Source organism: Buteo buteo, chromosome 22, assembly GCF_964188355.1.
Source record: "Buteo buteo chromosome 22, bButBut1.hap1.1, whole genome shotgun sequence".
In the NCBI taxonomy this organism is placed as follows: Eukaryota; Metazoa; Chordata; class Aves; order Accipitriformes; family Accipitridae; genus Buteo; species Buteo buteo.
The window spans coordinates 16,775,698-16,846,557 of NC_134192.1; the positions used below are offsets into that span (position 1 = coordinate 16,775,698).

The 70,860-nt window shown below is 41.5% G+C and overlaps 3 protein-coding genes, 1 long non-coding RNA gene and 1 other non-coding gene across 10 annotated transcripts in view; 1 reads left to right on the top strand and 4 right to left on the bottom strand.

The window, feature by feature from the left end:
- Positions 1–20,897: 20,897 nt before the first annotated feature.
- On the bottom strand, positions 20,898–32,319 carry PABIR2 (PABIR family member 2). The gene is made up of 10 exons (XM_075053649.1): positions 31,832–32,319; positions 31,245–31,323; positions 29,857–29,913; positions 29,432–29,475; positions 29,297–29,351; positions 28,969–29,070; positions 27,574–27,662; positions 26,944–27,008; positions 24,445–24,541; positions 20,898–23,362 (listed from the first exon to the last, which is right to left on the bottom strand). The coding sequence occupies exons 1-10, from the start codon at positions 31,945–31,947 to the stop codon at positions 23,212–23,214; spliced, it is 855 nt and encodes a 284-aa protein (XP_074909750.1). The 5' UTR covers positions 31,948–32,319; the 3' UTR covers positions 20,898–23,211.
- On the bottom strand, positions 23,448–23,592 carry LOC142043420 (small nucleolar RNA U109). Its single transcript, XR_012654041.1, has one exon. It is a non-coding gene; the product is annotated as a small nucleolar RNA U109 (small nucleolar RNA).
- Positions 32,320–32,842: 523 nt separating the features above from the next.
- Positions 32,843–36,061, bottom strand: LOC142043150 (uncharacterized). The gene is made up of 3 exons (XR_012653954.1): positions 35,795–36,061; positions 35,253–35,310; positions 32,843–33,068 (listed from the first exon to the last, which is right to left on the bottom strand). It is a non-coding gene; the product is annotated as an uncharacterized LOC142043150 (long non-coding RNA).
- Positions 36,062–36,160: 99 nt separating this feature from the next.
- On the top strand, positions 36,161–57,316 carry LOC142043013 (P2R1A-PPP2R2A-interacting phosphatase regulator 1). 2 transcript variants are annotated; one of them, XM_075053647.1, is made up of 10 exons: positions 36,161–36,623; positions 40,166–40,244; positions 45,645–45,701; positions 47,760–47,803; positions 47,883–47,937; positions 48,373–48,465; positions 49,028–49,116; positions 49,784–49,845; positions 50,903–50,999; positions 52,145–57,316. In XM_075053647.1, exons 1-10 carry the CDS (start codon positions 36,508–36,510, stop codon positions 52,302–52,304), a joined length of 852 nt encoding a protein of 283 aa, XP_074909748.1. In that variant the 5' UTR covers positions 36,161–36,507; the 3' UTR covers positions 52,305–57,316. The 2 variants fall into 2 exon arrangements, with proteins under 2 accessions (XP_074909748.1, XP_074909746.1); XM_075053645.1 differs by having other exon boundaries at positions 36,163–36,623; positions 49,781–49,845.
- A 4,247-nt stretch (positions 57,317–61,563) lies between these two features.
- MOSPD1 (motile sperm domain containing 1) overlaps positions 61,564–70,860 on the bottom strand; it is a 15,087-nt gene continuing 5,790 nt past the window's right edge. For 4 of the 5 annotated variants that reach the window (XM_075054396.1, XM_075054394.1, XM_075054395.1 and 1 more), the window contains exons 2-7: positions 70,358–70,614; positions 70,099–70,174; positions 66,649–66,875; positions 64,542–64,703; positions 63,855–63,958; positions 61,564–62,102 (exon numbers count right to left, since the gene is read on the bottom strand). In XM_075054396.1, the coding sequence (XP_074910497.1) occupies positions 63,879–63,958; positions 64,542–64,703; positions 66,649–66,875; positions 70,099–70,174; positions 70,358–70,511 (699 nt within the window). In that variant the 5' untranslated portion in view covers positions 70,512–70,614 and the 3' untranslated portion in view covers positions 61,564–62,102; positions 63,855–63,878. The remainder of the gene's footprint in view (positions 62,103–63,854; positions 63,959–64,541; positions 64,704–66,648; positions 66,876–70,098; positions 70,175–70,357; positions 70,615–70,860) is intronic. The other variant, XM_075054398.1, reaches the window with a different exon arrangement.

The following is a 70,860-nucleotide window of genomic DNA, read 5'->3' on the forward strand; positions in this document are numbered from 1 at the left end:
GCATTTGAATTTCCAGCAGCCTGAGGGGGGGGTATGCTGGTGTGAGGACTAGAGCACTTGTGCTTTTGCACGTTGTGGTGTTTCAGGGAAGGCTCAGGAAGTGCTGATGAAGCATTTGGACTTCGTGTCTTACAAACTGGAGGGGAACATGCGTGGCGAGAGGCTTGTTCCCATAGCTCCTCCAAAAAAATCCTTGCCAGGGTGCATTTGCAGAGTGGGCTGCATATAAATTATCCATAAATAAGCTTAACATTAGTGAGCAGGTGGAACAGGGCAGGGTTCAGGAAATTATGCAAAGAGAGTAGACAAAGAGCTGGGTTGCAATTGCTTTGTCTGGGGGAGCCGGACTCACTTTCTGCAGTCACAACGAGTTAGTGCAGGGCACAAAGGCGGGCAATTTCAGATTTGATTAAACTGTTTGACAGCATTCATATGTTAAATGATTATATGCTACTATCTGCTGCTACAGTATGCATATCTCAAGAGAATCACAAATGAATCTGTTGAGGCCAGAGTGGAATGTAACAGGAGATGTAATTAATAAGCCAAACAAGTGGGGGGAAAAAAACAAATTTGTCGTGGTTTTTTACCCAATGACCAGGCATGTCAAGTCAGGAAGAAGTGAGTAACATGGATGAACACAGATGCACATTCTGGCATTTGAAAGTCTAATCCGGATGCAAATATTTTAGGCAGGATCCTGTCTCCCATCTTCAAAACTTTAGACACACGAGAGCTGCGTGGCATCCCCTGCGCCAGCAGATGCCTGAGGAGGCAGGTCAGGGCTGTTCAAAGGCATTCCCAGCATAAGGATTATTTTGCCTTTATGCTTGCTGCCCATTCAGTCTTTTGTGAGATGCCATGAGGAATCGAATGACATTCGAAACAGGAGTGAGGATTAGAAACCCCCTGTGTCGGCCGCACAATGTCCAGGCGGAGAAGCGGCGGAGGATGCTGCGAGGCAGAGGCGACGCACACCCCAGCATCACCTTCGCCGCGGGAGGGGAACGCAAGGACCTTGCACCCCAGGTGTGCTGCCTTCAACCCTTGCCTTCCCCCAGACGTGAAAAGATGTCTCTGAAACACGTGGCTTCTTGGCAAAGCTGCACGGCTTTGCTCAGTCGGCAGCCCCGGCCCACGGGAGAAGGGCAAAAGCCGCTTTTGCCAGGTGAGAGGATGTTCAGGGATGGCTCCTGGCTGGGTGTCTGCTCCACGCGGGGCTGCAGGGCTGTGGACGCGTGTCCTGGGTCACACCAGGACCACGTAAACACCTTGGCTTACGGAGAGGTAATGCCAAATAGAGATGCCTCAGAGACACCAAAATGCTGGTGCTGATGCTGAAGAAAATATCTGCAATGACTCCTTATATCTCCCTGCTTTGTGGGGGGAAAAATGTGGCTGGTCCCTGCTGAGGGCTGCGGTGTCACCCCAGGCTGTCTCGCAGATGGTGATGGTGAGAAGGAAGGTGACGTGCTCCTCCACTGTGGCCCCATCCAGGTGCGGACAGACCCCCTCCCAGGCACCAAGCAGAGCGTCTTGCCTTGGCTCTGAATCAAAAATCACCCTAGGAAATGGAGAATAAAAGGAGTTAGAGAACAGGTTGCAAAAGCTGCCTCTATGCAAGTAGTTTAACAAGAAAAAAAAAAATCTACAAAAGGGACAGAAGAAGGGACTGGTCCTTGGTGGTCCTGCTGGGTTATTGGGCTGGCTCTGTCTCCCAAAGGCCATCAGCAATAGCTGTGTTTCCTCCTCTGGGTCAGTGAAGCTGTCTGTCGCAGGCATTTCTGCTGGTAACAGCTCCAGGACAGCGGAGCAGGTTCAGTCTTGCTCTGTTGTCCTATGGCCACCAGCAAGCCCAGCCAGCCCCGGCACCGCCGAAACGGCCCTGGTGTTACCCGCGACGAGCCTGTCCTCACTCCTTGCCTGCTGCAGCCAGACCCAGGGTGCAGAAACAGCCCAAACCAGCTTTTTTTTCCAAGAGCACCTGCTGGGGAGCAGCTCCTGGGCTTGTATGTGGGCTCCAGTCCCGGGTCATCCCCATGTCACCCCACAGTCCCTCTATACTGGCATCTCCGGCTCCGCTGCTCCGGTCTCACTTGGCTCCTGTGCATGCCGGCTCGGTGCCGGGAACAGGATAAAACATGACGCAGAGAAACCCAGCCGGCCAGAAAAGGCAATCATGCCTGCAGCAGTAAGGAATTAATCAAGATCTGTGCTGATAAAGCAACTGGCAGCGCCGCCAGGGAGGCGATGACTTGCAGCAGGAGGTGAGTGAGCGGGCAGAAGGCTGCCGGGTCCTCTCGTGTGTCCCCCTCCCCACCACGGCCCTTCCTGATCGGCACGGAGATGGGAGCCATCCCCCTTATGTTCTTATAGCATATGTCTTAGGCTGCATTCACAAAGCACCCTCCAGCTGCGCTGTAGGTTTGAGATTATGTGAAACAGCCGTCCTTGCAGGCTTGGGGTGCCTGAATGCCTGGTGTGCAGGTGAAACGTGGGTTACGGGGGGCTGTGGAGGAATTACACCAGCTCCCAGGCTCCTGGAGCAGAGCTAGGTGGCTGCCCTGGGAGCTACACCCCTACAGACACTGGAAATTAATTCACCAGTCTCATTATGCTGTTTGGCAGCTGCCAAGTTTAAGTTACTTGCAGGGGGATTCACCCAGGGCTGGCTTAGAAATGTGGCTGTGGCTGGACCCGAAGCAAGGTGCACAGTGAGGGGTCCTGCAATGTCACCCCGTCACCAGCCCTGCCCGGCTCCTGGCATCACTTTGCAGCACGTTCGGGACAATATTCCCCCCTCCAAAACCTTTTAATTCCCATTCCACTATCGCCAACTGTCTTCTCCCAAAGCATTTCCCCCCTCCCTCCAAAAGAACAAAAAAGAAAGCAAAAAGTGCAGAAATCATTTTTTATCTGGAGACAGAGGGCCCTTGGAGAGCGGCCGCCCGCCTCGCAGCGGGGAGGGCAGGCTACGCAGGGAGCCGCGGCCGGGCTGCCTGGCTCGGTACGGCGCTCGCCAGCACTCACGATGCACCAGATTGCAGTGAAAGGTTTTATTGCCCAGTCATCTAGCCCGTATCAGTCAACTATTTGGCTGAAGGAGAGGCGTCCATTCAAAGCCAGTTTACAGCAGAGTCTTTATTTTTATTTTAAAAGCATCTGGAAATTAAAAATCCCCTTTGGCTCTCATCCACTTTGGAGAGAGAGCCAGGCCTGTCGTCTGGCCAAGCAGCCCTGCTCTCGCTGAGTTGGGTGGATCCAGCGCTGGGACGTTTTTCTAACTCGAGCAGACACGGGCTGCTGGCTTGCTTCCAGCAGCTCCACAAACTTCCCACGCCGAGCATCAGTTTGGTCCTCACACCATACGTGTGACACGGCGTGCACGTTACTGGGAGCCGTTCGGGATGTGCCGTGCCCTGCCCCGTGCTCTTCCCCGACCCGGGGATGTCTGTCAGATGGTGCTTTGGCCAGGGCAAAGAGCAACAGGCCGGTCGGTGTGTGTAGGGTTCACCCCAGGTGAATGGCACCAACGCAAAACATGAATTATTTATTTCTATTTTGGGGCGGCTACAGGTCTGACAGGTGTTGGTCACTCCCAACAACCTGTCCCCATGGGGAGGGCACATTGCTGTGGCCTCCTCAGCAGCATTGTAGGAGGTGACACTACCCAAGGCTGGCTGAACCTGGTGGGACAGGCGTGCTGAGTTTATAGCAGAGCCTTGAAAAGTTCTCCATGAGCAGTATTTGCCCCAAGATCCACAAGATTTCATTGAACTGCTTCCTTAGCAGGCTGGTAAACCCCAGCTGGGTCATCCCTTGGGTCAAGGTGTGTTTTGGAAAAAGGAAAATAAAGATAAGTAAATACATGCCTGTGTGCAGTTGTAGTTGTGTAGACCTGGTTTTTGTCCTGCAGGAAAAGTGCAGGCACTGGGAATCTCCAGCCTGCTCTGGCAGCTGGCACCGCTGGCTGCACAGCCCCGTGCGTCCCTTCACCACGACTCTGCGGCGGGAAGGCAGGCTGCTCTGAAACAAGGCAGAGGGCAGAGCAATAACAATGATTTATCTGCTCTACGCTACAGGAGAAAAAATGAGAAGCCCCTGCCCAACAGCTTGGGATTGCCACCGCGGAGAATTGAACCTGCTGAGCGCATCAGCTGCAACACGGGACAGCGTCTTTTATCCGAAAGAGTGGGCGAGATGAACAAACGTGTTCAGCTGGAGGAAGAGTTGAGGATCCCCAGGTACAGCTTTTGCCTACGTCCCGCTGCGTGCCCCCCTCCCCCGTGGCGTGGGTACTCCCTCCGCGACCTGGGATGGCTGCAGCAGTGGCGCGTTACCCTCCGCCTGCATCCGTGCCTGGAGGAAATGAGGATCGTTGCTTGTGTCACCGACGTTTTCTGGCAGGAGAGGAAGGCGATACCCCGTCAGGATGCGGGGAGGCAATCGAACGGGCACAGATCCATCACCCCTCAGCCTACCCTTCCCAGCCTGCCCTGTCCCACCAGCTCCTGCTTCCACGCACGGTCCCCATCTCTGCTCCAGCATACCGGGAGCCACCGTGGATGGGCTTTCTCTTCTCCCTCCCGAAGCGCTGCTCTTAACGAGAGCTAGTCCTTACCAGGAAAGACCAATTTCACCACTCGTGCAGGCCGGTGAGAGCCAGGCACCGGGAGACACGAGCAGAGACTCTTCTCTAATCTTAACTAAGCTCTTGCAAAGCCCTACTGCGCATACATAAACTAGACTTTTTCAGAGGCTCATAAAACTGAAATAACCGTGGTCAGATCCTTATGGCAATGGCAACACGCCCGTCTTTAGCACAAAGCCTATCTTCCCCCACTGGATTTCAAGTCCCTGTTTCAAAGTATGGAAGCATTAGATCTTTCCAAAGAAAGGATTTCCTGAATTATTCTAACACGGAAAAAACAATGTATTCTTCTCTGCCCTGGCTCTCACAGGCAGTTGAAGTACTTGGCTGAAATTTTCCCTAAAAAAAAGAAAAAGCCAGAGTCATGACATAAGAACAGGATCTTGCACTTAGAAGGGACAAGCACCCTCCAGAGCAGGCTGTGCTACCAACTCTGCCTCTAATAGTATCTGCCAACTTTGTGAGCATTGTACATTGTTTAAAGAATCTAATCAAGTTATATATTCCTTTTGAAGTCAGACAACTTTGATTTAACAATGGCTTCAGAGCTTTGAAAACCCTAATCTTTTCTAGTTTGTCTTCCATGATGGTTCCTTACCTGTCTTCCATCATTGAATAAATCATTATAAACATAAACCAGATGCCTAATGCTAACAATAACTTTAGAGAGCCCTGCTTCCCCTAAGATGTATGGGCAATGACTAACACACTTTTAGCCTCCAGACTTAATTTAAAGCATTCTGAAATTGTGCACTGGTGAGATGAAGGCTGCCCGAGACAATAACTTTTACATTAAAAATAATCTCTGTCTTTAGTAGCAACAAAGTTGAGATTGTCCTCATTCAGCCCTGGTGTCTCAGCCTGCCATGGGCCCTCTGCAAGCCGTGGGGTGCACTTAGATGAATTCGTGCCTGAAGACATTGGAAAAGGAAGACCTTGCACCACCTTAAAGAAAATAAAATAAAGTGTCTGAATGTGTTTGAATGCATGGGAGCAGCAGCTTATGCAACTTGCGGTGAGCATGCAGCAGCCAAGCATAGTTCCTTGCAACAAAGTCAGTGTTATTTTCAGCTGAGATGTGACAAGGGACAGTGCCGAATCTCCAGACGTGATGGAAGGAGCGGCAAGCGGTTGAGTTGACCTCAGCCGCTGCTTCGCCAACTGAGCTAAAGCACTTTGAAATCTGGAACTCACCTTGCCTGAAGAGAGATCACTGATGTGTGGAGCAGTTCAGGGGGATGTGCTGTGGAAGATAGAGTCTTTCTGATCCAGAGATCTCAGCCTGTGGAAAGCCTGTAGCTAACAGCTGCTCCAGAGCTGCTCTGTAGGGAATATATTGCTTAACGGAGGAACACACTTAAATGCATTACTAGTACAGCTAAATTAGTGTCTGGAGATTAAGCTCTGGCAAAGAAACAAAGTTTTGAAAGCTTCGTGCAATATCCTTTCACTTTTCTATGCCTGCATACGCTGAGCCCACAGTTGGGTTAATCTTGCCATTTTATTTGCATATTTTTGTCATCCCTTATTTACGAGGTTTGCTGTCTTATTAATTTGAAGCAATAACCAAAAAGTGGAGAGAAGAAGGAAGGATGGGAGGAAATCTTTGGATCTGCCAACGTCAGGGAAATTTGTATTAGGTAAACTCTTCCACGCAGACATGCTTTGCCCTCGTGACGTACCGGCCCAGCGTGGCACAGCGGGAAGTTCATTGCAGAATTTCCTGACACGGAATGAACTAAAGAGAGTCATTGCTAAAAATACACCAACAAGGAGGCTCACAGGGAGCTCAGGGGGGATTATTCCTCCTCCCTGAACTTCATGGCAGCACCCCTGTTTTGTTAAAAGACCTTTGCGTGACGGCCTCCCAAGCAACTTGGTCACACGTAAGCCCAATGCTGTGTTTGAAGCCATGGCAAAGATAACATGTGAAAAATAAAAGCACATCAAGACAACCAGGGGGAGATTTTCCAGGAGCTCGCCCTTTGCATGAAATTTGTATTACCTTTGCCTCACAGCTTGGCTTTTCCTAATTTCCAGCTGCTTGGTGAAGCTTCAGTGCTGGACTTTTTTTTTGTTCTGATTTTCAAATGAAAACTCACCAAATTATTTGATATGGGGAACGAGGCAAAGCACAGAGTGGCTTGAGGGGAGTAAAGACCCTGGGCCCAACATCTCCCAGGAAACTTTTGTCACCTGCTTCATCTTTGTGCTCTTGTACGACAACAGGAGAGCTGCTTCCCAAAACAGATCCTGCCAGCTATCCAGCCATGCTTGCAGCAGTGCCAAATCCATCTCCAGAGAAAGGTACTAGAGCACTAGAATATAAAAGACCGTAATTTATGCATTTTAAGCCATGTTTTTGATTATGTTGAATAGCAAGCAAAACCTGAAAAGCATCTTTTATAGAAAACGTTAATTCTGTATGATGTCTTTTCCTTATAAAGAATGATTTACCTGTCTCTGGGGTTATGGTCTTTGTACAACAGAGCACATGTCTGTTCTGGTTCCTTACATCTGAGATACAGATCCCAGGCAAACAGCTGTCCCATGGTATTGTGGGGTTTTCACGACAAATGGGAATCCTTTACAGGCAGCTTTCATTTTTTCATCTGAAAGCCTCAGTACATTAGTAGTTGCCAGAGTCCTGTGAACTTTCATATCTATTATGCCATCACCACTACAAATGCTTTCAAATTAACAACCAGCGAGATTTCCTTTCTATGACCAAGCAGGGAAATAAAGAGAAAAGACAGAAATTATTACATTACAGAATACCTTCTCCTCCATCCCACTTAGCAATCACTTTGTAAAGTGATATGAAAAGTTATTTACGTTGGGATACATCTAAGGGGATGAATAAGAGCAAATGCTCCAAAAAGGGGTCACAGCTGTTTCCTTTCGAACCCTTGCCTGTCTCTGCCGCTGAGCAATTGTCCTCATGCTGGTGAGCAAGCCAGGGCTGCTGTGCTCCGGGCCACTCTCAGGATCCTGACAAAGTGCAATAAAAATTGGTGAGAAATAAGCATTTTAAGTAATCTCATAAATTCATTAGCAATTTCATTTCCTTTTTACCTCATTACTTTTTTCAATTCCTGTTTGGTTTTGGAAAGGGGTATCTTCAGTCACTGTGCATGGATGAGGGCAGGCACGCAGAGAACAGCCCTTTCTATAGGAGCAGATCTGCTGTTGCATTGACAATAACAGTTTCCAGGAAGAATAGAATAAAAAGCAAGACAACATTGCTGGAGGAACATTTTATGGCAGTCTATTGCACAGCTGTCCCACCATTGCCAACACAGACTTCCAAACACTCAAACATGGTGGGATGCTCAGCAAAAGGCTGGAATCATGGCCTGATGCCTGTCCAGAGTAAAATGTCAGGGTGCCAGGTGATAAATAATGAGAGTGATATTAAAAAATCAAGGAAATTCACTTCTATGTTTCTTCTCATGACTCTGAATTCTTCCTGTTAATTCCTCCGTCTTTTGACTGTGCCTTTTCAAACCCTTATCAATAGTCTTATCTGCTTGGCAATGAGAAGTGGAGGCACAGTCTCTGATGAGGTCTTTCAGGGTTCCAAGACCTTCGATGGTCACTGATGGGAGATCACACTTGGGCAACCCCAGGGATCCCCCTGGTCCAGCAGTCTATGGATAAAATCTGGGTGAGTGACTTAATATCCTAAAAAATTGCCATGGTGAGTAATCCTGCGAGATTTGGTGTTGCCCTCATAAACACAGGCTTGACAAATACTACCTTTATTTATTTATTTTTTTAAACATCAAAGGATCACATTTGCTTTTAAAGTGATGTTTAGTCGTAATATTCTATTCCTACAGGTCAGTTGCATTGTGGGGAGGACAGAGTCATCTCAAAATAAATGATGCAGAATCTGTTCTGCTAACTGATATGCTTGAAAAATTGTACATACAACAGATGCCAATGCACAGTTCATTTATACTAGACACAACCGATGGTAGATTATGTTCTATCCCGGAAACATGCGCCCACATTTTATTTCTACCTTCACTGAGAAGAGGACAGAATTTTGCATTCCTGTACTTTTTATAACTCTTCCCTCACCCTGCTATAGCTTGTGGCAAAATTTTAGCCTTGAAGAACTGTGGTGGGGGAGCTTTTATCAAGGGGACTCCAGGGGCTGCTTCTGTCTCCTTTATGCCATAGGTTCAACCAAAACACACCGCTGGGGAGTAGGTTCAGCTCCAATTCATACGTATAAATGATGATGCAGAAATTGGAAAAGTAGCAAGTTTTATTATCTCAGTACTTCTGGGGCAGCCTGAGCATCTTCGACATCTTTTGATGCCTTAGGGACGAGACTGTCAGAGCTGTTTCTTCTCATCCCTGTTTCTTACGTAGCTTTTAGTGTTGTATGTAAGGCGATCACAGCAGAGAAAAAGGAAGATAGAAAAACCTCTTTTCTTAGCCTCTTGGCTAAAACCCAAATATTTTAAACATTTCTGCTAGGGGTTGATTCCCCCAGCGAGTCTCAGAGCTCTCATCTCTGACTGCTATAAACCAAAGACTGTTTACATGAGATCAGCACATGCCGATATTGCTTTACGCTTTATGGTGTGTGCACTTCATATATCTATAGCGATGGGCAACCCATCCCTGCAAGCCCTTTAGTGATCTTAGGGTTGTTTTTTATTTAGAGGACAGGGGAGAAAATCATGATGGAAGTCATGCAAATGAATGCAAATGATTAAATGCAAAGAGCTGTTGATCTTGTGAGACCACTGGTAAATAATTTAACAAAAGATCTTTAACCAGTTTTACTCTAAAGGAAAAAGTGGGTCCACTTTAAACCCTGCTTTTCCAATTTGGACATCTAAATCGGTACCGCAGTCCTTTAAAACAGCCAAACTCTGTAGGAATTGCCATAGAGAGTGAGACACAGAGTTCTGGCTGCCAAGTGTAAAGGAGAAAAACGTGAGAAACTCTGTAACAGGCAAACATAGGGTAATCTCCCTTCCCCCAGAAGAGCTCATCTGAGCCCTGGAGACTAGCTAAAACATTAAAGCAAGAGATTTTGCCCTACCCAAACCCCTGTAGATGTGAACTCTCCAGCGATGGCTCTTCTCCATAGGAAGATTCTGCAAAGCTTTTGATAATTTTATGGAAACACCTCATTGCATATTTTAAGTATTCCCTTTACCATCTCCCTCCCAGAAGCATACTAACCTCTCCAATAAAAGACAACTAGAGACATAACGTCTTGTGGTCTTTGGGTACCTGACCATATGGAGAAGCCTTCACTGGCATGGCTGTTTCAAAGCTGCGGGTGAGGCTCAGGCGAGAAGACTGCGTTCCTCACCAGGAGACACCTGATTCTCAGGGAAGGGAACACAGGGCAATTAGTCACTGTAAAACAGTCTAACAAGGCTAAAGAATTAGGAATTGCCTAGGCCCCAATAAAACCCAGTGCTTTATATGACTCGAGATGCAGTTGGAGGAATCTGGCTAATCTTTTACTCTCCTAGTAAATCATTCATTGAGGCCATCTGTGAAATATGAGAAGAGCAGCTTCAACCCAAGATTCCCGCCTAGCAAAGCTCTTACTAGCTTGGCCGGAAAGAAGCTTTCCTGATAAAGTTGATAGCTAGTCCAAGCCCTCATGATTTCCAGCAGCAGTAATCCTTCTGGGGAGATTAGAGAAGCAGCCCTTGAAGGTCCTGAAGTATGGCTGTGCATTTCAGCAAAGTTCAAGGGGGGAAGGAAAAAAAAATAAATCCACAGCACTTGCCAGGGCCTGGCCCAGAGGTGCACCTCTCGACGCTTTCTTTTCCAGCAGCCTCTGCAGACAGGTCAGACAAACAGCCCCCAAAGCAGCCAGTCACAGCCCCTCTGGGACAGGGAACATTCCTAGGGATCAGGGAAAGCATCAAGGAAGAAATCTGGTGCCTCGATGGCCAAGACTGAACTGTGGTTTTGTTCAGGGAAGGGCACGAACACCCATCTAGAAAGCAATGTTCAGCTCTCACAGCTGAACCCAGAACCCAAACTTCCTTGTTTTGGGAAAGTTCATGCCTGAGTTGAACAAGTACAGTGTGGGATCGTGTCACTTGAGGAGGAGTAAGTCATCCAAAACCACCCCCACCAACTCTCCACACCAGGCTGCTTATCTATGTCCTCCACCCAGATTTGATGCAGTTTTTTTAAGAAGCAGTTAGTCTTTCTCCACAGGCATTACTACTAACCTGGGAACAGAAGAAAGTCCTTAGGCAAATACTTCATAGGGCAAAATAAATAAAAAAAATTTTAGCTTACAGGAGAACTGGGCTGAACACCTAACCACAGTATTCAAGAACACGAGTTACAATCCGCCTCCTCCAGGAATTAAGACAATACAGTTTTTAACAGCTTTTTTTGTTTTTAATCTTCTTGTTTCCAAACTCTTAGGATCTATAATTCCCAGGTGGCTCAATAGCTAGAAGGAACAGAGAGTTTCAAAGTGAAAGACGAGATGCTCCAAATCATAGAGCCAAATGCTTGAAGGGAAGTGAAGCAAAAACCCAAACAGAAGACAAAATAAGAGTGCAGCAGGGCTGGAGGCACAAGCCTACAGTCTTACCTGGTGCTGGGCTCTCAGGGGGAGGCAAGGCTTTTGGACCAGGACTCTGAGCAGGTCCCACCTTTGAACCCTGCCAAGCCCATGTTGTATAAATCCAGACATTTATATTGTGTTTGGGCACCTTGCAGAAACACAGCCACAGAAGGGGAAATACACCCCCTCCTCCCCTGTGCTTAAGCTAGGCAATAACATGCTTGGTTTAGTTTTGAAGTCTTCCAAATATCTTGGTCCAAATTACAGCGCTCTTGGTGACCAGCTGCTGTTGGGGAAGTGATTATGTGTTGGACCAACATATCTGACAAACAGTAGGAGCTGTAGTTCCTAGGAAGACAGAGATCCTCTTTGCTATGTGAACTTTAACCAAAGTTTGGTGTGATAATCCCTCCGCACTGTGGTTTGTAAGATTTTAACTATTCTTTCTGTTTTCCTTGGCTATCTGGTGTTTGTTCCACTGAGCCTTGAGGTCAGTAACTGTGTGGAATACATCAAATTTTCTGCCTTCTCCTTAAAACCTCCTCAGATCTAAGCAAAGCAGCATCTCATTGACCATTACACTGACTGGCTTATTAGGGGTGCATTTTCCATTGTGGAGAGAAATAAGGCAGGTAAGATTGGAAGTTGCTTTATTTTGGTTTTAAAAGCGAAAGCTCCTTCCTTCCCACTTACTAAGTACGTAACTGTTGTAGAAAATATTTCATCCTGCGCATCAGCTAAGGTGTTAGGGAAGTGCTTCCTCTACTTTCAGTTAGCTGTAACAAACACTATAAATGCCCCTTCCTGTAATGCTGTTGTTATTCTTAGCACGTTCTATACCATCCTTGGTAGTCAGGGCAGTTGGCTGCGGTGGTACTAACTGCAGCTTGGATCATTGCAAACAGAGAGGGTCTGGAAGGAGAGGCAGTGAGGAGAGCAGCCAGCATCCAGTCCCTGTGTCAGGAACAAAGTAGATGAGGAAGAAAATGATACCCAAAGGGTAACAGAGAAGTGCTCAACCTCAGCAAGACCAAGAACATACCATGGTTGTGGCACTCAAAACTGGCTGAGCAAAGCTGCAGAGGTGATATGCCCCAACATGGCAGAGCTGATACAAGAAGGAGATCTCCTGCCTCAGTGTCAGCTGGGCTTCGGGACAGAGAGATTTTCCATTAGTCGGACAGGACTCATGTTGTTCAGCAGAAAGCTACTCCGGCCTCCCAAGCACGGCAAGCTTGGTGGATCCTCCACCCTCCAAATCACACCCAGCAAAGACTGCACTCCGGGCAAGAGCAGGAAGCACAACTTTCATAGGACTCTCAAACGAAGAAAATAATCCAAGCCTTTTTTTTTGCAAGTGCTGCATTCCTCCTAGAGCCCTTTGTGATCAAAGTTGTTTAGAAAGTAAATGAAATGGAGTGAGCCAGAGAGACAGTAATGGTTATTTCTCCAAGAAAGAAAAGCTTAATATTACCATGGGGATCTTGTGTCTGCCATGACCCCTCCAACGGCGCACAGGAGCACAGGAGGGATTAACCAGCAGTGAGGACTGGTTCATTCTTGCAGATCTGTGAAGAGTTTCATCTTAGTTCTTAATAGAAATATCTCCCCTTCTGCAAGAAACAAACCCAAACAAACACCACCTAGTCCTCAGTTGGTAATGTGCAGCTTCTCGATAGCTTATAGTACTCTCCTTTTTCCATCTAACCAAAACAGACCTAGGGCTTGTAACCTCTTTGGAGACTTTCCTGGGCTGCAGCTGAGATGGTCAATGCATGAAGAGCAGGCAATGTTTCACAAGTGGCAACTCTGGAGGAGCTGGCTCCAGAAAAGGTGAAGGGAAAGGCGAGTGGGAAGAGGACTGCCAGGCTCAGAACCATTCGTTGTTTGCTTGTAGTTAGCATCTCTTCAGCTAACTGGCAATTGAGATCAACAGCTAGGATTTTTCCATTCAATCTAAGTGAGCTAGCAGTTGGGTTTCATTCAAGTAATTGTTCTAATGGATAGTAATGTCTTATTATGACTAGCGGGCTTATTACTAGAATGTTGTACTAAATTCAATAACCTGAACTCACCATATATTGACCCTCTTGTGGGAGCTTCAGCTGTTTGAGAAGGAGCCTCAGAGTTGCGTGATCATCCCTAGAACCTTCTCCCCCAAGTTCCAACTTTGGAGAACAAGTTGTTCATCATATGCTGAATTCAGCCTTGGAGTAACTCCAGTGAAAACAAAAGGAGTAATGACAGGAATGGATTAGGCCCAATTGCTTTCACATTTCTCCAACTTGAATTTCCAATTCCAATACTAAAGGAGGAATAAAAACAAACCCCAATGTATTGCACAGTGACAAATAGACTTCAAAATGTAAGTCTGCCTAATGATGTGACCTCATGCCCTTTGGAAAGTCCACCAAGGTGAGCTTCCCCAAGCTTACCTATAAAAAAACCCTGCTGCCACCTGGCAGGAACAATATATATTGCTACTTCTGCCAGTGAATTGTACCAATTTTTGCATAGAATGGTCAAACCCATCCTGCAGTTCTAGGCTGCTACATTTGTGACTACTGACCTTACATACATCTGAAAAAACTAGTATCTGCTAAGCTGAAATATAAAGTCATGAGGATTTTGTTTCATAAAAACATACTGAGTAAGATTAAATAGTGTGTGTGCTCTGTACTGACCCTATTTTCCAGGGAGAGCTGTGCGCAGATCAGGAGAGGGCATAGTCTCACCTACAAATCCTTATCTGATAGATCATCACCTTGGCATCTCTCTGGTTAAACAGATATGAACCAACAGAGAGCAAGTGGAATAAGGACCAAGGTAGAGAACCCCAAGCTCCTCTGCTGGCTGTTGAACTATGCTTTCTTTCAACATTTGTTGCACCACTCACTCATTAGCTTTTAAGTAAGTTACTTCTAACTTTGACCTGCTGTTTCCTGCCGGGGCTGATGAGCCACAAGCGCGGAGTCGCTTCCTCTGGGCCAGTTCCTCAGTGCAAGCTTTCAGTGGCTGCCACATCAAGTTAGCCTAAGAAAAAAAGTGTTGCTCTTGTTTTCACTAGGGTTATTCCCAGGCTGTTTCAGTGTGTTATAAAGGGGGTAACAGAATTAACCAGTAATCACAGAACTAACCTGCAAGTCAGAAGTCCTGGGTTCAGTTCCTAGCTTATATTAAATCAACACTAACCATATGTCTTCTTTGTGCCTCCACACACTCATTTAAGACTTTTAATAATAATGATGACACTAACTTAAAGTTATTCCTAAACAAATAAGAAATTTATGAAACATCACAGCAGCACAAAACGTGAAGACCAGGTTTGACCCACGAGCTTTACAAAGTCAATGCACAGCTTCATTCAACTGACAGGCTGGAAACGGAGGAGTTCAGCTCAGCTGCTATCTAGCTCAGAAATCACTGCACATTGTTTGCAAACTTATCAGGAGTGACTTGAATTGTGAATTAGCTTCAGCAAGGCAGCTGGCAGGCTGCTGAAGCATACAATGCCTGCTGAATCTGCACTTCCTGCTGGAGACGTGCGAAGGAGAAGGCAAACTATGAAAGAGCAGAAGAACCGCTCCCAACTCAAGTCAAAACTACGTGCAGCACAGGCACAACAAGGCCAGTCGCTGATCCGGGGGCCAAACCAGAATTCCCAGCGGCAGCAGTGCCGATGGTACTCAGCCCTTGCGCAGCACTTGCCGTGGAGACATCCCAAAGCGCTTTGCGAAGACGATCAGGCTCACCCATCTTCCTCCACCTCCTCGCTAGGCTGGGTTAGACCGCGGAGCTGGAAGAGCAGCAGTCCGACCTTCCCAGACCCAGGCTGTAGCCCTGCAGGCAGCTCACCAGCACGCCGCCCGCGGCCGGTGCCTGCTTATTTTTACATCTTGTTTTTCAGTAACTAATCCAGTCTATGTCAAAAGCAGCAGCAGGCACCAAGACATGTTCTAGCCAGCCTTACCCAAGGACTCACCTGGACACGGCAACGGAGCACGGCTACGTGGTCGGACGCTCTCTCCGTGCAGGCGCTGCAGGTTACAGAGCTGAAGCCGCTGCAAATTCTCCAAGATCCAGGTCTGTGCGTCCCCACACAGAGAAATAACAGAAAGATGCTTCCTGCGCGCTGTCTGATGGGAATGCTGCAGCATCAGCGCTGCAGGAAAAAACCCAGCTTGTATGCTGCAATTCCCTAAAACCAACTAAAATATGCCACAGCATGCTTCTAAAAGATTTCACGGAGCTCGGAAAACAGCCAATATGCAATATACTCCTAGAAAAGCTCTCTTGCTGCAAGTAGGGCCTTTTCATTCATTTCAGGTTGTCAGTAAATTTGATCAAAGTCTCCTCTAGCATGGGATTGTGTTATTCTCATAACCAAAGAGCATCTGCCTCTTTTTATCAGTTTTAAGGTTATTAGCTACAACGAAGTCCAAACCTCACTCTGGAAAGTGAGTATTTACTCTGAAAGGAAAAGGTAACATTGCAAGTGAAAGGAAAGAAAACATTAGAAATTTCTAGCAATAGAAGTCACAGGATGAACATAGTTCAGATGCACTTCGGCCAGTATTACCAACTGCTCATTAAATACCATTCTGTGCTTTACAAGCCACGATACGCCATCCTGTGGTCATCCACATCACCCTGAACTTCTCACGTCTGGTCCAAAGCACCCAACGCAGCTAGATACGCGTTGTGCCTCCTGGCTCTTACGCTCCTCATAAGTACAATATGCACTACATTCCTTGCTGCTAATGCAAAGCAAGGGTGAAAAACTTCAGATACTCTCCAAAAAATACCTGATAAACTCCGTTCAGCGCAAGTTGCAAGGTGTGGCTGTGGCATGGCCAGCTCGCTGCCTGCATACAGCTACAGCACAACACTTCTTCCTCAGCATGAGCCTTCTGTTGGCAACAAGGATAGCAACCATGACGCTTAACAGGAAAACCATCACTTTCTCCATACCAAGCATGCGTACCAGCCTCCCGCCGTGCCATCTCCTTCCTGATGGGTGACATTCCTCCTCCCGCTCCGCTATGGTGCGGTCTCCACAGTCCCTGATCCCACCAGCTCCCCCATGCTCTCCCACTGCACCCACAGCTTTTTAGGCATCTTTGTTCCACTTCTACACCCTCAATTTCCCCTCTCCCCCCATGAAGGGTTTTGCCCACTAATGTCTAGGACATGTTTGATGGAAGCTGGCAATCCTGGTTAGTAACGACGCTGCTAAAGACAAGAAGTTGAGCATCCAGCCTTGCTTTGGTTGGCCGACAAATGCAACTATAACCTTCAAGGCTGATACAAACTCAGTGTAAAGGGGGCAGGAGGGAAGCTGCAAAAGTCCCTACAAATTTAGCTAGCCCTCCGTACCCCTCCTTATTGCCCATCTGGTCCACCTTACCCATGCTGCCTCGCATTGCTCGTGCTGCTGGGTTTTAATACAGGAGGGGGAAAAGAAATAAGGAGAAAAAAAAAAAAAAAAGAAAAGAAGTGACCAGCAGCAATAACAGTCCTCAAAAGGCAAATGTTTCCTATTACAGTGCTAGCTCTTTCGGGCTCTTTGATGTCACTTCTCCCACACAAAGCTGTTTCTTTCACAGTCTGTTCTTGCACATGAACAAGATGTTACACGTACTATACGTAGCACATCCTCAACTCTTATTTAAAGCACATTTGTTCCAACTCACTGTACTTTGTTCTCTGTACCATTTTTCAAACCAATACTTATACATCATAGGCATGGAGGCATTTTTATTCTAGCTCCCCCTTTCACATCTATTTTTCTTCCAAATTCTTGGACATTCTGGTCATAAGCAGAGAAGTGTTGACACTTAACTAGGGTTGAGACTGAGCTGCTAAGTTCATGGCAGTAGCTGATTTTTTTCCAAAACTTTAGGGGCTTGTAGAGCAAATGCTTTGCTTTGTCAGAGGCCAGATCCAACATTTAGATTTAAATTCTGGACTAGTTAACTTTAGTTACATTCTTTATTCTACTTTGGCCCATAGTTTTTGATACCACCTGCTTCCTACCTGTGTATTACAGATCCTAACATTTTCATGCTGAACAAATTGTTGACTATGCATTGCATTGATAAACCAGTACAGTTCTCATGACAAATTTAAATTGCAAATTATTTGGGGCAAGGAAAATCTTTTTGTTCTAGCACAATAGGGTTTTCATAATCTGCTTTATAAACTACCCCAATACAAATAATAGCCTAGCGCTTCTGCCAACTTACTTAACTTTGGTGAAAGTTCAAAAGTGGGGGGGACTGCAGCAGAATGCAGGAGGTTTCTTTAGGTGATGCAAGGGTTAAACCAGTCAACTTCTGAAAAAAACAAATGCATATCATTGTCTCCAAGATTCATTTGGCTCATGTTGTTAAATAGGAGTTACTTCTGCATAAACTATACCCAAATGCCTTGCAGAATTAAAACACAATGGATAATTCTTCCAGAAAACACACATTGCATTATCTGAAAAATAATCAAAAAATCCCAAACTCTATTATACCTCAAAATGAGACCCATGCAAAAGTCCACAAGGTCCACCGGGAATTTCACCACAGCCATTTAGTAAGACAGTCAACCTACAGTAATTAACAGCAAATAATAATTGTGTTTGCATAAAAGGTAAAAATCTCATAGCCCTCAGAAGCAAGCTAAGGGAGACTAAAGGTGTTAGAATTATTGTATAGTGTAAGATGATGCTTTTTGGACAGAAAGGAACTGCTAGACAGCCTGGTGTCACTAACAGGCCTGTTGAATCACAGGGGACTGTTACTGCGAGCTGTTATTCAGAGACCGAGACAGGCCATGCCCTCTGTTAGAGGTGAACAAAACTTGTGGTCTTTCAGTAATAAGTTCTTATTTTCCAGTAAGGAGAAGTGTTTGGGGGTGAAAGCATATTGGCTTTTGTTGCTGTTACTAATGATATGTTCAAAAGACTACTGACTGCATTTAAAAAAAGAGCTAGTACCAAACCAGCCGAATTGGTTCACTAAAAATAAGTATTTCTTTGTTCCGTGTTTTCAGTTCTTATTTCTTCTAAAACCCCACAACCTTTTGCGATCACCAAAGCTAACATGCATTCTTTGTTAATAGCAAGAACGTACGTACTTTGCATTTCCAAACTTCATAATGCAAGAAGAACAAAACAAATTGCTCCAGATTTAAAAAGAAAATGTTGGCCCTGGCATGGTAATCAGAGGCAAGACTCAAACCCAAGGCCCAATAGGCCCCATATCAAAAGGCTTTAAGATCTAAAAGCAAGTAATAAAAAGCAGCTTTAATGCAAAACGGTTTGGATTGAAACAAGAGACTTCCGTTAAGTGCCCAGTACACTAATAAAAAGGATAGCCTTGAGGTACATGTACAAGTTAAAAGTGGAAGTTGTGTGCGTTTGTATTTATGGGAATGGCAGCGCCAAGCCAGCAGCCCAGTCAATGGAACCCGCTTAACATGAACGCTCTTCACCCGCAGCAGGAAGCAAACCCAGGCTATCATGCTTCAAACCAGCTCTGCAGCCTATTTACTCCCTCTGAAAACAGACTTGCCCTAAAACAACATCTACTTTTGATTTTAGCCTGATGACAAAGGTCCTAGCCATGAATTAGATAACCAGCCCTTAAGGAAACCCAACCACCAACTCCCTGCCCTCTCCAAAGGCGGCTAAAACCGAGACAACTGCTACTCTTAATTTTGACTGGCAAGCATAGCTCACTCTTTTGGGGTGGTTTGAGCAAAACAGTCCTAGACTTGCCAACAAGGAGTCTTTTCCTCCAAGTTTGAATAGCGTAGACCCTCACGAAAGTCTCAGTTGCTTGAAAAATGCGTTTTTCATTTGAAAATTAGTTGGATAAGCTAGGTCTACATTCAGGGCTAAAACTCATGATTTATAGTCAAAGGAGCTAGTTACTACATCCTTCTCACTGGGTCATCTGGTACCTTCAGTGACCCATCTTACCGAATTTGCTAAGGATTATTTAACAGATCTCAAGAGAGACTGAAATATTGAATGGTAGGCAAAGTCCCTTTCCACTTACTATGGACAGTTGCCATTTATATAATAGCCTTGGAATACAAGAGGCAGTTTGTATAGCTCCAAAAATATTTCTTGGCCTTTACTCCAAAAAAGCAAATGAAACAGTCCTATGACTTCATGAAATACTTGAACCCATATTAATGCAAAGCTTTTTTATTATGAAGTTACCAGGAAGATTATATGCAGATGAAATTCCTCCAGGAAAAACAAGTTCGTGTCTTTGTTGTCACACAATATATTAGCAGGGTCTACAGATAAGAATGTGAATATTTGCAAAAAATAATTTCCCAAGACTAGTCTATTGTGTTTGCGCACCAGAATACGAAAGTTCCAAATCCGCCTAAGCCTGCTCAAGTTAACCTCTGCATACAGCCCCCAACGTGGTTCTGTCTAGAGAAATGTGCCAAGCTGAAGCACTTACATTTAAAATTCTAACAACTCAAAATGCTAAAAACATAAGTACTCCATTTTTACCATTACTTAAAAAAAAATAAAATCCCACTTTACTGTTTTTATACAGTATAGCTTTCCTTGTGTATTTCAAGAATGCGTTTTCCAATAAAGTCTGCAGGACTCAGATTTACATCCTCACCCACTGACAGTTTAATTACTTTCATTGTAGGAGAAAGTATTTAATCACATACAGTCAGAAAAACAGCCCCTTAAATACAAGCTTTTGGGCCCGTGATCCTCAATTTGAAATTCAATGAAGGAGAATGAAACATGCATACTGTGATCCATTTCCTGATTCAGAACACTTGATATTATCAAAACATACAGAGTTCCACAGCTGACACACACATTTTTCTAAACCATTGGTAAAATCCTTCTAGCATTTTAAGCCCACAAACTGAGGATTCAGCGTGCTTCGGATATGATCTAAAGGCAGTGCTAGTCAATGAGCTGTACAAAGACCAATATCGTAACGCTGTACTAATTAACATATTAAAAATAGTCCATCTAAAATGCTGCTTGAATTACGCTGGTATTTGGTGGTATTTTAACTTTCTTCTCAACAGTTACAACATTAAGGGGAAGTCATCACTGGTGATTCTCAACAACAGACACACATTAACAGTTCCTTATTTAAAAAAAAAAAAGAGGGGGGAGGAAAGACAGGAATTCTCAGACACTCATCATGGCAATTCAGCACAAATAAGTCTGGAGAAGTCATAAAAAACAGTTAAGTGTCAACAGTTATATATTAAAGCTGACTACCAGCACCAGCTGGCCTTCTTCCCTAAACTGGTATCCAACTCATTACAGACAAGACAGTTAACAAATCCAGAAATGCAACTTTTAGTCAGTTGAGTATGCTGTACTAGCCTTTACACTGCAATAAAGACTGATTCTGTAAGCAGCAGCAACTCACATGCAGTTAAGTGCAAATATCAGCTATCAGAGTATTAGAAAACTTAGTTTTAAAATGAACAAGTGGTCTTACAGCTATGTGTGTGAATCAGAACACGGTCCTAGATGGGACCTATTACATTACACAATGACATTCATTCTGAAACAACAGTGTGTGTGGGGGTATTACATATATATTTTAAAAAAGAGCAATGTCTTCTGAAGAGTGGAGGATAGCCAGAACACTAAAAAAAAAATGCTGTAACAAGACTGAATATTTGTGCGTTTGCTTTATGAGGCTTACATTCTAATGTTTACAAAGGCCAGCACTTATATAAGACTCTCCACTAACAAACAAATCTGGAATACATCAATTGTACAGGTAAGTCAGCCAAAAATTAGCAATAGCTATGCTCTTCTGTTTTAAGAAAGCATGCAATAGGTTTCCCCCTTCTGCCACCCCTTGTTCAGATTTCTAAAATCACAGTACCAATAAGAGCACAGTATAATGAAACTGGGGCACAGGTAACAGGTTGAATTTTATCACAGACTGTTTATCAATATTTTGCAAATGTAAAAGCAGCCTTCTTTTTGCATCAAGAAGGCAGAGAAGATACAAGCATGAATAAAAAAATAATTAAGCAATTTAAGACATCAAAAATTCAAGAAATAGCACTGTGCATATACAAATAAAATTAACATTCAATACTGTAGAGCTCATTTAAAAATGGCACCAATGGACAATATGTTACAATATGCACATTTATTTGAGGTGGGGAACTAAAGCTCCACAGGTGAAAATGATAATACAAGTAATAGTGCCACTGTCGGCCCATTATGGTACTTCTTACAATTTAATGGAAACACTTTTAAAAATAATCTGGTATGTACACATCTTCTGGAAACTCAACGGCTTCTTCAGAACAGAAAAAACTATGGTTCTCCCCCTCCCCTTTTTAGCCAGACAGTATTGCCAGAGATTGTGCTCACTTTTAAAGCACATAATCTTACTTTAAATTCAGTGCTATTTTCTTTCAGAAAGATCAGAAGTTGTACTTTTAGGTAACAAAAGCATTTATGTTACAAACATTCAAAAATGGAAGCTTACGATTCTGGCAGACAATGTTGCGTATTAAATACAAACCAGCCAGCAATTACTGAACATAAAAAACTTATTCAATCATAAAAAAATACTATAATTCATCACCACAGACTTTTTACATAGTTATAAATAATAAATAGCATAACACAGTAGATTACAAACGGATTTATTTTGCCCCGTTAAAGTCTTTAAAAAGTAAAATATCTATTGTCTTACCTCAGACTGACCAAGGTACTGTATCTAGACTACTCATAGCTCAAATATAACTCCTTAGCCAAACGATTTGCAGAGCTCGTATTCAATCCAAACTTTTAAGTCTTTCCTTAAAAATCAAATGTTTGTTTAGCTGCTTGCCCTGCTCATGACCACCAACAAAGGTACAAACGCTGCACACAGCAGCTGCAAAGGGAATTACTTTGGCTGCCATCTCACAGCAGAGTTGGGACTGCCCACAGCACCTTGCAACGGAGCACACATCTCGGAAAGAAACACTAAGGAAAGCAGCATCAACAACAGATTCTGGTAAGCACTCTACAAACAAGCTGTACACAAAGGACTTTTCCCACCCACCCCTCTGGTTTACATTCTGTAATTTTGTAACAATGTCCCCTAAGGCACAAAAATACCTATGACCTCAATGCCACAGGAGACATCGATGGTGCCATACATGGTTCTCCTACACAGTAGTTTAAATAAACTTAGTTATCTGCACTGTATGTCTTGGATCGAGGCGTGGATTAGTTTTCCTTGGCCAAACCTTGCTGAATATTGACCTTATTTCATATAATCCGTAGGATAAAGGATCTGGGGAGAGAACTATGCAGCTACTTGAATCATGTTCGTGGAGTATTGTTATTTCTTCACTGATGGCAAAAGTGCCAGTCATTAGTTATTTTGTTGTGGTCTTTTTTTTTTTTTTAATGTAATAGAGTGATATTTCCACACCCACTCTGGTCTTCTGTAATAAAAACAACTAGCAGCACTAAGAAAAAAAAATATTTTTTTTCTCCATTCCATAAGAGAATTCAAAGCTAGTGACTGAAAAAAAGCAAGGAGATTAGTTTTACTCAATGGTAGAAGTGCCAGAGAATAAATTAGTATTTTCAAATCCTTCCAAACCAAATTCTTTCCCTAGACATAGTGACCACCATAACGATAGAAGTATTCTCCTAAAAATTGCAACACTAATAGGTAGATACCTATTCTCGGAATCAAAAAGTGTATGCAAGTTCCTGAAAGCAAAAAGTTAGTATAATCTGAGCAGACATCTTGTTTAAAAAATAAATTCGCAAAACCAGACATTAATATGGTCTACAATGTCCATTAAATGGATAAATCAAAATCACTGGAAAGTCGCCAAGGATTACAGTTACAATAATTTTTTCCTTTTCATAATCCTTGTTAATGGTTCAAGGATCAGAGTTCGTTTCTCTGTACAGGTGTACAGTAAGGGAACAGCACAGCCGGACACTGACTCAGAACTTAAGTCACTTAGGTGAGAGATCATCCATCAAAATGAATGAAGAGCATGAATTTGAGCATGTTACTGGAGACTCTGTGGTTATGCTGCCTTTAGTCAGTGAATCAGAGGAAGAGCCAACACTGCTGCTACTCCCATCAAGAATATCTGAAGACAGGCTGGGGAAAAAGAAAAAAGGTTATTTAGTAACACAGGCATGATGACTTTTTGTACAAAGCTAATGTACTTTCACCTTTGTAGAGAAGATGTAGGAGACCTATACTACCACTCAGTCTTTACTGCAAGACTGGCAGCCCTGAAGACTCCTTGTTTTCTGTAGCATGTTATATATATATTCATGCTCCTTATGGGAATGAGGAGCAGAATTTTTATTTTTTTTAACATGCAGAATAAATTATGACTCTGATTTTAATCAGTCTCAGAAAGGAGGTGACAACTAATGAGGATAAAACCTTACAAGGTTATAGGAAAGGAATAGTAAGAATCTAATCAGCAATGCAGCAAAGATGTCATTAATTAGCTAGTACGTTCTTTAATGTTGCACTACTCAAAGCAAGATTTGGAAGCCTATTTTTCCCTTCTAGTTGGATTTTGAAGTCTTGATACAAGATTTCAGAGCACATAAATTGATTCTTTTGCAATTTAGCTAGAAGCAACACAAAGACAATATTTCTAGGCAGTTTCAAGTCTGTAGGTAAACTGAAATTATAGTAATACAGAGTTGATATTTTAGAATACTTTATCTGACTCTTGACACAAAAAAGAACTCAGCTTTTTTATGATGGTAATATAGAAAGGAGACAGACTATAACACAAAAATCATGAATGTATCAACATGAACTATGTAACTGCAGTAAGTATTCACACACACATTTTCTAAGTATTCAGATAAGTACCACAGATCCTGTATGACCACTGCCTACAACATACTGAAATGACAAAACATCTTTTAATGCAAAGTAACTTTGCTTATGAACCAACAGGGATTTGTAACAATTATATACTCAGTATAAAAGTTTTGATACAAAAAAAAATCTAGGCTAGAGGTTCCTCAGGAAGAATTGATCAAAGGAGCAGGAACATTGTCACACTATACTACCACAGGAATAGTCCCCAGTAATATGCATACGCAAGCTATACACAAAGTATTTTTTTCTGGAAAAAAACAAATAAAACAAGAAAGCTTTCAATAAATGCATGTTCCCTATTTTGGCATTTCAGGGCACATGAAATATTTTACCATGAACTGAGATCTGTCAGATGTGTAACATCTGGAGAAAGCATGTTGGTTGTTCCTTGAAAAAGTCTCTTTGGCTGACTTTCAGTTTCCATTTCACCTAAGGAAAATAGTGCAAATAATCAAATTCACTTGAGTCTCTGGAACGTCCATTTAATATTTGTCTATTGTAAAAGAGAGGTTTGTCCCGCAATAGAGCAAGGTTGCATTTGTAACATAAGTCCTCTAATTCAGCCAACCAAGCACTTGGGTAAGACATTAATTTGATGCTAGCTGTTGTTTAACCATCCAGTCCATCCTTAACTAATGCTTCAGCAGTATCTGAGGGGCTACAATGATCTCAAATACATAAAACTAGGCACTTGCTACTTGGACTACAATCAGACAAAATAATCTAAACCAAACCAATTACTGTGACTTAATTTTAAGTAGGCAGTTGAGATGAGGCAACTGACATAAGCCAAAATACGGAGATTAAAATTCTTAGTGATTATGAAAATAGGAATGCCAGCTTAGCTCACAGTTTCACCCTCCTGCGTACAACAAATTCTGATGCATATGTACACTTTTACAAAAGAGCTGAACAGAAAAAAAAAATGGGCACGCGTATGCATTTTCACTTACTCATCATGGATCAGACTATCTTTGTACCTGTAATCGTCTACTGACATTAAAAGATTAAACATGATGAGGAGAATTCATATAATCTGTTTAGTATAATCTGCCCTGAGAATGAACTAGCTCATTAATAGCTTCTGTACAATAGACACGTTTGGAAATATCATGACCCTGCCAATAACAAGCTTAAAAAAGAAAACCCTCTCAGCTACAGTATATTTTTATTTTGGCAACAAAAACATATGAAATGAGAATACATTTTCTGGCTTTTTACCCACACTTCACAGCAACTGTAGTGTGAGAAAAGCCGACAAAGGTTAAGCATTATAGCTAACCAGTATATATTAATATGTTATGGAAGAGAATTATACCACCACTCATTTTATAAAAGACTGATAACCCCCCCCACCCCCAAATTTCCTATTTTCCTTTAGCCCACAGGGATACATTCACTTCTTTGAAGTGAAGGAATAACAGCTTCTATCAAGTGAAACGGACAAAAATCATTTATAAAATACTTGGTCTTATAAAAAAAATGAAGAAAACCCAAACCACCAACTTTGGTAACTCTTTTGCCACTCGAAATTTCACAAAGACAAATCTGCACTGCTACAACACATTGCACAGTCTACCAGTATTAATTCCCTATAGCAGTGAAATGTTCTTCAGTGCATTGTTTTCTTCCCCCCCACATATCATGGTAACAAATTGACACCATGTCCTGTCTGTAGAATATAAACCATAAAGCTACTGCTAAAATTCAGAAAATAACAGGATTATGTATTTAGGAAAAGAAATTAGGTTCATTTAAATGGATTAGATGTTTTAGAATTAAGTAACATTTTGAAAATTCCTCGAAATTTTGAGTAAAAAAGGCAAACTCGTATCTCTACTTTGTAAAAGATGCTCCACAGGAAGACATGGACAGGGCGAGGAAAGCCTGCCCTTTACCTGCACTGTTTCTAATACAATCTGTGTAAAGTCTATTGTAAAAGGTCTTAAGTAAAACAACGCAGTATGAACACCTATTCCCTATTGATCACTGAGCTTATAAAAGACTTTTGTTCAATTTTTAATGCCTCTAAAATTCACAGAAAACAGCCAAGATAGAATTGGCAACTATGAGAAAATTACTCTCTCTCCCCTGTCAATTCAACATAAATTAGACAACATTCTTTATCTGATAGGACAAGCAGTCCTAAAAAACCAATAAACAGTAACTTTTCTCAAAGGCTAAATATAAGTCTTGTAAAATAAGAGGACATGCTTTTGGTGCAGTTAAGAATGCCTAAGTTTAAAAAAAAATATGCAGAAAGAATAAGCATAGCTAGAGGCACACTTGTAAATATCTCAATCTTACAGTTCTGTTATGGAGACTTGTTCTGGGATGTAATTTGAATATCCTTAACATGAAATACTTCCAGGAAAGAATGCAGTTTTCCCCCTTCAGGAGGAAAGGGCACTGATCTATTCCATTTCTCTAAACACTCACCTTCTGAACTTTCAGAGTAAAAACAAACATTCAGTACTAAGTTTAGAAGATACTGCATGATAAGCAACATTCCTAAGATGATCTGAAGGGTGTGCACCGTACAGTGGTACTCTTAGGAATGTCAGGGCTTACGAATATTCATAACATTTAATTTCATGTGTTAATAAAGTTTGCCTCTTTCAAGCAGTAGCTGTTTTTAAAGTTTTTCATTCTTGTGTTTTAGACTAGCTACTTTACATTGTGTTTTCAAGTTACAATGGGCAAATTCCAGTTCACCGTGGATACAAGTGCGTTATATTTACAGAACAACAACAAAAAAATATGGGGGAGAAATGTATCCAGCTGCAAAACTACATCCTTATTAAAACATCTGATAATGTAAACACACATACCTTTTCTTTTAATGGGGCCGAGAACACTGGGCCTGATACAGTTGATTGGACTTTGACTCCTCCTGCTAGAGAGAGAGTACTGATACTCAGTCAGGCCTGTAAAGGTTCCAAGTCTGAACACCACCATACCTACCACCAAATCAACACAACCACATCATATGAAACATTCTTTAAAACTATTCCTGCACAGCTGGAACACTTAGGGAATGTAAATACATAGATAACAAAGAAATGCTGCCCCTTAGAGCAGATTATCTGCCACACAAAGATGTACTAAATTTTCTAGGGTTTTCTCCTTCCCTTAGTGCATCACATCCTCATTTCAATCCATATCTAAATCGTGTGTAATACTGTATAAAATTGATAGGCTGACAAAGTTAATAAAATTCATTTGAAGTACCTCGGAATTTCCCCACAAGTTACCAAGTGTAGTTTAAACTTGACACAGGCTCCTATAAAGCTACCTACCATTGGTAAAGGTTGAACTTTCAGAGCATTTTTATGTGGCAATACTTTAGTTATTGTAAAACTAAAGTCTCTTTTAATGCCTTAACATCAGCTTTAACTGATCTTTGTGCTAGCCTTGGAATTTAAGCCAATGTATACCTGTTACTTGCAGATGTTACTTACTTGGAGAATCGCCTTGTTGGACTGGGAATAGGACTTGGAGGTAATCCATTACTGCTCACAAACATTTGCAATGATGGTGAAAAACATTGCTGCAGAAAAAGTCACATTAAGATGCTTCAGAATTTCCTTTTAAATACTCAGCTGTTTCACCCCACCCTCCAAACAAAACATCCCCAGATAAAGAAAAGGTAGTAACAGAATAAGGGAGAGATAATCAAACACAATCTCAGAAGCATTAAAACTTAACTTGCAAAAATACACTGGCTAATGCAATACTGCTCAGATTAACCTAAAATTCAAACCCACAAGAAATCCGAAATTGAAATAGACACTGTTTTCTCAATAAGACAGTTGTTTCTGTTCTACCTGTTACATTTAGAAGCAACAGTACAGTACTCAGGGCTTACTTCTTTCAAGGAGCTTGTTGAACAAGTTGAGTTCACTCAAAATACATCTGACTTGAAAATTTAACACAATACTCCAGAGTACAACAGAGTATTTAGCCCTGCGGTCCTGCAGCTAATCTAAGCTTAGCCCATGAATGCCCATAGCGAAGCACAAAAATGTTTCTGTCAAGTTATCTACTACTGCTTTACAGTCATGATTCCAAAGGTACGGGACCAGCTGTCAGCATCAGCGTTATACTAGGAACACATTTACCCAGCACTAGTATGTGGCTGCTCTATGCATCAATACTGGTAAGAGGCATGCAATAAAATAGTAACAGTACAAAAGCACAACCACAAAAGAGGGTGAAAACAAGGTCACGCAGCCCAGCTTTAAACCCAGTTGCCAGTTTCTCTGTGCTACATTTCAGTTCTCCAGTCCTCACTGGAAAAAGTAGTTTATCCACCTCTTCCCTTTCTCCAGCATCTGCCATCAGTCTTCAGTGCAAGTTCAGCACGCTCAAGTCCTTCACAGTGAGTTTATGCCTCCCTTTCCATAACCAATGGACATATTTTCATCCTCCTCACCACACAGATTGCCTACACTTTTACCCTACACATAAAAAACATTCCAATTTTGGTGCTTCTTCCCCAGCAATCCCCCAATTACACAGCTGAAGGTCATGTCCAAATCTGATTACTCTAATGACCTCCAGCTTCCCTGGAACCAGAACCCTAACTCATCCAAACACTGCACAAAGAGCAGCAACTGAAAATATTCAGTGTGACAGAACTGGCACACTGCTTAAACTGTGCAGGCTATAAGATGGCAAGCATCTGATTCTTAGAAACCAACAAAATGTGGGTTTGGGGGGGTTGGGGTTGTTGTTTGGTTGGGTTTTTTTTTTTTTTAAACTATCAAACAATTTGTGAAGTTACACGTCTTCACAGTTCACCTTGGTCTCAAATTGTAAAATCTTCTCTCATTTTGGTATTCCACTTATCCTACCTTTCCTATCCCTCTTGTTGGTGAAGGTGCAGGAGAAACTGGAATGAAGTCTATTCTCTTTGGGGAGGAAGATTTCTCAGACTTGTCCAAGTCATTGTCGCTCTGTAAATACAAGGTTTCAGACTTAACACCGGCACAGAACATTACCTTAGAATCCAAGGCACAACCTTCTAATGAAAGGTCATCGGGCCAAATGCACAAAACAGCCAAAGCAGATGAACTTAAGTTCTTCATAAATGATTTTCACAGTTAACTCCTCTCTTTCCCTTAAATTCATCAGCTGAGTGTAAAAGGAGAATTAAATAGGAAACATCTATAAAGAGATTACCAGGCTCAAGCTTTCCTCCCATGACTGGCTTATCTGCATTGCTGTTTGCACTTCCCTAGAATACAAAAAATCCCATCAGTAGCTACAAAGAGGATAACTCTGGCTATTTTATCATCTTGTTTCAGTAACACTCACCTTTCGTGTGCTGCTTCTCTGTTCATTAAATCCACTCCTTCCTCCTGCAGGAGATAAATGTCATAAGTTTTCCCGTAATGTTTGATTCATCACAGGTACTTGCAATAACACTCGTGATTCAATCATTTGCTATTAGAATTGAAATATGAACAGTAGGACCACTCCAGAAAGAAGAGGTTGCTACCAGCCCAGCTCACCATTTCTCTTGAATGAAAAAACACTTCAAAAATGCAAGGTACTTTAAACACGACAACAATAAGCCTTGCAAGGACACTTCCTTGTTGAAATCAGGTCTTAAAAAAGACTCTGTTTCCTCTAGTACTTGAAAAACTCAATAGGAAAGAAACTCCCATTAGGTACATACTTCAATATTATATAATACTTTTCATTCTGTTACTAAATATACAGATAAAAACTACACTTACCCTTCTGATCTGATGAAGTCGGCTACTAGGAATACGAATAGGAGATGATGACAACAACTGAAAAAAGTGACAGCCAATATGATTAAATCACACATCAACAGCTTGCATGCATCCTATTTACCATCACCTACATTCTTAGTGAATTAAAAATGAGCTGTACAACTACACGCAGATGACTCAATGTGGCAAAAAGAAAACACTGACCTTCAACAGAAAAGACTTGTTTTACCACTTACAAATTCATTCTATCACTCAGCAAGTGGCACAAATCTCAGACTTGCAAGCAGACACTGCTTAGCATCTCAAATACACAAATAGCTATATATGCCATTTAGACAAGTGAGGTATTATAAATGGAACTATGAACATTATACAATTCCCTACTGCCTAAAGTAAGATGACAAACTCCTGTTCTAACTTATTCAACCAGTTGGCTATTATAAAGGAGAAATCTCAATGTTTCAGCTCAGCCTTGAACAACACTCCCCAAAACTTCTGCGATTTTTCAATTGCATATAGTTTTATGCACCTAATTACTCTGGAACTTTGGCTACCACCACACACATATGGGCCAACAGTTCCCACTCCGGATGCCCATGTGTCTACTGTAACACCTATTGATTTGAATTTCAAAATTTTGGATTCTTACTTTTAAGAAATCTCATAAGAGAAGATTTTAAACTAAAAATCCATCTCAATTTTTCTGAACAGAAGACATAGAAGAAACCTTTTTCAGGACTTTTAAGCTCTACAGGTTTTGAGGAAAGCAACACATAATCTTTACTATGCTCTGATGAGAAAGAAAAATTTTAGTGAAAAAGAGCATATAGATCCCTGAGTTGACAAGGGAAGGGTGAAAAAAAAGAAATGCAACATCTTTGAAAAGTTAAACAACCGCAGTACTGTATGCTGCCAGACTTACATAGCAGAGGGAAGAAGATCACCCAGCAAATGAATTTCCCTTCTTTAAATGATTTTCTGATGTCTAGCATTCGACACTGTGACAAGAGCGGTCACATCAAACAGGTCAACGAAGACTTGTGAGTCTCTCTTCCATTTTTACAACAAATAAAACACCCTTACAAGACTTTTACTTGTGACCGCAGTTTTCTCTTCCAACCCATGATCAGGTCCAAATTAACTCTCAGGCTGTACTTAATACTGGGAATCACACACAGCTTCAGCTCCTGTTGTCTTCTTGGGGACATACAGTTAATATACCAGTATTATTTCATTACAGGTTGCAGTTACAGGTGAAAAAAAAGCATATTCTGCAGCCTGGAAGCTTGCTACGATGCTTAGTGCACATACAAATCAAGTCTAACTTCATTTCTCCAGCCCAATTACTTCTTGTTAGGTGTAAACAGAACATGCTTAAGATTCCTTACCATACTGTGGCGGCTCATAACTGTTGTACTGTTCCTGCGAGTTCGCAACACGTAAGGCTGAAAGACCTGCGAGTTGTCACTGGAGGGGGAAAAAAAAAAAAAAAAAAAAAGTTTTGTGAACAACTTTCTAAGGCATGCTTTACTTAAAACTACACAGCCCAGTCTCCAGTGCACTGGGAACATCCATCTTATTTCAGGAGAAGCACCACGTTCCCGGAGGCAGCCCAGCCAGCACTCTCCTCCGGCCAGCCTGCGGGGGTCCGCACAGGGCGGCTCCGCAGTTACACCAAGTAACTCGCCGCCTTGACTCGAGCCCCGTGCCGAGCAACAAGCCGCGCGTTTCAGAGGCCTGCACCGCGCCCCAGCCACGGCGCAGGGAGAGCGGGGGGCCCGCACCGAGCCCGGCCCGGCAGCGGGGCTCAGCACGCTCCGAGAGCGCGGGGGGCTGCGGCGGAGGCCCGGCCCGTACCGCTCGAGCAGCCGAGCCCCGCCGGGCAGGGCGCTCCCGGGGCGGGCCCCGCTGCCGCCGGCGGGGCTCCGGGGCCCGGCGCCGCGGGCCGGGCCGGGCCGGGGCGGGCGGCGCTCACCTGAGCCCGTGGATGAGGGGGGCGCTGTTCGATCGCCTCAGGCCGCCCCCGTCGCTCGGGGCCGCGGCGCTCCCCGGCGGCAGCTCCAGGTCCAGCTCCATTTTCTCCTGAGCCATCGCGGCGGCGGCGGCTCCGGCGGCGGCTCCGGCGGCGGCTCCGGCTCCTCCCGCTCCGCCGCGACGCCCATTCACTGCCGGCGGCCGCAGCGGCTCCTCATGCCGCCGCTGCCCCCGGCCAGGCGCGGCGCGGCCGCCCCTACAGGCCCCGCGGGCGGCGCCGCAGGCAGAGTCCGGGGGCGCGCCGGGCCCGGCGAGGGGGGCGGCCCCAGCAGCGCCCCATGCCGGGGGCGGCCCGGGGGGCGGCCCCTGCTTCCCCCACCCGCGCTCGCCGACCGACGAGCTCGCCGATGCCGCTGCCGGTGCCGATGCCGCCGCCTCCTCCACAGGGGAGCGAGCGCCTCGGCCCGGACACCCCCCCGCGCCCGCCGCCGCCGCCCAGCGCGCAGGCGCGGGAAAGCGGGCGGAGGCAAAGCTGCCCGCCTTCCACGGCGCATGCGCCCTGCGACGGCATCCCGCCACCGCGCATGCCGACGAGACCGGCATCGCGCCCGAGCGGCAGCCTCGGCTGCGTCCGGACTCCCGACAGGCTCCGGGGCGAGAGCGCGCGCTGACTGGCCGGCGGGGCAGGGCGTGTGTTTTGAAACGCTACAATGGGCGCCGAGACGAGCCCGGCGGGGGCGGGGCCCGGCGGGGCAGGTACGGCGGTTCGAGTCCCGCGGCGGCCAGAACGAGCCTCGGTGTGCTCTTAACGGGCCGGGCAACGGGCTGGGGTCGTGCCCTCCCCGGTCTGGCCCACGGGGTGAGCGTCCCTCTCTTCAGCTTCCATCACGCGGCCTTTTCCGGTGTTTTCTCCCAGTTTGGTTTTGCTGCTGAAGAACGCACTGCGTTTTTAGCGAGCCGCGAGAATGCGCGCCTCTGCACCGTTTTCCGAAAACTGGCATAAAGTTCGTTATGAGACGCGTCATTCTAGTTCTTGGCTGTGTTTCGGTTTTGGGCCGACTGTTACCAAGTGATCAAAATATCTAAGTTTGTGCTTACTGGGTTTTATTTTCTGTAATAACAATTACAACACGCACATTTGTCTCCTACATGCAGGGGGTCTTCAGGGTCTTTACCAGCACCAAACTTAAAAAGGTTCTCATTTTCTCCTGGGAAACAGCAATTCTTTTTCCAGAGTGCTAGGTACAGAAACAGTTAAGATGGAAAAGTTAGGACTTTTCATCATTTCAACTTTCTTAAGTGAGAACACGGCTATACGAATTACTCTCTTGCTTCAAAACGATCAAAGGTAGATGTTCCTAGATAAGCGAGTACAATTACTGCTTATATAGGTTGCTCTTCGTTATGGTACCTCCTTGCATTTTTTGTTAATCAAGACTGACTCGAGTGTATTCCATTTTTCTACCTTCAGAGACAGTGCGTTATGTCTCATCAGCTGTTTTTGTTGATGGTCACATTTCTTGCATTATGCTGACACTACTAGTGTCCTGGTTTCGGCTGGAATAAAGTTAATTTTCTTCTTAGTAGCTGGTACAATGCTGTGTTTTGGATTTAATGTGAGAAGAATGCTGATAACACACTGATGTTTTCAGTTGTTGCTAAGCAGTGTTTATGCTAAGTCAAGGACTTTTCAGCTTCTCATACTGCCCTGCCAGCAGAGGCTGGGGGTGCACAAGAAACTGGGAGGGGACACAGAACGGAAATCTGACCCAAAATGAGCCAAAGGGGTATTCCATACCATATTATGTCATGCCCAGTATATAAACTGGGGGAGTTGGCTGGGGGCACCACGGCTTGAAGATTAGCTGGGCATCAGTCAGCAGGTGGTGAGCAATTGTATTGTGCCTCACTTGTTTTGTATATTCTATTATTATTAATAATGTTTCCCCTTCCTTTTCTGTCCTATTAAACTGTCTTTATCTCAACCCACAAGTTTTACTTTTTCTGGATTCTGTCCCCCATCCCACTGGGTGGGGGGGAGTGAGCGAGCGGCTGTGTGGTGCTCAGTTGCCAGCTGGGGTTAAAACATGACAGTTAGGTACCTGAAAGGATTTAACAGGCCCACGATTACATTTTAAATATTTTCAGGATTTTTCAGTATGTATTTATGTCGAAAAACCTGGAGACAAAATCCCTTGTCTTGTATTACATTCACAGCCCCGTGCCAGTGCTTACACTATGATATATCGCAGCCAGTAATGACGCCTTTTTGCGAGATGATACAGAATGGCCATCTCCTCCAAAGATAAACAAGGTAAATAACCTAAAACTCTATTTTGCTTGATTTCTCATCATTAGGGGAAAATTAAGATCTGTTGCTGCAAAAGGAAAAGGCTGTTTACCACCTCTCACTGCCACCATTCACTAAAAGCAAGGCCACAATTCTGAGCTTTAACAAACCTGCACCATTCTCCTTGTCTAGCGCTTCAGCACAAGCATTTCATACGACAGCTGGAGAGTGCCCAAAAGGCAATTCAAGTGACGGTATCTAGCAAAACTCCTAGCCCTGAACGGAAATCAACTCACATGTATGTTGGCTCTGGTAATACAAAAGCCACCTGCAAAATCTGACTACATCACCAAGCTATGTGGATTTTACTATCTATTATTATTGTAGAATTATATCATGTCCTTGCCATGACGGACAGCAAAAAGCTTTAAATGCTATGTACCAGGATACCGTTAAGGAAAAAGTCAACAATATCCAAAACGTGGCCAAGAGCTCAAAAAACATCTGCTTCACATACTCAAATTTTTCAGTGCCAGGAACCGACACATCAACTTACTACCCGCCCAGGGTTTACTATAGCCAAGAGAACCTTAATGGGGCTATATATACAAGAGAAAGTAGGGACTGTCAAGGTGACCCTCAAAGGCCCAAGGAGGGTACTGAGGCAGAGAAAAGGAGTTGTGGCTGTGAGACAGCATGCTATGGAACACAATGAGGCAAAAGATGGAAATGAGGAAACAACAAAGACCTGAATTAGAGAAACAGCACAAATGACCATGGCAACAGGGATTAAGAAAGGGGAGAATATGTTAAACAGAGCCTTGGGAGGTTACAGGTGAAGGATGGAGATTCAAAGTGTAGGAGGCTGGGAGAATGAGCTAGGTGGGTACTGTCATACAGAGGGACTGGTGGGCATAAAGTTACGGTTTGAATGATGATGTGGGAGATATTTGATAGTATCAGGGAAATATCCCCGTGGGTGAAATAAAGACAGCCACTCAAAGTTACAAAATGCCATCAGCCTTAGACAAATTAGTAAGCATGTGACCCATGAAAAAAATGTTTTAGCTATCTATTATCTACCTTTCTTCTCTGGTTATTTTTGTTCTTAAAGATGGCTGGAAAATCTCACCTGGAATATAAACCGATGAAGAGATGTCTAGGCCTGCAAAGAACCATCAGCTGTATTTCTGAGAAGTGACAATGGTTGGGTATTAACTCAGATGCTTAGTTTTCGATATTTAAAGGTCAGCACTGTAGCACTTAGCAAGAGAGTATAACGAACACACTTTAGGCACCTAAAATATTTACATCTGAGTTGTAAGTATCTAGCTACAGTTAGATAAAATGATTTCACTACAGTTAGATGGATGGGTACGTGGCAACAGGTAAGTATTGACGTTGACACATGAGACAGTAAGTGCACGAGAGCAGAATTGCTCTCTACACAAATGTGTAGATTGGGTTTGATAAAAACTGCTACGGTGTAGAAAAATAAGGGTGCAGAAGTCTTCTATAGCACTGAGTACCTGTGCCTCAGAGCCGAGCTCCACGCATGTAACCGTAGTGGGGGGCGGTCTGGGCCAACCCACCGGCCTGGGCTCTCCCACACGCAGCAGCCGGGCCAGGCGACCCCCGGGGCGGGGGGCCGAGGGCGTTTTTAAGCTTTCTCACCTCTCAGACCCGCAGCTGTACGTCTCCAGGCACAAGGGAGCCCCGGCAGCCCGCCCCCGGCGGGCAGTCCCGCTGGCAGGCCGCGCCCGCCGCTCGGTCACCTCACCTCAGCGGCGGAGGCCGTGCCTTTCCCTCCCGCCTCATGTCTCCCAATGATTTTGGGTTGTCCTCGCCTGAGAAGCTCGGCGGGAACTGCAGCACCAAAAACCGCGCCCCTCCGCACCCCCGGCCGCCGCCCCGCCGCTAAACTCCAGCCCCGACGGCGGCGAGGACGCTCTTGCGCATGCGCCCTGCCGCCGCGGGGCCCACCGGCTCGGGCCCGCCGTGCGGGGTGGGCTCCCTGGGGCGCCTGCGCGCTGGGCGGCGGCGGCGGGCGCGGGGGGGTGTCCGGGCTGAGGCGCTCGCTCCCCTGTGGAGGAGGAGGAGGAGGCGGCGGCACCGGCAGCGGCATCGGCGAGCTCGTCGGTCGGCGAGCGCGGGTGGGGGAAGCAGGGGCCGCCCCCCGGGCCGCCCCCGGCATGGGGCGCTGCTGGGGCCGCCCCCCTCGCCGGGCCCGGCGCGCCCCCGGACTCTGCCTGCGGCGCCGCCCGCGGGGTCTGTAGGGGCGGCCGCGCCCCCGGCGGCATGAGGAGCCGCTGCGGCCGCCGGCAGTGAATGGGCGTCGCGGCGGAGCGGGAGGAGCCGGAGCCGCCGCCGGAGCCGCCGCCGCCGCGATGGCTCAGGAGAAAATGGAGCTGGACCTGGAGCTGCCGCCGGGGAGCGCCGCGGCCCCGAGCGACGGGGGCGGCCTGAGGCGATCGAACAGCGCCCCCCTCATCCACGGGCTCAGGTGAGCGCCGCCCGCCCCGGCCCGGCCCGGCCCGCGGCGCCGGGCCCCGGAGCCCCGCCGGTGGCAGCGGGGCCCGTCCCTGTCCAGGCTGCCGGGACGCCGGGGTTTGGCCTCCGCCGCTGCCGGGTCGGGAGCGGGGTCCGGTTGCTTCGTGTTTATCCGGGCCGGGCCTGGGAGGTGAGCTCCTCACCGAGCCCTTCCCGCGGCGCGAAGCGGTGGGTGATGTTTTGGGGAGCCGTGGGCGTGCGGGGAAACGTGGGCTCCTGAGCGGTGTCCCACGCGGGGAGGGGTTGAGGGAAGGCAGCCCTCGAAGTGCGGAGGGGTGCGAGAGAGCCTGGGTGGACGTGCTGTAGCTTTATTAAAACGCTCTGTTTGTTTCCATCCAGGTCTGCTGCGTGTTGTGTAGCTGAGAAGCGTACAGTACGCAGCGCCAAGGTTGTGGCTGTTGTTATAGATAAAGTAGCAATCTCGGTGATTTCTTTAAGGGTTCAAGTTCGAGCAAAAAGGAAATCACTGTGCTGTGTGTGATTATAACAGTAAATGCTTTAGGAACAATCAGGCGAATTTGGTGAAGAAGATGTCATGGGACCTTGAAAAATACAGAAGTTTTACATTTTGTGTAAATAATGTATCAGTTGCCCTGGAGTTTTCCTGGATTATACTAATTTTGTTAGTTTGTAATAGGGGGAGAAACACAAGGTGTTGCTTGGGTATTGCCCTCAGCCTGTGGCAGGTGGTGTTTGCAAGGGGGGTTGGGCATTTGCCTTGTGTTCCAGGTCTAGCTCTCTTCAGCTGACAAGGCAGAGGCAGTCCTAGGCAAGGGCTAGGGGGAAAGCTCTCAGATATGCGTGGTCTCTCATACAGTTTTGTGTTTGGGCAAGTTTATAACTCAAAGTGCTCTTTCTTGCCTCCTCTGGGCTGTCGTGCAGTTGGGAGATGCCCCCATCTGCTGTGTGGAGTGGCTACCATCTAACTTCATGGTGGTCCATGTGATGCTACTAGTAGTATGTCTGCAGTTTGGGAGAGCATGTTGACAAAAAACTTTATAAAACATAATATGATACATAAGTACTTTCTGTTTTTGTTTTTTTTTTTTAAACTTCATGTTTCTGTAAGGAACTAGATACCAGGTGACGAACAAATCTCATAAAACTTCTATACCAAAATGCTTAAGAGTACATTACAGTTCAGAGGAAGTACTAATTCTTGCCTATTCACTCATGATTTAATGTTAAGTAAACATAATTGTGATTCTTTTACATAATCATAATGAAACAACTATCAGTTTACATTTCCATGCAGTACAGAAGTATTGTGAATGGCAGTTTTTCCTCAGGGACATTTCTGAACAGGTAAACTAATTATGTAACTGAGACAAGATGTTTTTATGATCTCAGCCTTTTATAAGTTGTTTCTTACAAACAGTGAGACCCTTGACTATTTAAGAAAAAAAAAAAAGGCATCCCATAACCATGCTGTAAACAAATGATTTAATTCAGGGTTTGGGCAGGCAGAAGGGTAAGCCTGAGCTCTTGCATTGAAACTGCATACACTATACATTAGGTGTTTATACAAATTAAACTGAAATGCCATTGAACTAATTTGAGGTACTTGCAGTGGGTTGCCTGTTAGTTAGGAATTTTCCAACAGAATACTGTTTTTGCAAGATTGCAGCTCTTGGCAAGAATCTTCAGTTTTTCCCAGAATAGCTTTGTTGGGGAAACTGAAACAAAAGCTCTTGCTCTTGAACAGCTTGCTTTTTCTACTCTGCCTCCTGTTTTGACTTCTTCGTTAACAGATTTAGTAAGGAGCTTGGAGAATGAGTTACCATAAAAGCCAGAGAAAATTAAGTGGAATATTTTAGATCATAGAAGTTACCTTTCACAGAACTTTCGATTCTTGTTTATATGCCAAATAAAATTGATTTTTAATGGGAACTTTAAGAATTTTCTGTGAAAAGTAAGCCTGAGGTCTGACCAGCTCTGGTGTTTTTGCAAGGGAGATCAAAGGTAAGGATGTTGTAGGGTTTATTTTCTCTCCCTCTCTTCTTTTCTAGTTAGCACTGAATATTGGATTCAGCCTATGGTAATGTGTTACAGAATCGTTCCAACCTGTTTTCTTCATTCAAACCCTGGATTTCAGGATGTACTGCTTGTGTTGTGTTTGCATACCAACCAGTACACTTACACGAAAGAGAAGTTGTAGCTGTTGGCCTGGGCTAGTAAATCTCATCTCTAAACATCACATCGTGGATCCCTTAAATTTCTCCTGTTCCACCTCCTATCAAATGGCAACTGTTTGATCTCTTGTGGGTGTAAACGGAGTGAAACTTCTCTGAAAACTGTAAATGATGTCTGGTCATTTGTACTTGATGTTTTAGAGAAAAGAGAGTCAATGCGTTCTTCTTAGCGAAAAGCACAGTGCTTATGCCAGTTGCTACTGGCTTTTATTTCACAATATAAGCTTTGTTTATTTTTTATTTACAGCTAGGTAAAAGCTGTCTAAAACTTATGTGTCTAACAGGTGCATTTTAAACTGGAGGATTCTGATAGTGATGTGTCTTGAAAGTGCATTATGATTATCAGTCTTTAGAACAAGGTATTACTATTGGTCAGATTAGTTTTAAGAAATTGTATTTGTGTAGTGCTTTCATTCATCCCAAATGAGCAGCTGAAACAAAAAGATAAAATCCAGCAACTTCTTGTAATTTGGATCTAATTACAATCTTACATTTGGATCTGTTTGCCTATGCAGTTCCTTGGTGGTTTTTAGGCATGGGGATTGTAGGATTGTGTCTCAAAATTTTTATTCTACTGACCATAAAAATTACTTAATTTCTGCAGTCACATTCATTAAGTGCTGATCAATGGCTGTTGATAACACTAGTGATGACCAGTGAAACTTGCTTTAGAAATCAATAGAACTGAAGTTGCCTTGAGAAAGGAGCTGATTTTATATCTATAATCCTGTGTTACTTAAATGGATGTGCTGCCTCCTAGTTAGAAGTGTGACTGTGGTGAAAAGTCTTAGGGCTTTAAAAACTGTTTTTACTGTATGTTTAATTTAACCTCTCCTGGAAAAAAGTTCAGAACTTATTAGATGTTTGTAGTGATAAAAAACCACAATATCTTGATAAATCTTATTCTATTTTTATCTGTGGCATTGAAGCTGGTTTCAGTCACTGGCTATATGCCATTTATAAATTTGTTCTGTTGAATGATGTTCAAAGCAATATGCAAGCTGCAGCCATTCCAAACATGATAAATTCCCACAGAAATGATCAGTCTTAACAATTTTCAGTTATTCTGAAGACTCAATATGATTAATTAAAATCATTACTTGAAGTAGCTGGGACTTGGGGGAAGAGCAATTTGGTTTCCACTCTCTGCCAACAAGCTAAAAAAGTTCTTACATACCTGTCTCTGGAGTGCTTTGGCTTGAAATAATAGCTGTCATAGCATTTGAAACTGAGCTTATATTAAGAGGTACTTTTTGATAGGAAGGAAATGGCGTTTGCATTTGACAAGTGTTTCTTTTCACAGCGATAATTCACAGGTGTTCCAGGCTAACGTTTTGCGAACCCGCAGGAACAGTACCACAGTTATGAATCGTCATAGTCTGGTAAGAAAACTATTAGACCAACTGCATTAGGTCCAAAGCAGAAGTGTGCAAACAGGATTAAAGAAGAAAATGAGATTGTAGTCTGTGAAACTAATACCACATGTTTTCAGAAACAAGGCTCTAGACTGTGACATTAATACGCTGTAGCTATAGTGAAATGTTATTTATAGACCATTTGACCTTGGAGAGTACTTATATTTCATTGTGATCATAACTTTGTTTATAAAATGCAAGCAGATGTTCTAAGGTAGAGTAAGAAAGGTAGTTTGCAAGGAAAACTAATTATGTAGGTGTATTGTTGTTCAGCAATCAATGTGTTAATAATTTCTGGTGCTTAAAAAAAGGCAGCGATGTTCTGATCTTAAATTGTCTTTTACATGGTAATGGCAGAATAGACTGTTGTAATCAACAACTGATATAACAAGATAGAACTGGCTGATAGAACACGAATCTTGAGACTTTCAGAATGAATGATTCCATATCTCTTAGAGACGCTCATTCATTATTTCAACTTTTGTCAGACTGCTGTTATTACAGTTCCCCAAATCTGAATTTTTAAAATATTAATCTAAACCCATGGTGCTTCAACCCAGAGAAAATACTGCATATCTTGTGTTTTAGTGTCCTACAAATTGTGGTAGAAGAGTGTGATTTTTGACTGATTTAGAACACCTGTACAGGATCACATAGACAGCATGGTTTGCTAACCCTTAAAGGGTTAGGGTACATGGGATAGCTATTTCCTCTAACCGAAAGGAATTTTTGGTCACTTTCATGTAACCAAAATATAACTTTTTCCCCTAAGACAGCCTTAAGAAACAGGTAGACACAAGATTACATCCAGCTGCATTCAGCTGATTATTAGTGTTTTGGAAAAAATCAAGCTATGTTGGGGTGGGAGGGGAGTAGTAGAAGTTTTCTTTTTAGGTATATTAAAAAAAGTCCCAGTAATGCTAACAGCAATTATCCTGTTTTTCTTAGCTACCTTTTGAAGATACTTTAGAAATAATTTGTTAGCCCCATGTTAATGGTTGTAGAATATTACTCTCCTGTTTTCTTGACTGATGCCCCTTAGCTAAAATTCTGTTTTAAAATCAGGACAGACAACTACTTCAGCAAAGGTTTGCATCTGTAACAGAACCGGGATACTTATGTAAAAGTCTAGGAAGATTGGTGTAGAAGGCTTTCTTCTGCTAGGATGTAAAACCTGATAGAATGTATCATGATATAGATTTCTTTGAACAACAGTCTCTTTCTTCATATATATTTTTAGGGTGGCAGCATAGGGTAAATTTGTTTATGCTTATGGTCAGGTGAAAGGAGAAACAAACAAAGGTGAAAGCTCAGTTTATTGTGTCTACTTCTTAAAGATCCTCAATTGTTGGGCAAAAAAAGATGCTAGTTTAGGGTGCGTTGCCTGGAATTTTCTGGGAAGTAGGAGCTAGTTCACTGATGGGCTAGCTCTTCTGGCTGCCCCTAATAGATGTTGCAATCTTCTGGACTGAACCAGTGTTCCCATCTTCATGGAGTGATGTTCTTAACCACTTCACCTCACTTTAAGGTTATTAAAAATCATCCTGAAAGTTAACTTTCTTCCTCACTCCCAGCAGACCAGGTGCTGACAAAATACAGTTGAAATTTTACCTATACTAAAAATCAAGTGCTAAATTGACTGTTAGATCAGTGCCTCGTCCACTTTGAAATATTTCTTTGAATTATGGTCTGGGTAATGGTTCTGTTGAAGATGGCAGGGAAAATGGAATTGGAAAGAAGCTTAGAGATTATCTCATCCTTCTGTGTTCTTAAACCAGGATCATCCATAGATAAATAATTCTGTGAAAATAATTAAACTTTCAGCATTAAGGACCCTAAGCAACCTCACCTGGTATTCTTTCTATAGCAAAGAAATAAGCATAGGTTTATGATGTTTGGAGATTTTCTAAGGAGTGAGATGACATCTACTTTGGTAAATTAAATTTTAGAATCAGTAGGTGATAAAGTGTACTTCAAAACCCACTTTTTTGTATTTAGGAAAATGGAACTTTTATTGCAGTGTAAGCTCTTATAAAGAGGGTGAAAAGATTCACTAGGTAACTGAATTTAATTTGTTAATTTAGTATTATAAGTACAGCTAAAATTTCATGTTTTGCTAAACTGGGGAAAAAAATTATTAGCATTTGTCTAATCTGTGTTGTGTTCACTGTCATGGGAACAGTGGGAATTGCTAAAATGCTTTGATAACTGAAGGTCATACTCTATGTAGCTTCATCTTCAGGGCTGTTTTGGTTGTCCCAGTTGCTCAGCTGAATTCTAAAATCTTTTCTTTTTTGAGGAGCTTGTCCAAGTCTCAGATTCCAAGTCTTTTATAGTGATGACTACAGGGGCAGCTATGCCATTTTGGCTGGGTCTTAATCTGCAATTTTCTGACACTAAATGTAATTGCCAAGGAAGGGTCAGCTAGGCTCAGTATCTGCTGTTTATTTCCTTCCAGAAGGTATCAGTGGCATCTATTGTGTAAATGTTTTGGTGGTTTTTGTTTTGTTTGTGTGGTTGGGGTTTTTGTTTTGTTGTTTAAGCCAAACATTTTAGTCTGTGGTTAGCTGTTTAGGTGCTATTTCAGCAAAAGTTGATTTTTTTTTAATTATATTTATTTTAAGCTGGGTAAATTCCCTGTTACGGTTCATGGTGTGGCCCCACAAAGGCCTGCGCTGGCAGAAGACAGGGGGCACTGCAGGGACAGCAGTGGAAGGGCAGAGGCACCAGGGGCAGGTGACTGCTTACTTTGGCTGTGCTGCCTGCCAGACTGGCACTTCTGAAACTTTACCTTTAGTGAAGAAGGTTAATCTAACATGCTGGAGAAGGGGGAAAGGGAAAGGTGTTTCTCTTCCATGTGATAGTCTAATAATTTGTAATGTTTTTTACTGACCTTTGTGGTCTCTTAAAACATTGGGGATTTGAATAGTATGATTTTAACAAATGGGTTCAATCTGCTTTAGCAAGTATCCTTTAAAACTGACCGAGGGTTCTTTTAACAAGATTTAGATCAAAGCACTACAAACAGGGAAAAAGTGAGTTTTAAGCATTGACGAAGCAAGGATCATGACTTGTTGGAAACAAGATGTAGGATCCTCAGTGTTAGTGGGTTTAGTTAGTGCATTAGATCCTGCAGAGGAACACTTAAACTGTCTTTCTGTAATTTTTATTTTACACTGTGAGCCACTGGTTTTGTATATATATTCTATTAATGTCAAACCTTAAAGCATGTGGATCACAGTCATAAAATTAAAATATAATGAGTGGAACAAATGCATTTCTACTGTGGAATGACAGAGTGAATAGGCAGGAATGTACTATTGTCTAAATCCTTTTCTCTGTGTGAGAATCAAGGTCAACTCAAGGTCTACATTGGCTGGTACAGATTGGAGGAATTTTTATTAGGTGCACAGGATTTTTGGGAGCCCAGTATAGTAGTAAAGCTAACCTAAACTGGACTTAAGTAGCAGCAAATCAAGACATTATAGCTGTTAGACTTTAGTAGCGTATATTACGATGACTAAATTCTGTGTCGTGGTTTCACCCCAGTCAGCAGCTAAGCACCACGCAGCCGCTCACTCACTTCCCCCCAACCCAGTGGGATGGGGCAGAGAATCGGGGGGCGGGCAGGAAAGAAGTATAACTCGTAGGTTGAGATAAGAACAGTTTAATAGGACAGAAAGGAAGAAAATAATAATGATGATGATAACAATAATAGAATGACAATAACAATAGTAAAAGAATTGGAGTATACAAAATAAGTGATGCACAATGCAATTGCTCACCACTCGCCGACCGATGCTCGGTTAGTTCCTGAGCAGCATTTTGGCCCCACCCCAGCCAACTCCCCCCAGTTTATATACTGGGCATGACATCACATGGTATGGAATGTTCCTTTGGCCAGTTTGGGTCAGGTGTCCTGGCTGTGTCCCCTCCCAACTTCTTGTGCCCCTCCAGCCTTCTTGCTGGCTGGTCATGAGAAGCTGAAAAAACCTTGACTTGGTGTAAACACTACTTAACACACTGATGTTTTCACTTGTTGCTATCAATGTTATTCTCATATTGAATCCAAAATGTAACACTATACCAGCTTCTAAGAAGAAAATTAACTCTATCCCAGCTGAAACCAGGATATTCTGGCACAAACATTAGACATCCTCTCTGTGAGTCTGATAGGCTAATATCTTTTGTGAGAAGAAGGGTGTGATGTCTTGATGGTTTTTTAGTTTTGTTGTTTTGGTTTTTTGGTTGTTTTTAGAAGGAGGATTCTGCATATATGAAGCACTAATAGTCTGTAATAACTTACCATAACCTTTTGTTCAAGACAGCAAAATCTTTGTGTTCTCCATGGCATTGATTAGAAGATGGTGCAGTAAATGGTTAACTGAATGTTTGTTAGTTCTCCAACTTTAGCATGATGAAGAGCTCTAGTAATGTTTTGTGAAGCCTCATGCTGCATAAAGTATATAAACACTAAGTAATAATGCAAACCTTACATGCTGAATGCACATTCATTTTAAAAAGACACCTTGTTTTTTGGAGGGACTGCCAGCTTACAGAGGAGAAGTTAAACCTCTGTTCCAAGTTTTAGCTTTGAATTTTTAATCCCTGAATGGATTATGACAGAAGTCATCTGAGAGTCAAACGTTTGAGGGATGGGAAAGGAAATTATATTTTGAGTAAATAATCACTTTTAATGACTTGGGTTTGAATATACAGGTTTAGATCATGGTATTCCAGTGAGATCTTGATGCAAAAACTGACAAAATTAACAGAAGACCATCTTTAATGACATCCTCTCCAATTTCACCTGAATTGGTGAAGCTCTTGAGAAACCATAAGGAAGGTATTTAATTCTTTGTTAGCCTTCTAATAGCTGATTGTTTTCATCTGTCAAAGTACTCGTTTATAGGCAGACAACAATCCAGAAACCTTTTTGCACAATGTGTTTGTTTGGCTTTGTATTTTTAAAGGATCTATTTGGGAGCCTTCTGGATCACTTAAATGAAAATATTTATGCAACCATATGTATTAAGGGTGGCAGCGTGCTAGTTAAAAGCAGCTTCATTCTGTAGAAAAGGCTGTGAATTCTAGTTGCCTGGAAATGAAGTGAAGGCCAGGCTGATACAAATTAGCATCTATGAGCATACAAAGAACTATAATATGGAAATACATAATATGTTCTTGCAAGTAATTAATGTAGTTTATATATACTGAGAATGTTATAAATGGTTTGGGTTTTTTAATTTACTTTTTTTTTTAGTTTGGGATAACACTATAGAGTGGTTACTAACATTCCTGCACCTTTCCATTCCTCCTTCTGTAGTTTCTAAGTGTGTTTCAATTGTATGTGGCTTTGTTTTGCAGTTTGTGCCATCATCTCCCATCCGTATTCCTAGCAGCCGTCTTCATCAGATCAAACAGGTAAGCATAGCTTCTAATTTTTTTTGAAATTTGATATTTTTTATAGGCGGTTGGTTTTTTGGCAGTTAATGTGTAATGTCCTTCAAATGGCTATAGATTTGACTTTGAAACTGTAGTATAGTCTGCTGCAGTCTGTCATTTCAAGGTGTTTTCAAAAGTAAAGGCTGTATCTTGTCAGCAGAGTTCTAAATTTCATGAAGTAGAAAGCATCTTATAGTGAGAAGAAGATTTGAGCAGAAAGAGAAATCTTAAAATGGACATTTTATAAAGGAAACCTTTAATGTAAACCCTTAGGGTGAAGTTTCACCAAGTTTTTGGCAGTAGTGCCAGCATAAATATTCAGGCCCAATAACAAAGTGTTCCTTAACTTGTGTTGGCACAAGACTTTTGTGCAGCCAGCAAATCAACTGGATAAGGAAGCATGCTGGCTAAAAAATAGTTTGGACTCCTGTGGCTAGGCTATTTTTCATCTGTATAATTTTCTTATTCAGATCACTGTACTTGCGCTGTCACAGCATGAGCAGAGGGGGAAGGGCTCCAGAGCAAACACTTAGGAAGGGAGCGGGAGTGTGGCAAATATCTGAGTAGGCTTAAATAGCACTGCTACCAGACAACAGACCGCAGTCTAAAGACTCAAGTTTTAAAATCAACAAGCTCAAACTCTTGTGGCTCCTCCATTTTAGATGTCGACTTTTTGACAGTAGAATGTTTATAAAATTGTCTTGAAGAGGCTTGATTATTTTTTTTAATAATATTTTTTTTTAGCTTGCTAGTTTTCAGTGGGTAGGCTTGATTTTTACAGGATGAAAAGTAAGAAAACAATTTAATGCTTCGGACAGCATTTTCAGGGTATGATGTCTGAAATGATGGAAGGCACTTCTGCTTTACACCTCAGATATTTAAGGTGCATGCATAGTAATCCTGAAGAAAGTAACTGCTTGCTTTCATTATGTAAATTTACTGGCTTAAAGAGACTCTGAAGCACTCAAGTCAGTTGTAGAGCTGATTTTGTCAATATAAAAAAGCTTAGGATTAATATGTAAATGTGATGAGAGCAAGGGGATGAACTACTGTGGCTATATTGCTATATTACTTGAAGTAAAGTTTGAAAATTCAATTCTTTTGAAAATACTTCTGTGCTCATAATTGTTCCATACGTTTGTTAAAGCGAACATTGACATTTCCTAATTTGTGTTTGATCATTAAATTCACAAGTTGAAATTCCATGTACTGTATACTTACTGGCAAAGATGGGAATCTGTGTGATTTATTTCTGATCTCTTTCAAATCTTAGCAAATAATCACACAGTTGGACTATGTTAGTAAGACTCTTCCTACATATGATGAAGATTGTGAAGATGTTTAGTTCAACTTTTATTCTTGAACTGGACTGAATTAGCGAGTCTACTCATCCACTCAACAGGCTGGATAGCATTCAGTTAGTTTTAAGGAATGGTGTCTACTGAAGAGGAGATTGAGTCAAGTTTGTACTTTAACTTGGTGTTAATGTTTTGTTTAATTTTGCATCTTTGATCTGTTTTAATAATATTTTATGGATGTTTTAGAAAAAAACCCACTACATCCCAAATTCATTGTGTACAGTGCAAAGGAAATTCTGACAAGTGTCTAGTTCGTTACTAATCCATAGAATAAAGCTAGAATCCAGCCATGCTTCTGAGGATTATCTGTACTAGTTTCCACTTTTTGAGGTAGTATTATGCAAGAGTCATAAATATACTCTAGCATGTGCAGAATTTTTGGTTCACTTTATCATTGTTCAGTTTTGTAACTACCTCTTTGATAGTAATGAATATAAAAAAGCTGCTTGAGAAACAACCAACTCCCATAAGCACTTATGTGATGGTGTCTCTTCCTACATCTCTTTCCCATCCTCTCCCCCTCACTCCTTTTCATGTAGTGAGAGCTTAAGTTTATTGTTGCTTGACCAAGTTGAATTAAATTTTCCACATACCAAATTGAAATGAAACGAGCTTTTCTGATTTGCTGTAGCAAAGCTTTTTTTTGTTGGTCTTAATTTTTCATCTGCTAATCTTTTAGGAAGAAGGAATGAATTTGATGAACAGAGAAACAGTACGTGAAAGGTAAGCATTAAGGCAAACTAGAATACTTCATGCATTCTTCTATGGGCGTGGGACAATACATTTCTTTTCTTCTTTATAGAGAAGTGCAAGTAGCAATGCAGATGAGCCACTCATGGGAGGAGAGCTTGAGCCTGGTAATGCATTTGTGCTTTAATTGTGTTTCTATTATCAGTATCAGGACACTAGAGACTCTCTCATGTCAACATTTTCTTTTATGGTTTGACCTACAATTAAGGTGTTAGTATATCGCTATTTTTGAGCAACAATTTTTCATACTAACAAGGCATAGAATTATCAGTTGTTCAAGGATACATGTGGATTCCTTGGGCTGGTATGTCAAAAGAAAATTGCATGGATGTCTGCCTGTTCAAATTTTCTTCCGTGTTCTGATACTCACCAAGTAATGTTTAAGGCTTTTTGTTGTTGTTGAGCGTAAGCTCATAAATGGCTACCTAAAAATTATTAATATGATGGAGGAAAGCTTGGGAATCTTACTCAATTCCACACCAATCAGTCCTTTTCATGTTAAGGTACTTGCTCATAAGATTAATTATATGTACTATTTACAGAGCGACAATGATTTTGAAAAATCATCATCGCCAAAGCAAGTAGACTTTGTCCCAGTTTCTCCAGCTCCTTCACCTACCAGAGGAATAGGGAAGGTGAGCAAAAAGTGGTAGTAATGGTTTTATCTTGAGTAGTGCTAAATAAATTCGACCAAATTAGTAGCAAAACATTAAGCCACCTGCTCCATTCTACCTCAGCTGCAAATAAGAAACTAGAGAGTAAACAAAAAAAACTTAAAACCTCAAAGCAGAAAATACCAGCTAGCAGTTGCACATCTTGTGGATGTGCATTTCTGTGGACTGTTCAACTGTTAATCTGTCATTAATAAACCTTATTCTTTATTTGCCTTCTTCTTGGAATAAGAGGAAGGGGCATACATTCTTATTTTATGAACCATAGTCTGTTTAACCAGACTATGGTGAAATAAGTCTTTGTCAACTTGCATGTATTCTGCATGAAAATGGAATCTGTCCAATTTTTTTACCTTTTTTTTTCTCAGTAACAAAAAGCAGTATCTCAGTATACCCAGCCATATTTGATTCGTTGCTTAAATTGGTAGCGGGTTGCTGTCAGTTCACCTGCAATAAAGATGAGTTGTTACCATATGGGTGTGATACAGTGTTTATATGTAAATAATGCAAACTGTTTTACTCTCAGCAATGTTTCTCACCATCTTTGCAAAGTTTGGTGAGTAGCAGTGGGTTACCTCCAAGTCCTAGCCCGAGTCCAACAAGGCGATTTTCAAGGTAAGTACCAGATCATATCAATAATAGAAAGTTGGTGTAGCTAGTTCACAGTAGGCTTTTGAAATACCAGAATTTGTTATGTACATACTTGATTTCTGATCACACATACAGCTTTAATATATTAATGGAAACTTTAGGTTTTACAATGCTCTAAAGTATATGTTAAAATCCTCATGTCATAGTGTTGCGAAAGTGGGCTGCACTGTGGCATCTCTCTTCTCAGTGTACTCTCTATATTGCTCTTAATCACATCTGAAGTAATTGAATTGAATTCTAAGGGAAAAAAACCCCAGACAAACAGATCTAGGGTTTGTTACTGATTCTGGTTTTAGTTGCATGGGATGTTTTGAGTGATGTGGGCATACAATTAAATTTTATTAGGCCCTAACAGTTCAGCAAAGTACTGCCTGTCAGCTGAGAGCTAGTCAGTACCTAGATACGTGCTTTTAGACTGCTCCAGATGTGAAATAATGTGATTAAACTTTTTCTGTTAAGGTCTTTCTTCAGGAAAAAAAAAAAAGGACTGACTTTGGATAATGTTTTAATGCCTCTTTTCTTAGTGTTTTCCATTTAGCAATTTGTTATCTGAATATCTTTTGATTCTTTATGTGTTTTCAGGCTTCCTTTGTTAATGGTGATAAGTATAGCATATGCCTTCTTTTAGCAGGAGAAGCCAGAGTCCAATTAACTGCATTCGACCAAGTGTTCTTGGGCCAATAAAAAGAAAAGGTACAGTATTTGATTTCGGCTAATATGCCAATGTGTTAATTTTATAATAATTCATATCGCTTTCCTCATAATTCTGTTCAATTGGCTGATAATTCAGAGTGACTAGAAATAGTCAGTATTACAGATGACCAAATAAATGGAACTGTTTGTAGGGATGAAACAGGTAAATTAGCTTTTACTGTTCAGTAAAACTAATAATTGTTCTGTTCTTATGCCTCTCCATTGCTGTAGTCATACAGATCTGATAAGAAACTAATGTAACCTGCTTAACAAAACAAGAAATACAACTATTGGTATATTTCACAAATAAAAAATTTTGAAAGTCCTGGCTAACTGAAGCACACAGGTACTGTAGATTTAAAATCATCCTTCAAAATCAAAAACTGATGCAGAGACCTGATAGATACCTTAGAGCTTTTTTGGGAAATGTTTCTCTTATCTTCCTACATTTTTCTTCAAGTTTAACTCCTGGTTATTTTATTGCATCTGGTTTTATATCTTCATGATTCACCTTTGTAAAAGAACACTTCTGGCTCTGAGACAGCTTTTAAAATACTTCTATCTGAGTTCTGTCATAGTCTGTTTAAGCATATATCTTTGCTCTCTTCCTAGTGTATTTGGAAATCAAAGTCAATGTATAAGTTTAGTGACAATCCTGAACTTTGTTTTTATTGATTGCAAGAGGAAAAAAAGCTTTCCTTATTCTCAGCTGCTTTACTTTGGTGGAGCTAGGCAGTGAACTGATAGCTGAATAAACTGAACCAAAAAGATTATTCTTCCCTACTCTAAGTACAGATACTATCTGTATCTTCTGTACTAAGATATCTAAACCTCAGTTCATAACTCACTAAACTTTCCTGAAGCTTGGACTAAAATGTTTCCAAGAAATAGACAGCCTTTAAAATTTCAGCATCTAATGTCTATGTTTTGCTTATAAAATAACACTCCATTGTAACAAGTTTGAACCTCTATTCTGTTTGCTCTGTAGAATTACATTGAAAGTAGATTTTAGTATAAATGAGTAATAATTTTTATCACTTCTTATCTCTTACCAAAGGTGTAACAGAGATAGAAGATCATCCAAAAAGATTATTCCAAGGATCCACCAACATGCTTTCCCCTGAAGTTTCACATCAGGCAGACCTTGGGGGATGGTAAATGCTGTGCTATTTATTGTGTCAATTTCATCATAAGCGCTACAACTCTTTTTTTCATCTAGCTATGATCATGCTTGAAGTTTTTTATTATTATCAATACAGACATCCCGTAATTCTGAAACACTGAAATTATCACAGTAAACGGGCGATAATATTCACTATAATTTTACAATTTCTAGGACTGACCGTTAACATACTTCACGTATATGGGAGTTGAGCATGTCTAGGAAAAGATACCTCATAGCTGGCAATTTTTGGAGTGTAGTTTCACACTGCAATCAAATGTGAATGCTAATGCTTGTGGATGGATTGGGGCTTTTTTTCTTCTTTTTTCCCCTTGCTCTTAGTCATATAGGAAAATTAGTCTGTCTGACACTCCCTGCTGGGAGGAGATAAAAAGTACTACATAAAAAATCATTACTTGAAATAGCAAGGGATTTTGATTTAGTATTTTAGTCAAGATGTTAATAATACATAGGGTGTGCCCACACAACTATCAAGACAGGGTTGTTCACAGTACATTTGTCCTTTTTGCTTCTCGGCCAATGTACATAGCTGTGCACAAGCTTTGAGCCCATTGCAGTGGCAATAATAGATGTTTTAAAGGTACTTTAAAAACATACCTTTTTGCACACCCTATTCATCGTTGGCGTGGCAGTGCAGGTTCAGTTGCTGCATCTGAGTTTAGGAGATGGTAATTTTTAAAAACAATTTGATGCTATTGCTGATGATAGATCACCTATAGTTATAATTTTTGTCCTGTGAAATATGTAGTGAATGGTACAACTGAAGTGTGTGCAGTTCATCGTTGGCTTTCCTTACAAAAGAGGCCTCTGGATATATGCTAGCCCACGACCTTGTAGGAGATGGGGTAAAGCTTGCAATGAATTGCTCAGCCCGATGCTTCTAATCTGTATGCCATTTCTGGGTGAGCTGAAGGAGGAAATTGGCAGAATGTTATCTGTCTGATTGGAAGTGACTGCAAGGTGTGTAGCTGCAGATTTATTTCAAATCATAGGGCTAGTTCCTTCAAAGATGTACGTTTGTTTTTAAAATGGCTTTATAATGAATGTAGGCTCGTATTTGAAACTTACCAGGAAGAGTAGCTCATTTCTTCTATCTTGATCTTACTCTGTTTTCAGTCTGTCGTCACATGCTCTTGATGACAACAGAAGCAGTGCAGGCTCTTCCTGTGACTCACCAGCTGAAGTCGGCACCAACACAGACTCTCCAGTCTCACTTTCTGACCCCAGATCTCCTTTTTTACCAGTAGATCTTGCGGCTAAGTTACCTATTGATTGAGAAGCAGAAGTCTGCTAATGGACACCAAGAAACAGGCTGGACATCAATAAGACTTTCTGTTGTGTGTAACTGATTCTGTTCCTCATAGGAACTTTCAGAAACGTCATTATTTCTAGAAAACTTCCAGAATAGTTCCTTGAGGAGGAATTCACGTTTCTAGTGATTTGTATGACATCTACTAAAATACAGTAAGCATTTGAATTGCAAACATATTTGATGCTAACATCAGTATGCAAGCTGTTGATTTACAATGAGTATTGTCTTGTTGGCATAAGTTACAAATACTGTGTGTACATTCTGCTTGTGGAAGATTTGGCTTTCCGTCAGCCACCAGGCAGTGTCCTCACTAATACGAAGTGGTGCTTATGTAGTAACAGATAACTTTCACATTTGTCCTCAGTTTGAAATCAATGAAGCAGCTTACTAATTTGTTTTTATTTCCCGAGTGTTAGATATTTATATTTTTTGTTCTTCATATGAAAGGGGGAACACTAGGTGGAGGGAATTGATTCTTGTCTTCTATTATGATTGGCCGTTAATCAATTCTGTGTTCTAATAGATGTCAAAAGGACAAGTTGGTGAATTGTCAACTTAAGTTTATATGTTGGATTTTATTCATGATCATGACTGCTGTTGTGACTAAATTCAAATTAAGTGTGGATGGTCTTCTGGGTTTTTGTACTGTGGGGTTTTTTTTTCTTCCCCATTTAGATGATGTATTAGAGTGGTAGATCCTCTGTTAAAGGTCTTTTAATAGGGAAAAATAGTAATCATGTTTGGATCAAAACAGTAAATCCTGAGGTTTTAGTATTTAGTACTTCAGAAGTGCATTATTTTAAGAGACAGTATTTGTCCTCATATATGACTTTTGTTGGACAAATACAGCGAGGAATCTTGAATGCCTTTTTACAGGCTGAGGTGATCAAACATATTTAATCTGTGTTTAATCTCCTGATGTTGCTTCCTCAAACAAGGGCATCAAGTTATTTCTGCTGTTGAAAACTTCAGATGCTGATTGGAGGCCTAGAATATTGTAATCTGAGATGTTTCAGGATTCTTGTACTGTGTTTGAAAAGTCAGTGGGTTGAGGCATCCTGATCTCAACTCTGAAATTCCCCAGACAGGAGGAAAAATCTGCAAACCCCACCATAGACAGCTGTTTCAGATTTTCCAGTGGCAACCTCATTTTGGCTGTTGACTCCTGTTCTGCAATTGAACTTTCCCAGCTGTGTTCCCATTTGTATATGTGTATGCGTCTATACTATGTGGTTTCAAGCCTTCTCTCCAGAGAGGTTAATAATGAAGCAAAATGTTTTATTTTTAAACACTAAATCTTTGTAATGTGTAATAAAGTGCAAAAAGTACGGAAACTTCCTCAAGTAGGAGAAAAGCCCACTCTGAACTCTGCTGTGAAAGATTCACATGGATGAAGCTTTGATTGACAGCAGTCATCAAAACTAGAAATGGACGACTCGGAGTGCAAAGGCCTGGTGACCTGAGGACCAATGACCAGTTTCCGTATGTCCTTATTGTAGAACGAAAATAGAATGTATTTAATAGTTTTATTCAGTTCAAGTAAGATATAACATAGTTTACTTCTGATTTCATTCCTCTTTAAATTATTGTAATAGTCAACTTACTGATTGCAGTTCCTTTTTAAATTCAGGCTGCCTTTCATCCCTGTGGCAGATGGACAAGCTTGTGTTTAATGTCTGTTTGCTGTCTGTCTAATACGGCATAGTTTCATTTTGCAATTTCAGGTATGTGCCAAAGAGTTGCTGTGCATTCACTCTTTTGTGGTGAGGGCAAGACTTGTTTTTTTAAGTCTTGCTTATTTCTTAAGAATGAACCTCCTGGTGTCTCTTCCAGTCTTTTTGAAAGATGCATCAGTAGAGGGGTTTAATAGTTGCGTGTGGGTCAACTTGTCTCTTTTCTGTGGAATATTTATGCTATTTTTCAAATAAGTGCCAATAAATGGAAAAATAAATGTGTTTTGCTGTTTCTGCACTCTGTTAGAGAGGTAACCATATTCTTGTTTTCATCTGTGATTAAATGTTTTTCTTTTTAAATCAGAATATCTATTGTAACCCACTTCCCCCCATTCTAGTTTACATTTAAGTTGGCCTTAAAATCTGCAGCAGACTTTTCTGTTTTCCTGGTTGATGGACAGTACTGAGGCTCTTACCCCTTGGGAAGAAGTGGGGAGTCTTTGTGGTTTGCCTTAATAGGGCAAGTAATGCTGTTGGAGGAGAGAGAAATAGTTCTCTATCTGCAGTCATTCCTTTCCCTGCTTTTGCAAAACAGAAATCACTTTGAACTTGTGGAAGAAGGCATCTCAATTTCTTGTCTGTCCGTGTCATCAAGAACCTGCAGTTTTGTGCCCTGGAGTCGAGACATGTATAGGGTTTTTTCCACTGAAATATTAAATTTTGGAACCAAATTATCCTGCAAAATATGTATCTGGATTCAGGGAATTAGGGTGTTATACAATGTGCATAATCAACCCTGTACTCACACAGTAGCTCATGCTGTTAGTATTACCTCTGTTCTACTAATTCCCCATTTACTCATGAACAATGAATATTGAAGCTTTGCTTGATTAAGTGTTGCGGTTACAGGACTGTTGCATATGATGTAAACTCAGATCAGTTAAGGAACATTACAAGTGTCTGTGCCTTTTCCTCTGAGAAGAAATGGTCAGCTTTCTTGTCTTAGGCCATATTGTAAGTATTATGATCTCATATATATATAAAGTATAATATATAAGTATATATTATCATATATAAACTTTTTTGTTCTGCAACTCTTTTGGGGCATACAGCTGTTCCTCTCCAGGATTCTGCCACTCCTCTGGAATGGCAGCCTTCCAAAGTCATGCTTGTGTTCGGCACTTGATTGGTCTGGTTGAAAACTATCCTGTAGGATTTGTTGGCAGTTAAATTGGGTCTTGGGCCACTGTGTCTTCCTTGACAACCGATAGGTGTTTTTCTTCCTTCCACCTTCTCCGGAATGACATAGTTGCCGAGGGTACATTCGATAACCATGCCAGTGCTCAGGGGGACTGTATTTTTGGAATGAGTGCTTTGCTGGTTACTGCATTTAGCAGAGGAATAGATACTTCACGCTAGAAGAGAGTTACAGATGCCAGGAAGAATGAGCCTGTGCATTAGCCAGATTAACTTGCTAGGGTCTGCTGTGTGGTGTCAGTAAGCCAGTTGATCTGAATACTCAGCTGAACAGCTGCCCATGGTCCTCCTGAGATTAGTGTGAGAACTTAATCCTAAATTTGTTCTTTCCACCTTTCTTCAGAAAACTGAGTGTAAATGATCACCAACCCATACAAACAAAACAGATCTCCAAAGTCTTGTATTGGTGAGACTGAGATATTTTGATTTATAAATGTGTATTGTGGTTCTAATATTAGTGCTGTATTTGTGAGTCCAGCCCTGCTATTGTGAGATTATTTGCTAGTGAAGTGACTAAAGGCAGGAGTGACTTCTGGAGTTCCGTCAGCTAGCTTCCAGCCTGAGAACAGCTTGTGCCTTTCTTAGCAGTAGTCATTTCAGAAATGTTCACTTTGTGCTGTTGTGTTCTTGCATATGTTGGAGTCATAACTTATTTACTTAAAATAGAGAGCTTCAGGAGTCATAATTAAAATGTGTGAGCTCTTCATATCCTGTTTTAAGCAACCTTTCATCACCAACTGGCAGATGGAGTTTAAGTTGATCCCTTTTCTCCTGGAAGCACCAAGTTAAAATATTTGTAAACGTAATTGAATGTTTACAGCTACAGTACAATACTTAAAACCTTACTGATCCAAAGAGGAGCGCTTGGCTTGTAAGAGTCCTTTTCAATAACTGGATGCACAAATTGTCACCTCATGTTTTTTATTTGGCATGTTTTCTAAGGGTGTGTCTTGGATAGTTGATTGTTTGTTTTATCTGTAACAGCAGAGTCTTCCCATTTCTGTGTATTTGGTATGAGCATCCTTGTTTGATAAACTTGAGACCAGTTGACAGGCAGCCTAAGTCTTGATCAGGAGATGCCTTTCCTCTGTCACAGTGGACTCCCAGCAGGCAGCTACCCTACATCTGGGAGACCCAGACCCTGCATACGTGATGGAAGGGTGAGATTCCTTCCACTGTTGGAGTTTTGTGGTAGAAGCATGAGGGAGGAGGGGGGGAATAAACAACTGAAGGAGAACAACCTTGTTTGACTTTCAGTAGCTGGCTTGGGAACAGAAATTTCAGAGGGGGGAGGAGTTGAGTGCATTTAAACCAAAACCAAACACGGCCTCTTCATGCTGGTTCCTCTGTGTCTCTCAAGGAACTGGTGAGACTTCCCCAATCCCATGAAGATTCCTCAGACAAACCTGGCATTTGTCAAATTTAAAATTCTAATGATAGTTTAGTTTCTTCTTTTACTTGCTTCATAAGAGCCTTGGAAAATGTTCGTTATTTAAGACTTCCTTCCGTGATTAATAGTGGCATGTGAATGTTTAGAGTTTTGCTGGGTGCCAACTTAAGTAGGAAGAGCTGCTCAAGCAGGGGCAGTTTTTGCTGCAGGTACTAATCTTTGGAAATGTGGTTCTCATGACTACTTTTTCCCCTTGTGTGGAGGAAAATCAAAACCATGATGTGCATCTCATGCATTGTTTATTGCGGCACAGAAATAATGTACTGCGTTGTCTTTCAAGCCAGCTTAAATCAGACTGTGCGGCACTGAAATAGCTGCAAGAAACTTCCTGCTAAAAATAAATCAAGATCCTTTCATTTCAAGTGTGTTCACTTCAGCAGTCGGTTTTGATTTGGGAGATTCCTGGCAGATTCCTGAGGGAAAGGCACTAATGGGTTTGGTGATGTTGATGGAACATGGGATTCCAGAGCCTTACTGCAGTTTTATTTGTCTCCTGATGGTGGCTTCTTGTTTGTCAAACCGTATGCTTGTCTAATGCCTTGATGTTCCTACCTCAAGCCACCTAGAGTATCTGCAGTTTCCTAGAGAAGAATGCTCTCATTTGTTATTGTAAATTGTATTGTTAATTCCTTTTTTTTTAAACTGTAAACAGGGACTTAAGTTCCATTACAGACTCTTGGTTCTTTTATCCCAGGTCTTTGATATGCATTTTATCAGTCATCTTTTTTCTTCTTAGTATCTCTTGTTCTGCTAGCATCAAGATGACTGCAGTTACGTTGTGTCTGAATTGATGTTAAACAACAGAGATATTACAGGGAGCCTGTTACTCGGGTGGGCCTTCTTACCAACCTTTTTCCTCACACTGAGGAGATCATCCATTGCTTTGGTTGTGCTGCTGTAAGCATGGTTGTGCTCTTGCTCAAATTATTCCTTTCCAGAGTCTCTGCTGTTTCAAAGACCAGCGTGCATTACTTTGCCAGCATGTAATTCCACATTATATTGTCAGCGTGGTTATAGAGCTTTGCAAATTTTCAAGAGCTGATATGCATTAGCTACAGTTCATTATCCAAAGTAAACAGCTAGTTAGCATACAGCAGAGAGCTTCTACAGAAGACAAAACTACACCAAAAACTGAGTGTATCCCCTTACTTGGCTTTAGTTAACGCTGTGTCGCCTGCCTGTGTTTATTACTCCAGTACTCATTTTTTGAGGATACACAGGTTCTATAGACTCCTTTCATTTATACGCTTGTTATCTTTAAATGGGTCTTGCTAGACTGTGTAGCAATGGCTTCCCAATCTTCACTAGCTTATGTGGAGCCGTACTAAGCAAGTGAAATGCTGCTGGCAACAGCATACTTCACTTTCCTTCAATGGTTTCAGTCTTAACTTAATTTCCTCAGGCAGCAAGCTATGCCTACAGGGAAGGTAGACTCGATTGCCAGCACCATTAACTGAGGGTGTTTCTCCTCCAGCTCTAATGAGAGACGGTGCCTTCTCCAGCACTACCATGAGGAGGCAAGTGCCCTGTTTCACAGGGATGTAGGCGAGAACCTGTTTTTCCATGGCCACTCAGCACGCAGATAGGCAGGAGGATCAAATACCAGGATTGCTCAGCCCTGCATGTTTTGTATTGCAGTCTGTTCCCTTACTACCACTTTTTTTGGCTGGGGGGGGTCTCATACAAGGTCAGAGGGCAAATTCTGAGCTGCTCTGACGCACAAACTCAAACCTCCCTCCTGGCAGTGAGGATGATTTAAGGTTTGGGGTTTCAAGACCTCCTATTCAGCTTGGTCCCTGAATTTTGAGGTTGCCCTAGAGCACCACAGGCCCTATGAAACACACATCACTCAGCACCTGAGAACTTTCTTTCCTGTAAACAAAGTATTCTTGGATCTGGCTGACGGGCTTGGGCAAGTTCCCTTATGTAGTGTTGCCCTACCAGTGGGCTGGATTGCCAATGCATGTAAGTCTTAAGGATGAGATTCATACTCCTGACAAAGGAAAGGGGTGATGGAACTTGGCATTTAGAAGGAAACCTGTTACAAGGAAAGCCAGGTATCTTAAATATACATTGGCAACTGAGAACTGAAATATGGTGATTTATTGCCAAACCTATTTGGCAGCCTCTTTCCAGTTTAGGCTTGTTTGTTATCAGATACTTGTGAACGTAAAATGAAATCGCATACGATTGACAATTCTCAGCTAGTTGATTCCAGGAAGGATTTCTCTGTGTCGTTGTTGAAGGCACAGTTCTATGCATGGGCTTCTCTTGGAGCTGCTGCAAATGCCACTGTTAAGCTGTTTAAGTAAGAGCAGTGACTGTTACCATCTGACAGCATGCTCAGTTATCTTCCTGGGGCATGTTTTGAGAAATGTCAGCAGCAGCTCAGCATTTCCCTTTGCACGGACTGGATCTGTTTCCAGGTGATCTCCGTGTGAGGCTGCTTGACCCACTCTCCCGTCTCAGGGGGGCTCCATCAGCTGCGATCCCTGGTAAAATGAACAGATTATCTGAAAGCCCTCTCTGTCCCTGGAGCTCTGAAACAGTTATGCTGGGTCTACTGTAGTTTTAAGCATTCTGTGATTCACTCCTTCAGAGAAAATAGGGACATCTAAACGTTTTCTGATCCAGACAGGTGCTAACACCTAGAGGAGATCATGTACCAAGCCTATAGCGTCTAGGAGCGACGCTCATGAAAGCGATCTCAGCAGCACTCCCATTTCCTGCCTGCCAGCATTGCTTGTTTGAGATATCAGTGCCATAGCAAGTGCTGGGTAAACAAGATGATTGTTTCTGCTAGATGATCTTAAAGCCCTCCTAACTGTCTGCTGAAAATACTTTTCCATTTCAAGGAAATGACTGTTTTGTTTGTGTTAGGAGTCAGGAACGGGAAATGACGTGAACACTTAACTGTTTCTCCTGGTGTTTTTAAGAGGAGGCATATTCAGTGTCTTGGGTCTTATTTCCAAAGGCATTGTGTTTTCCGTAACCCCAGTAATTAAGTACTAGAGGTGTCTGCATCCATCCATACATAATACACACACACACACACCAGAAAAATATCTTATAAATCTTGTGTATCCACCTGGTAAGATTTTACTAGTGTCTCCCTGTGACTGTGCTGTAACATGATTTGATATATTTCCCCCCCCCCCCCAGGGCTGAACTGAACCTGTCCTCAGGTCTCGTTATCCCATCAGTGGAATAAATCTGTGATTATACAGTGTTCTGTAATCTCCCTGAAGTAGAAAGAAGTCAAAATTCACATTTGTCATGCTTATTTTGCCCAAGCACCAGTTTTATCTGCATCTGCTGAGCTACACTGTGCATTTAATCTTTTTTATCTGTGTATTGCTCCTTGTCCTTGAAAAAGAAATGGTCCAATGTTTTAGTCTTTTTAGTTGCTGATAACTTTTTGTTACTGATTTCTTTGGTCAAGGTGTTTTTCTAAGCCGATGGCTTCTCTTTAAATCCTTGAAAACAAATGCTGGCAATCTGGGTCTCCCTTGTCCTGTCACCTCGCTTTGCAAGTCTCGTGCGTGCACTGTCCTGCAGGACTAAGGTGCCTGCAGGTGTCAAGACTTGGTTCTCTCTCTTCTGTGCTTTTGCAAGTGCCTGGCAAAACATGATCCTGGCCTGTGACTGGAATGCCAGCATATGAGGGGGGAAAAATGTGGTTTTTGTGTTTTGTTTTGTTTTTTAATCAGCTTGGGCAAAATAAAATGTATATCTTAATACTAACAGCCAGGCTAATGTGCCATGTGGCAGTTTTATCTCCCTAACGTCTGTTCAATTCCCTTGCCCTTCCCCAAAAAGCAGCAGGTTAAACAACCTCATGAAAATCAGAATTAATAGCGTAGGTACTTAAGAATACAGCAAAGCTACAAGAACGCAGCTCTACAGTGGCAGGAAAACACTGTGACCCAAACGTGATCTCAGTGTTGGGAGGCAAGCACTGTGTCTGCAGCATGGGCTCTAGAACACAGCGTTCTCAAACCAGTTAGTAACTTTTTTTTTTTTTAATGAATGTTAATGTTTGACTTTTCTTTATCATCTGACGCTGATAGATGACACAATCTCCATTCTTCTGAGAATCAGACTAAGGTAACATTTTATTGCCCTTTAAAGACTTACTTATATATAAGAAAAAATGTACAGTGATTAACAACTTGAAATCAACCTTTCTCTCTTTTTTTTTTTTTTTTAGCAACACTGTTACCTGCATGGTTTTTTTGTACTTCCATGCATAAGCAGAAAAGTGACCCATAACATGCAGGGGGAAAGAAGGTTTAATTTCCAAACTGCTTTTTATACAGATCAGAACGTATTGTATAGGCTTCTTTTAAACAAAGATTTGTGTGTATGAATCAAATGGAGTAATAGCGGCCCTTCAGTAGAAATATTTTTCAACTTAACATCTCGACAATGAAATGTCAAATGAAGGAAAATGCTCATATGAAACAAGATAAATGTTCACCTAGATTATAAAACTGGAATTTGAGCAGGAGTTTCTGATACAAAAGAAATCCCTCATCTTAGCTGGGGGGGGGAAGGGATGGTGTAGAGGAATGCCTTTGTTGTGACACTTAGTTTGGTCTCTAAAATAGAAAAAATGGTGAATTTTTTATTAGTGTGCCGTGTGAGTTCAACTTCTGTTGATGCCACTTAGTTCACATATCGCATGCATCCCTAAGAAATGAAAGGATCTGATTATAGAACTTGTTGTTTATTGTCTACAATTGTGATACAAAATGGCTGTCGCAGGAATTATTTCCCCAGTTAAGAAAACGAGCGCTCAACAATATATTGGTAATGATGAAGTAAGGAATTTGAGAATTGCTTCTTCACCTAAAATTCATGGTTTATTTCATAGTTTCACTGATGGAATTTTTCATTTTCTTCAATGATTAGTCATGACTCTCGTCCTTCTGGTATGTATACAGAAGTGTTATGCACCAGCCTCAGCATGTACAACCACAAACCAAATGAACGTTTTACATAAGACAGTTTGCTTTTATAGTGATCACGCACTGATGTGAACATAGACTAAAAATAACAAATGTTGCTTTAATAAGGATTTTTTACAGTAGGCGTAGATATAAAAGTTTTTCAAATTATTTTCACAGGTATCACTGAACATTTCATAGCTGTCTGTTACAGAAGCACCGAAAAGTGCTTTGAGTCTTTCATTTATTATACATAGTTAAAATATATTACACTTCTGAAGGTATCTTAAATCACTGAACGGTTTTGCTAGCATCTTAATGAGCCAAATGGGAGTAAAAGGCAGTCCACATTCATGATGTGAATATACAGTAAGGTGTTTGACATCCTATTAACTCATTGCTCATGTTCTCAAAATAACCATGGTGATGAGACCTGAAAGACAAGAATTAAGAACTAAACACTATAATTTCACTAAATAAAACATTTAAAGACAGTTTACCCTGTCACAGGCCAGAAAATAAGGTGAAAGTACATAAATACATGCAGAATTTATATATACACTTCACTTAAATATTAGAAATATTGCTCCAAATTTTGATGTAGTCAAAAACTGAGTAAAAAAAAAAGACACTGAAATGCAGTATATCTAGTAACTAAATGTCAAAGAAGCTATAAATACTCCAAACAATTATTGATCTCACTATGGGAAAATCTTAACATTGAGATTTTGACTTGGGTAAGTGTAACACTAGCATGCAAGCTACCAGTTTTCATGGGGGCTAGTCATGGGCAGTGTAATTCAATTGCTGAACCATCAGTAAGGCAGATTAGCTGAAGGCTCCAAGACATTTTTGTTTCTGCTCTGTGCAGAATAACTGATCAAAGACTAGTTTTAGACAAAGATGTTAAGCTTCCTTGTCAGTCTGCATAGGGAGCTTTCTACAGAGTCTTTGTTGTGACCTTTGAAGAGGGAGGAAAAAAAAAACCTGCTCTGATAGAGGTTAAAAACAATTAAAAACAGATGAAAGCAGGAAACGTGGGGCTAATAAACCTACTCATGACACACTGATAAGTTCACTTTAATTATTTGCTGATACAGGAAAAAGTACAAATCTGCAAGTTCTTAGCCATGAGTTACACAGCACAAGGCAAAGAGGCATATGGAAAAACATAGGGCTCCTTGAATTCCAACCTTACGTAACATCAAAATAGTAATTTATCAGTTCTTAGGCAATCTTTCTTGTAGACTCAGATGACGTTAATATAACAGCATTTCACTGCAGAGAACTTAGCTAAAGCCTACAGATCTCACCATGGATAAAGAAATTTCTAAGACTATTCTACTATCCTGCCACTACATTCTGATTTAACTTATTTACTTTATAAACATTTTGAAGATAGAAGCATGACAGAACAGAGTTGTAACGCTGCCTTCCATTAGATAAGCAATTCATCCATTAAAGAGGAATTACAGTTCAGCTATTTCTTATGGTCTGTATTAGCTTAGACAATTAGTACTACCACAACTGCTGCAGGCCTTTGCTTGGATTATCTAAATCATCGCAGAGTAATAACAGAGGCTTCTAGAAGCTGCTACAGGACAGCCTATACCACTTGTACAGGGACTTTCAGGCAATAAAGGGTTTAACTCATTTCTGTAAAGCAAATACTTCTCAGATGTCATATAGCCCAGTTGGTGTGGTATTAACCTCCCTTTTCAATTAAATACTACACAATCCAGTTGTACTTCGTTGTGGAAGAAAGTGGTTTCATCTGCTCAAGAGCAATCAACTTTCTACATGAGCAAGAGTTGCACACAGAAGGATCTTTTCATGAACACTAAAAACGCTGCTACCAAAGGAATCAAAACCTGTAAGAACTTCACAGTGAATCTAGAAATGGATTAAGTTGTTGCAAATAGATACTCAAATGGTTTAACACTATAGTTAGCACCAGCAGGAACTGGAGTAATTTTCAAAGCTAGAGATAATTTTCAAAACTACAGATAAAAACAAAGCAAGGATTAGTGCAAGGTCCTGATCTGAAAATACATCACTATCGGCTCAGGCAAAGAGCGACAAGTGAGTTTTCAAACCATTTCAGCAGACTGACTTGCATGAGTCAGTCAACTGAGTGTGCGCATTAACCATTAAGAACTTGCATCTTTTCCCATCACTACCTCACCTCTAGCTATCAGTTTGAAGCTGCCTAGCTCGTTTCCTTTAAATCCTCATTTCTGCCAGGTAGTGGGACAGGAGAATTGAGTTTAGTGTGACTGTTCTTCAAATCTGAAATAGTTATAGAAAAATAGTCATAACAAATGAAATGTGCACTTATCTATGCTTGCTAATTTAGGAGCAAGTTACAAATTGGGAAAGAGATGGTAGCAGTCTCTTAGGAAGGGTTTACAACAATTTATTTCTACACATTTCAACTGCTTATCAAGAAGGTAGTGAATAGAGCCTTTCAGACCAGCTCATCTGGGTTGGAGAGAAACAAAATAACAGAAGAGATCTAGGTTCTGCAATAGAGTAACTCTCCATTTCAATATAAGAATAAGAAACAATATATTCCATTCAGTTTTGCTGGCAGATGACTACAGTTGGCCAGTTATCAAATCAAGGTGAAATTAACATTCAGGGGCCTGTATATAATAAGTATCAACTAAAATCTGGTCTAAAATACATACAATAACTGATTTACCCCGATATCACTACAGCTGCAAGTTAAAATATAAGTGGAGATGAAAAACAAAATGTAGTGTGGTGCTTTGTCTCCATCAAGTTTCGTGAAGCCAATGGCAAACACAGGAGAAGTTTCCCAAATGACTGGAAGTTGCAAGAAAACATTTACAAAATCCAAAATACTTACCTAAAACATAAGCAGCTACTAATTTTTGATTCACACTTAAATGGAGGTAGAGAGGCACCAGGGATTCCATTTCCCCCAACGTAGGTAGCATTAGTGCTGCAATACACACTATTCCCAGGAAGACTGTTAGTAAACTAGGTCCCGACGAGGCAGTTCTGTTTTCTGAAAAACAAGATAGTACCAATTATAAGGAACATCTAAGCAACATAAACATTAAATATTCTGCAAAAGTGTTTGCGGTACATTCAAGCTGTAATATCCTAAGATTTTCTTTTCCCTTTGGAGTGGGTGGGAAACAACTCTTAAACCCACCCTTCTGAACCTTCTGCGTTTTGCAGTGGAGAAGGCTGCTTCCTGTTCTGACACTGGAACTTGTTTTCACATGACTTTCCAAACCCCTCCCTTGTGGAGGAACAGAGCCTGCCAGGCCCAGTAGCTATGTATACACACTCATGACAGCTGGGTGTTTGAGCAACACTTGAGGTTTCACCATGCATCCTGACTCCATTCCTTGATATGTTCCTTCAGTGACTAGTAATCAGTTAGGAAAGAACACCTAAAAGAGCTGCACAGGCAGGTAACTGCTTACATCTCTAGAACAAAACTTGGCTACAGTAAGAGCACAGGTTCTTGGGCCAGACGAGTTCCCCTTCTTTCTCTAGAGGATTCAAGGGCTGTACCTGCCAGAACCAGTTTATATGCCACAAATCGGTATTATTTGAATCTTACTGTTAAAAACTGTGAGAGCAAACCACTCTGACAGTCCAATATCACCCAAATAAGGAAATGCAAACTATAGATGAACTGTCCTTCACAGTCTTTATTGCACTGCAGTTTAACAGCTGGAACCTACCCAAAGGCACACTGTGTAATCTTTGAAAAGCGCTGTTAACATGTTAGCTGAATACCTCTCACCAAATTCTTAAGACCCATTGGAAATTAGCCAATGTTTTTATCAAGTTTTTCTATCCTCAGTGACTAGCAATACGCGTCCTATTTTAATTTCATAAATCTGTTATTTCTAGGTTGCAGGTTATATGCAAAGACTGTAGTTGCTTCGTTTACTGTTTTTCTGTAAGCAACCAACATAATATAATCAACGAGGTTTTTAAGCAAAGAAATAGCATTTGGATTAAGACCAGCATCAGATTGTTCAGGATGGTTTGAACCCTCCGTACCAGAACAACTATCATAGTAACATTTTGTTCTGTGAGCCCAGAGATCATTGTAGGTTTGCTTTAACCATGTATCCCACTAATACCTATCTTGAGTTTTTTTAAAGTAAAAGGTGTTTCACTAGCCAACGAACTATGTATAAACAGAGAAACAGTTTGGTTTTAACAAGAGGTACACTCTCAAGCAGGTTCATCTATTTTCTGGAATTGATTTTTGTTCTTGTCATGAAAAATAAAACAGTGACAAGAATGTTATAGTATAAATCAGTAAAAGTAACAAGAAGGTAGACTGCCAAGTCAAGAAGAATAGGTTTAGATTCAGTTCAGGTAAAACTTGATGCTTTTTATATCTCCCCCTACCATTTCAACTTAACTGTTAGGTCCAGGTTTTGCTCAAGACTGTTGATTCACTTCCTCACATATGAAACATGCAAAGAATTTTCAGCTAGTGACTGTGCTTTTCTGTACTTGTGAGACAGACAAAGAAGATGGCGCAGAACAAGGACCACTTTAGAAGATATTTTGGCAATATTTTCTGCTCATCAGGAAATGGAGGATTAAGGGTTTGGAACAAACTCAGAAGGGGCATATGTTCTGAAATAGCCCAAGGGAAAAAATAACTGCCACCCTTTTGCAGCTAAATTCCCATTGGCTGTAGGAGAACTTCTGCACCAGAGGAATAGAGGATGTATTCTCTCTCCAAGGCATGACATGCAAACATGGGGCAGCAAAGGGTCTTGATTAATCAAGACAGCATAACCAGAATTGCTGTAGTTTGAGTTCTTGGGCACTATCATCCCCCAGTGATAAAGACAGCAGTCTTACAGGTAAGAAAAGGAATTATTTTCGAATTTATTTAGTCTAGCCTTTCTAGTCACTTGAGCTACTCATAACTGATTAAGAAGACAGGAGAGGTAAAAGATTTCAGCTACCTGGTTGACACAAAGTCTGCTCAAAAAAGACACTTTCAGCCAGGTGTTCTTTTATTCGTTTTTCCTCCTCTTCCTTTTGTTGTTGTTGTTCCTTTGCAGATGGAAGTAGAGTAGCAATAATCTCCTTTTTCCCTAATGCTTTCCTCTGGCTCTGCTCAGACACTTGTAGACGAAATTTATCTATCACACCATAGTAAGAAGCCCGAACATCTCTGTGACGAATCACACTGCAGAAGAAAACAACATTTTCAAACAGAGGAACTAATAAGCAGCACGTCTCCTGTGGAATTATGTCCTACATTCCAATGTTTCCCCTCTTTCCTCCCCCCCCAGATGCACTGCAATAGTCTAGATCCCCATTACCTCCTCCATCACTCAATGTTCTTGAAGATTTGATCTTGCCTTCTCTCTCCCCTCCTTATGTTCGCTCTGGTTCCCAAATATATATGCTCCAATTGGCTGGCCAAAAAGAACAGTTAATTCTTTATCTCAAAGCACACCTTTTCCTCAATCTGAGGCCTAGCTGCCAATTTGCACGAAACCTCAATTATCTGAAAGATGCCTCCTCCTTTATCAAAGTTGTTTGACGCTGGCCAATGATTTTAAAAGGTACGGAGTAACTGGAGTGGACAGGGAAGAAAAGAAGAAAAGTACAACTGCCAAACACTTGGACAGGTGATGGCAAAAGTCTAGCTTTTTGAGGAAACCAGGCTCAGAGCTTTACAATTATACTTTCTCAGAAGCAAAACTCATTCCCTCTACGGACAAGAGTCAGGTAGATGTAAAGAATTTTCAAAATCAGAAGCCCACCATTAAGAGCATGTAACAGTGCAGTAAAAATGACAGCTACGTATTTACGTAAACATTTTTCACCTGTCTTTCAGTGAGTAAATCTGGATTTCAATAGCAGAGCTCTGTGCTGTCAGAGCTTTGCTCATCAATCTAGCTAACCTGAGCATGTTTCGTAGCCTGCATTGAAATACACGATGCTGCAGGTACTTCACTAGCTACGAAGAGCTATGCCGGGCATAGACACACAAGCTGCAGTCACAACTCAGACTGCAGTATAGACATATTCTCCAAGTTATAGCTATAGAGTCAGTTATTTTCTTGGTAAACCTTCTCACTGTCCAGCAACCACTCTGTTGCTCTACTGTTTTGAATAGGTTGACCAAGATGGTTTTAACAGTAAGACAGGGTTCTAGTTTTATGGCATTTCATGGAAAAAATTGTATGTAGGGCCTACAAAAGGTAATCTTAAAATAACACTGATCAAAGGCAATACAGACCTCTGAGCAGTGCTCTGCTTAACTGCCTCCTCTCTGCATTTATGATTCATTACGAAAATATGTATCTAGCACTAAAAAGCTATAATATTTAGGTTTTGAAGTCATATCAGCTCTTAGGGTTAATATGGATTCTAATTATTTTTCCGAAGTAGAAAACTTTTTTTGCGACAGGCTATTCTACATTTCTAAGATAACAATAGCTAATCTGAAAAAATACCTACGTATAAGTGATTTGGCTTCAAGAAGGTTGCCATCTCCTGAGGGGAAAAAAATGATTCTACCCTTAGTAATACAGGATAGTAGTCTTAAAATTGCTTCAAGAAACCTATCTTTGTGATTAATATATACATTAAAATGCTGCAAGAAACAGATCTTTGTGTTTCAGTCTTCATTTAAAGGAACTATATCACATCAAGGTATCTACAATCATTAACACATAGCCAGGGCTTGTAACTGGTATCTAGTTTGAATAGACTATTCAACAAGGAAACGGAGAGTAAGTCATCCCCCAAGCGAGAAGCCTGCAGGAATGTACGTTGTTTTATGTCACTTTAGAGGCAAAAGAGCATGCTTATGACAGGCTTTCAGCAAGTTGAGTGTTGGCTGGGCAACTGCCTTCACTAAAACAAAAGGCTTTTCCCCCCCAACAATTCTAATTGACACAACTCTCTGTGTATGAGAACAGAAGATTCAACTCTTATTTCTTCCTTTAACACTTACTTCTAAATTTTTGTTTCTACTCTTAGTACCATGATACTACCAACCTAAACAGAATCTTTACATAACACTGTGTTATGAGAACATGCATCTGCTGCCAAGCAAAGAGATATTTTCTGCAGACCCTTATAAACAGATACATTCTCCTGTTTCTTTTTAGAGACCATTGCATAATTGGAAGCTCTGTAGAATATCTGTTTATCTGGCAAATGGCCATACTTGCATAGTACTGCTCATATCCTAGCAGTAAACACTGCCCTTAGACACCAACCATTGAAATGGGATGGGGTTTTGCTGCACAAAAAATTCCCTTGGAAACATGCATATGTCTTATTTTCCTTTATTTAATAAGACATTTGTTTAAGATTACCCAAATGTAATCAAGCTTGTGTAAATGTCTGCTAGACTGGAACAGCTCACCAATACGCTGGTATATGCTGACCTGTTTTGTTCCATTTTTAGGATTATTGCCCCTGCCCACTGAAAATTTTTAGTTCCATGTTTTCAACTTCCTTTCCATTTGGTGAGTCCTTGGAATTTTCCAAATTACACCTAAGGAAAACAGTCTACAGGAAAGAGCCATTCCCCAAGCACAGTACTATTTATCTGACAAAAGACAGATCATTCAATAGCAGAGTTTTTTGTATATGGCCATTTGTTAACCAGAGATTCCAGGTGGTGTTTTACAGTTTGTAAATTTCTATTCAGAAAGCTCGGTCTGCTCTTTTAGGTACTTCATACTTTCTTTAGCTGTATCTGTACATCAGCATAGAAAAAATGTGGCAAACGGAAGATGAAAAAAGTTGGTCTATTTCAGCTTATATACCTACTCTACTTTGAATTATAGCAGCCTACAGACCCTATACGTTATTGTGATCATTTAACTGGCCTACTTATTTTCTCTGTTACTGGGTTGGGACCTGACAGAAGAAACAAGTAAAGGGGAGACAGAGAGATCTGAGACCGAGAGAGGCGGTTGGGGTGAAAGGTAGGCAAAAGTACCTTTATTAAAAATGGCCCAGGAAAGTGTGCTCAGTAGAACTGCATACATTTTCATTTTGCCAATCTGCAAACAAATATTTCTCATAAAGAAATCCCAACCCTGAGGGTCTTGCTTTTCTTGTTATTTCTAACAAAAAAGTACTCAGGGGAGGCTCATATTACTCTCACTGCTGGTTTACAAACTATACTACAGGATGCATTTACTAGCATTTTATTTATGCTTCAAGGCAAAATTAAAGAAGGAAATATCTCCAATATTATAATACCTCTGCCCTAGAGTGAAAGCCACAATATAGGAGATTAGGAAAATATTACATCTTTATCCAACTTAGTTTATACTATGCATGCTGTCATTTACTACCTCTTAAATAAGAAAAGAAATTAAGATAATCAAATGTTGTACATTAGGAAAAAAAAAAACAACCAACCAACTTTTACTTACATATCAACACAGCACTGAGGCTTCACTGCACCAGTAGCATCAACCACCGCATATTTATTTGGAGTTGTACAAAGAACTGCAATGAAAAGGACAGTAGTGGTAACAAATCATGAATTAACACCTCATCAACTTCTTCAACAGGTATACATAAAGACACAAGTTTAGTTTTGTCACAAATATGATTTGTTACATGAATTATAATTGGACTGTTCAAGATCATCAACTAACCCTTAAACAGAACTTAACCTAAGAAACCCACCTTTGAATTTTAAGGCAAACTCATAGGGGTTATATAGAGTCAACACCTGCTTGTGTGTTGACTGGTCATCTGCATAAAATATAAGTTCTGTAGGAAAAACAAAAACAGGAAGATTTCCTTCCACTAACTCTGGCTGTCTTTTTTGTTGCTGCATTGGCACTGAATCCTCCTTGCTGCTTCTTGTGTTCTTATGATTTTGTATCCTCAGAGACTTCAGTTTTTGAATCGTTTAAGAATTCCAAAGCATTTTGGCAATTCTAAAAGAAAAAAAGGGGGAAAAAAAGAGAAAAGGCAAGAAGATTATTTCCATAAGTCTATACTAAACTGAGGCAGTCAACAAGGTGTAAAAATATAAAATGTGATGCTTGGTTATGAATCTACCTTTACTTAAGTTCCTTCAAAAATACGGAAATGGAAAAAATATTTGCATCGAGTTTTCATCTATTTAACAAACTGCTATAAAATAAATGGATAAGCATTTCTTCAGTGTATCATGGCAGCAT

What these genes read in the sequence shown, in the direction of transcription:
- PABIR2 (XM_075053649.1), bottom strand. Translation starts at nt 31,947, where the DNA reads ATGGCTCAGGAGAAAATGGAGCTGGACCTGGAGCTGCCGCCGGGGAGC. An exon ending in CCCCTCATCCACGGGCTCAG is followed by an intron (nt 31,324 to 31,831) that starts GTGAGCGCCGCC and finishes TTCCCCCTCCAG; the next exon opens with TGACAACTCGCAGGTCTTTC. An exon ending in TTATGAGCCGCCACAGTATG is followed by an intron (nt 29,914 to 31,244) that starts GTAAGGAATCTT and finishes CACTTTTTTCAG; the next exon opens with TTGTTGTCATCATCTCCTAT.
- LOC142043013 (XM_075053645.1), top strand. Translation starts at nt 36,508, where the DNA reads ATGGCTCAGGAGAAAATGGAGCTGGACCTGGAGCTGCCGCCGGGGAGC. An exon ending in TTATGAATCGTCATAGTCTG is followed by an intron (nt 40,245 to 45,644) that starts GTAAGAAAACTA and finishes TTTGTTTTGCAG; the next exon opens with TTTGTGCCATCATCTCCCAT. An exon ending in CTACCAGAGGAATAGGGAAG is followed by an intron (nt 48,466 to 49,027) that starts GTGAGCAAAAAG and finishes TTTTACTCTCAG; the next exon opens with CAATGTTTCTCACCATCTTT.